The sequence below is a fragment of the Pararge aegeria genome, chromosome 27 (genome assembly GCF_905163445.1).
Source record: "Pararge aegeria chromosome 27, ilParAegt1.1, whole genome shotgun sequence".
NCBI classification, from domain to species: Eukaryota; Metazoa; Arthropoda; class Insecta; order Lepidoptera; family Nymphalidae; genus Pararge; species Pararge aegeria.
In genome coordinates, this window is record NC_053206.1 from 2,218,397 (window position 1) to 2,279,277 (window position 60,881).

The window sequence follows — 60,881 nt, forward strand, 5'->3', positions numbered from 1 at the left end:
TTAAATGAAAATTATAAATAATGAAATGTTGGTAGTTTTTTATTGGAAATTTCCTCCTGTTTCAGAATCTTTTGTTTGAAATTTCTTAAATATTAATAGTTTATGAAATATTGGCAAAAAACTAAATGCCATTTTTTTAATAATATTAATTATAATAATTGTTTATAACTTTTGCAATTTTTTATGTGCTAGTACACACTTTTGGCACATTTTTCTCGGCGTCATTCCGGATCCAATGATCTATCGCACATAATTTTAAGAGCAGTATCTCTATATTGCACCATTTTCAACTTTGTCGACTAGACTATTTGCACATGGCGGACGCGGCCCCCACTGGCGTGCATAGAGGGTATGCACAGGGTACGCAGATGATATAAAATGAAGAAAATCTAGTACGAGTTTTAAAAAACTTAAGGTTAGATTTATGAAGCCTACTCTTAAGTATTTTTAACTCGTAACTCGTAAGTGCATACCCTGTGCATACCCTCTATGCACGCCACTGCCCCCCCCCCCCCAAACCCCTCCGCAAACTTACCGCAAACTCGCCCCGAAAAGGACCGGTGCTGTCAATACCGTACACATCGCAGTTTGCACTAACAATACAACATGCACAATACAAACAACACCAATCTTCCCAAAAACGAATTCACAATATATCTAAAAAAAAACTGAAAAAGCCGCGTCGTCCGCCATGCACGAAGTTTCCCGCCCTTTTCTTCAGTCAATTTCTCACCTTTTCCTATAATCTAGTTAAATCTAATGTTCATATTCAAATCACAAAATTAAGAACGTATACACAGGAACCGTGTAGGTACACAAATGATATTGAAGCACCAAAAAAGATTCCATTTTGGTTTGTTTCTCCTCTTCTAAAATGAACATGTACCATAAAATGGGGAAAATTGAAAAAGTTTGTGACCTAAGCTACATTTCGCAGTTGTGTGTGAGCAGGGTGTTTTCACTGTTTTTGTACACAATGCCCTGCATGCAGTAATGTGATTCAAATATGAAATGTACTACATACAGCTAAATAGGCTTTAACCGATAGAATTTTTAAAGAAACTAGCGACCCGAACGAAACCCGTTCTACGAACGGTAGAAAAAAGAGTGAAACTTTTGACAATAGAATCTCTGATAAACAATGTGAACTTAGTTTTCGTTATGCAAAACGAACGATTTAGGTTCGTGAATTATTTTTTTGGTTGCTTGAAGAAATGTTTTTTTCGAAAGTATTTAAACAGAATGATATAGGCACTTCTAAACGTCAAAAGGTAATTTAATTTTTTAATACTCAACTATCATATTTAAACACATAGCGCAGATAACGCTACTTTTAATTTAAGATTTAATAGGGCAAATTTGATAAATTGGTGGATCGATTTGATAGATCGTCGTTTTGTTTACCGTTTTTTCCAATCAAAATTCAGCCGATTCAATTATTTTCTCTTTGGTCGCTAGGCTGTATTGCTGAGCACCATTGCCTGAACTTGTTTTTTTAAAAGCATGAATCTAGTATAAATATATCACGCGGAATCTTCATGCCATTAATCCATTCATCTCCGTCTTCATCATCGTCGTAAATGTCATCTTCGTAATAAACCGATGACAAAGTCCATCCATTGTATTGTTTTTTTACCACAATCTTGAGCCGTCTACCAACTTTAGCGTCGTACCTCTCGTAGACGATTTCTTGCACATCATCCTCAATTAACAGCTGAAAATATAGTGACCATAATCTAGGTAGAGCCTGGACCGCAAGTTGGAAATATTCATCCGGTGTAAGAAATATGTTCTTGGATTTGATAAATTTGTGTTTGTAATAATGGTAAATCGCGGCGATTATATTCGTGAATTGAGGATCTGTCGCCGTCATTAGATACTCTATCTCTTGCCATAGAGTTTCAAAAACAATAAATAGGTTATGGATCACGTAGGAATTTGTATCTGTAATTTCATCGGCAATTCTATCACGACTCGTTTCGTAATCTTCATTGCAGTCTCTGTTGGCTTCGTGTATTTCAGTTAGCACGTCGCAAAGATAGGCTAAAACAAATTTAGCCATGTTAACGAAGTTATGACTTGTCACCAGATCGTCATCGACATGCCGTAGTAAAGCTTCTGTTATTATTATTATATTTCCAAAGCCCCGCGGATAATTCAGTTTAATGTTCCGAATTAAGTTTTTCACCTCCTTTCTCTGCCACTTGTTCATGTTTTTGAAAATGGTTTTACCATTTATAGCTCTGTCCTCTAGATTGCAGTCCCAGAGTAATTCCAAGATAACCTCCCAGTCACTAAGAGATTTTGGTTCGTCTTTTTTTTCCTTGTCATTGTTGTCGTTCGGTGGTTGACCGCCGGCACCACCAAAATCGGGCTCGCCTGATCCAGATTTGTTTTGGCATCTGTCACATTGACAGCTACTTCTATTATTTGAGGAATCGGAGGCATCCCTAGATGTTCCACCTTTTCTTGAACGATTTGTACTGGATTCCTGATCTCTCGGACTCTCGTCTTCCGATGAGGAAGACTCGCTTTGACTGTCTGGATCCTCGTCTTCCGATGAGGAAGACTCGCTTTGACGGCCTCGAAGTCTTTTTTGTCTTTCGCGCTCTGCAAAACAACTCCTTCCAGTTCCGTAGATGTATCTAGTACCGACAACGGTCTTAACTCCGTTGAAATATGTCTTTGCACATTTAGAGCCATATTTTCCAAGGCCTCGTCCAGTATTTCCACCGATAATGTCTGCGCCGATGGTCAGTCCACATCGAATTGACGACTCAATAGGAGTCTTTCCGTTTGAGATGTCTGTGCAAATGTCGTTGATATCTGCAAATTTTAAACTATTCTTAGCTGACGCCAACCGACAGTTTTATGAGATATCTCTATGAGATCAATTCAGAAATGAGAAGATCTGTATAAGAAAAAATACAAAAGTAAATGATAAAGATTTATCTTCATCTTAACAATACATTACCCGCACCCTACAGGCTACAGCTTGCGACAGGGTGACTACATAAATCTCGCGATCTTTCCTGTCAAACGTCACTTTTGCATACAACAAAAAAAAAAACACAAAAGTGACGAGATTTACGCCAGTCGCTTGTCGCGAGATACGTAATCACAGCACTCGAAAACGACTCCTCGCTCCTCGCGAGCAAATCTGGTACTACCTTTACACCTTGACATGCGAGCCGCGGGGAGCCGCTGGAGGCAACCGGCCCAGGACCGTGTATTGTGGAACTCCCTACAAAAGACCTATGTCCAGCAAGTCTTTTAGCAGGCGAACGACCTACTTTTTTACATTTGATCCGCGGACAAGCCGCACTGTACAGTGTCGCCCCACGGTTTTTGACACGTTGTATCATTTAAGCGCAAAATTAAAGAGCTCTTACTTAAAAAACGATATTATGATATTTAAATTATTGATGTGTCATTTTATAGAGCTTTGACATATCTTATATCTTTAAACGAGCGTCAACGTTAGTTACCTGCTACAACGCCTACTGGCTCATCTGTGATGAGACTGGTTCCTGCGTCTACTAAAGCACCCCCGGCCGCTGCCCCCGCGGCGATGCCACCGGGGCCCAGTATCGCCCCCGCTGCACCGCCCGCAATCACAGCAGATGACCTGAAGGCCGATTCTGTATCTTAGTCGACACCAGTAGGAGAGCTTTTGTGACGGCCGATTGGCGCAGATTGCAGCAACCCAGCTTTCTCAGCCCAGGGCCGTGGGTTCGATTCCCAAACTTGAAAATGTTTGTGTGATGAGCATGAATGTTTGTCAGTGTCTGGGTGTTTATGTGTATAAAATAATAAATAAATAAATATACTACGACAATACACACATCGCCATCTAGCCCCAAAGTAAGCGTAGCTTGTGTTATGGGTACCGAGATAGCTGATGAATATTTTTTTTATGAATATAATACACATAAATACTTATAATATACAGATAAACACCGAGACACTGAAAAACATTCATGTTCATCACATAAACACTCTCCAGTTGTGGGAATCGAACCCACGGCCTTGAACTCAGAAAGCAGGGTCGCTGCCCACTGCGCCACTCGGCCGTCGACGTATATTCTAAGTATGGATGTATACTATTCATAAAAATATTCATCAGTCGTCTTAGTACACATAACACAAGCTACGCTTACTTTGGGGCTAGATGGCGGTGTGTGGATTATAAAAAAAAAAAAAAAACTCTGTGAGCTGTGTTTAAAACTGCTGCTAAGAAGTTTCGTTGCATTGCTGTGTTCCGGTCTGAAAGGTTGCCGGTGTAATAACAGACACATGAGGCTATTGAGCCCGTCAACCTGACGCGTAGGTATTGACCTACGCGTCAGGTTGACGGGCACAGGGTGACACGTTGGGATGTGTTCCTTGCATGCGCTGAAAGAGCGCAAAGAGTTGCTCTGTTTATAACCGACTAGCTGTTGCCCGCGACTTCGTCTGCGTTTGATTTTGTTTTTTGATGTGGCATTAAACTTAGTAGTAGTTCTAAAAAAATTTAAAGTACTCAGTATCGCTAAGCCTTGAATGAGGGGTTTGCTGCTGTCCGCTGAGGAGTTCTGTCCTCTATCTACAACCACAGTGGGACAAAATTAAATACATATTATAACCTCGATAGTACAGATATAATTATTTAAATCGTTTATAATTTGTCGGAGTTATGGTATAAATCGTCAAACACTCTCATCCCCTCTCCCAAAGGAACCGAGCTTAATGTCGGGATAAAAAGTATCCTATATTAGGTACTTCTAACACTTCCAAGAATATGTGTACAAAGTTTGATGAGGATCGGTTAAGTAGTTCTTGCGTGAAAGCGTAACAAACAAACTTACATTCACATTTATAATATTAGTAGGGATAGGGATGATTTCTTACGGACGTTCACGTTGGACGTTGGTCCATCTGTCTTAGTCTGTCAATGAATACTATAAAAAAACATATTTAGCTAGCATTCTGGAAAGAAGAAGCGAGCTGACAGATAAAAATCTCATTAAATCTATGCTGTAACTGAAATTAAAAGACTATTATTTTTTGCTATTATTAGTTAGAACTCGCTAACTATGGGCCTCATAAGAAGGCTCAGAGTCACTCAGCCTGCGATGGAGAGGGCTATGCTAGGAGTATCTCTACGTGATCAAATCAGAAATGAGGAGATCCGTAGAAGAACTGGAGTTACCGACATAGCTCAGCGAGTCGCCAAGCTAAGGTGGCAATGGGCAGGGCACATAGCTCGGAGAACCGATAGACGTTGGGGTCTTAAGGTGCTGGAATGGCGACCCCGCACAGGTAAGCAGCCCGGAACAAGCGGCCCAGGGCCGTGGATTTTGGAACTCCCTACAAAAGACCTATGTCCAGCAGTGGACGTCCATCGGTTGAAGTGATGTTGACGATGATACTCGCACGCGATAACCTTGACTATACGTAGTTGAATATACGTACCTACTAGCTTCATAAAACGATCTTTTCGCTTCTGCTTTATTCCCACAAACATAATGGCGAACACTATTCACGTGTCCAACTATGGGTATTGAATTGACAATGTCATTAAACATTTTGGCTGTTTTTTATAATAATCCTTCTTCTCGGTATCTTGGAACTCTGTTGGAGTTTTGGCACGAGCTTTGATAGAAAGAGCAGAAATCAACGTATGTCTAGCGAAGGAGCTTATGTTACGAAAGATATTTTTTCCTTTTTCGTCTTCCGTTCTTCTTTCTTTTCGGCAAACTACGAGGTATGTTAGGATTCAATGGCCTTAGGAGTTCGTGTAGCTAGATAAAATTTTCCGCGTGAAATATGTGGAGGATTGATCAAGATCATCATTAATACCACCAAGTATGAGAAGATGGTATTCCAGCAATCATACGATTTGGTTCCGCGTCGTCGGAGTCGGATATGTCTCGCCAGTTGTCAATGATCTTGTCCAGAATAGAAACAGTTTCCCATATGTTTTGGCTGGCTAGCTCTTCATTCAGCGTCGTCCAACCTTCTCCAACTGCAAGATCTCCGTAGTCGTCAATCAAGAACTGAATGGCGGACCTCTTCCTGAGAACTGATGCTCCAAGGCTGGTTCTGTATTCACACCCGGTGCGTTCTATGTTCAACTTTATGGGCCTGATGGCGTATGGGAACAGACGACAGATGTCTCTTCTCTGCTCTTCTGTGAAGTCAATTCTTCTTCTACCGATTTCGAATATGAGATCAAGGAGGTTCTCCACGTTAGCGTGGCTGGCTTGCGCCAACGCTGGTGTACTGTTATTGAAGTTCTCCACAAGAGCCAAGGATTGGGTGAACTTTTCTACTCTCGACGACATCACAGCCGGGGTTGCTGGAAAAAAATGGGTGTTTATTTTTTGTCATGAGCTCACAGCCGTATGTTTTCGATCGGAAAACAGTTGTCACCACCCCTTTTCTCCGGAGTGTCGTACGAGGCGACTCAGGGAATATAACGTAGCTCCTACTATTATTTATTGTTGATTATGAGCAAACCCTACTGTTTGAGGAGGCCTTTAGTCCAGCAGTGAACTGTTATACGTAGGAGGTCCCGGGTTAGATTCCAGGCAGGGGCAAATTGGGAACTAATAATTTCTGAATTTTCTCTGGTCTGGTCTGGTGGGAGGTTTTGGCCGTGGCTAGTTACCACCCTACCGACAAAGACGACTCGCTTAGAAACCAATTAGGGGTAAGACTAACAGGTTCGCCCGCTTCCATCTTAGAATGCATCATCACTTACCATCAGGCGAGATTGCAGATAAGGGCTAACTTGTAGTGCGATAAATAAATTAAAAAAAAACAGGAAACCTCGTACGAATTTAGCTATCGCCACCATCTCACTGTATCTATACATTCTTTTATGTATTGTACCCATCAAAAGTGCCATATGTGTGCCTATTTGAATATAGATAGAATTGTTAAGTTGTCTAGATTGAAACACTGAAAAGACGTAAATCTAATGAGGCGCGTGTGACTGGGACGCGAATAGGAAAAAAGTCAGTATTGTTTTGTTTTTTGTAATCACCATCTCACATTGTCATTTAAAACTATTTTTTTTACTTCCACATCATATATTTTACTTTTACATCTTGATAAAAGGTTAATATTTGTTACCTATACACCCATACACCCATACACGGATTAGAAGGTAAAACTATCTTGCTGAAAGAACTATGGCGGCATGTGCCTACATCATATAATTTCAAACAAATTGCAGCGTCTTTAGGCAAAAAACAATTTAGGATGAAAGCGACAGTTCACGATCTTTTTGGGCAAGAACTGACTATTGGAGACATAAGTAATATATTAAATCAATGAGTTAAGAGGTAGAGTTAAGAAATATTCAGTTTTGAATTTTTGTAGGTTATGTCAATTTGTCACTAAACACTTGGACATCTTGGAGAGATTTAACAAAGCGTACCTACTTCTTCTGTTCGCTTTTTCTAAATTTAAAAGACCTTTTAGCTTTACAGATATATTAATAATTACAAATATGTTATAATATCAAGAAATAGATACGATAATAGATAACTTTTTGTAGGCATAGGAATAGCCAATAGGTATTTGCTAATATCATAAATTAGCAAGCACTGTTATTAAGTACTCTATTATTTATGGTGTCTACCATAAATAATAGATACCCTTATTGTAGGATTGACAGACGTCAAGCTTCCAAATGACAATCACCCAGCCTATTCGTAATTCGACAGTTCAGATTCAGTCTTACCATAATATTTATTTTAAATATTTCCACTTTACGATTTCTAGATTTAAAACGACGCATTTTACAACAGTTTTTTTTTTTGCTGTATTTTGTATGATAAAACAAACGTATAAAAAACCAAAAGACTTCTGTTATCAGGCAATACACTAAAAATTCTTCCCATAGTACTTCTTTCTATTCTAAATCCTTTTCAGTTGAAGCTGTTCGGCTATGGAACTCTCTCCCCTTTTTCTTCTCCCAAATTAGGCGCGCGCAGTCACTACCGATTTTTAAAAGACTCCTTAAAAAACATTTTATACCACCCTAATTAGTCATTTTTTTTTTTGCTTCGGAGTCACTTTTCTTTGTGTTGTTGGCTTGTACTTTGTATGATATAGTAATTGATATATATATATTTATTTTTAATTTGTTAACTGCTTTGCTCGGGTGTACAACCTAACCCTTAAGTCTGTGTTTTTGTGTTTTTTTCCTTTCCTTGATTGGGTTGCCTGGCAGAGATCGCTTTTTAGCGATAAGGCCGCCATTGTACCTGTGTTTTATTTTGTTGTTTTTGTTTATAATTTAATTTCTGTTAGGTGTACAATAAAGTGTATTTTCATTTCAATACAAGTTTGCCGATATAGATTTATGGTTAAAGAACAATGAGTATGTTAACAATAATATTTCTACTATAAGAAATATAATAGTTTAAAATGGTAACACTGAACTATAATAACGGAATAAAATAATGAATCATAAATCAATCATATCTTCTGAATTATAATAGATATATTTTATAACCGGCATTAATATTATTAAGTGATAGTTTGATAAAACATAGATATTTTGTGAAACAAACCAAAAGGGTCTAAGCGTGATTTTTAGACGAATTTCGCCATTGTTCTTCTTCTTAGAAAGCTTGCGTCATAGAGACAATACTTACATTTTATTACGGGAGAAAATGCTGCTTAATTTTTTTTTTAAACTATTTAATTTTTGTTCAATATTTACTCTACCTTGTTCTTGAGCATAATTTAAGAACTATATTTGAAATAGGTACTACTCTTGGCACTGATGATAACTGTTATTTTTTTTGTACACAATTTTATTTTTTTATTACAAGCTTGCAGTCTTGGTCAATGAATTAATGTTTTATCTTTAATATACACTATAAAATATAAACATATAACTATTATAATCACATCAAAATATAATACATACTATCAACATAATTACAACGATATTTGAAGTACGTATTTCACTTGGCACTGATGATAATCAAGTATTAGCGAAGTGCTTTTACTAGGGACGAAGAATGAATGAGAGGTTTATATACGCTCGCTTATCAAACCTTAGTGAGAGATGCCGTAAGTGCAGTACCCTTAGTGCGTGTTGCGTCGTTTTCGAATATTAATAGAATACGGACGACCGATGGGCGCAGTGGGCAGCGATTCTGCTTTTTGATTGTATGGCTGTGGGTTCGATTTCCGCCTGCTGAAACACGGGAACATTTTACCTGGGAGAAGTTTACTTCTGTTTATTATTACACTTATATAAATTGGATATTATTTCCAATTGTGCGTAAGTGCTCCGAGAGTTGATAAAGCCGTGGGAGAAGATAAATATTTATCCTTTCCCCCGGAATATGATGTTAGCCGAGCTGGAAAATGTTTGTGTGATGAAGATTAATGTTTTTCAGTGTCTAGGTGTTTATCTGTATGTTATAAGTATCTTTATATATATATTTCTTGTGTGCGTGTATATGTCACTGAACTCCTCCTAAACGGCTGGACTGATTTTAATGAATTTTTTGGTATGCGTTCTGGTGGCACCCTGGATGGCTTAGATTCACAATTCAGCCCGACAGATGGCGCTGGGGTCCGCTAGTTTATTTATATTATTCATAAAATATTCATCTGTTATCTAAGTACCCATAACACAAGCTATTTATGCCGTAGTATAATAGTAGTGGTAGAGTTATTAGATACAGCTTGTCTTATTTCTACATCTAACCAGCGTGTTTGCCGGTATAAAAGACACATAAGGATTAACACCTAAGTCACGTTGAACAGAGCGGCACTTTGTTAAACGTGTTCCTTCTACTCCGCTTGCTATAGGCGATGGCTTTCCACTTACCATCAGGTGGACCATCTGTTTGGTCCGTCAATTAAAAAAAAAATATCGGTATAAAATTATCTTGGCCAAAAAGATTAAACTGTAATACCACGCACACACAATACTGTTCCACAAATACCAGTAGCCTTATGCTCGCTCGCAATCGAGAAGTCGTTTTCGCAAACAAACTCTGTATCGCCAAAGTAAAACGGACTTTATGGTACTCGTTTTAGAGTCACAAATCCGGTACCTCTGATTTTTGAATGACAAACATTCTGTCAAAAGTCAGTGCTGAAGAATTTGAGGAAATTGATGTAGAAATTTGAGCTTGCATACTAGCGAATGGGATCTATTTTAGTACGATGTTCGAGTATTGCCATGCTCGAAAACTCGAGCAAATACTGAAGCCTTAAATCAAGACTCCTCGATTCCGAGTAAGCATCGCAATCGAGGAGTCGTTTTCGAGTATTAAACACAAAACAAAACGAACCTAACATCCCGCGTATTAGAGTCGCAAATCCTATACTTCTGTTTTTTTAACGTTTTGTCAAAAGCCCAAGCTAAATACCTAATTGTAGGCAAATTTGAGGTTTAACGTAATTCATTTTACTCTGATGTTCAAGTATTCCACACTCGATTGTAAGCGAGTAAATTTTGTACTAAGGCTACCTATTACTAAGAATAGTCAGTGATAAAACCTCAGTACGAGTGTCGTCGACTCTATAGTAAGTATCGAAACGTGTATCTTCATACTTCATTCATACGTAGCGTGTAACTCGTACTGAGTTTGCAGTTTTATCACTGACTATTCTTGGATAGATGATTCAGCAAAATGCGCAGTAGGTATGCGTTTCGGGTTGCTGAATACAATGTAAGCGCAACTGTGAAAAGTTCTGCGGGATTACTGTTTGGGGAAAACCAGCTGATATTGAAATTCTAATTCCATCTGCTCTTCGGTATGGCCTGATCGATTTTGAGATGACTTGCTACCCGGCGTCAGTTCTTGAAAATAGCAGTGCGTTGCTCTACTGGGATCGAAAGATTGTCACTAACTGGTATTTTACAACAAATAGACCTGATATAGTGCTAGTCGATCGATCAGTGCGCCGTGCAATCATTGTTGACATTACTATTATACTCTATATACTATTCTATAGAGATATAAGAATTTCCATACGCAATAGTATATTTTCTATATACTATTGCGTATGGAAATTCTTTTACAGTCAAGGTGGTTATACTCTGGAATGGATTGCCAAGAGACATAAGACAGTCTAAATCATTAAGCATCTTCAAAAGTCGTTTAAAAGAATATTATTTATCTACGGAGTCATAAACTTATATATTTGCTCTGTATGTATTTGTGTAAATTCATATATATATATATATATGTTTATATGTGTATGTATCTATTTCTGTATTATTTGTATTTGTATTAGCTGTTTATGTATTATTGTTATATATAGTAGATGTAGTAAATATTAATTTTAGTTTGTATTTTAACAATTTAAAAAGATATCAGAATTTTCGGAACCGACAGTACTCGTAACCCGTAAAAACACTAATAAAAATTATAAAAATATAAAAAAGCAATGTGTCATCTCTTGTTTCAAACGTGTCTCATTGTAATATGGACCTTTGAAAACGTAGATCGAAACTGCAACGTGAGAACGAACTACTAGATGACGCTACAATCGCTATAAGACTGATGTAAAAAGGCATATACTTAACTAGCTGTTGCCCGCGACTTCGTCTGCGTTTGATTTTGTTTTTAAAGTATTCAGTATCGCTAAAATGAGTATAGTAGTATATATAACATGTGACTGTGAATTAATTATAGACAAATAATTTGCATTAAATTAAAATTGCGACTATAATTAAAGATCTAAGCTATCCTATCTCTTAAGTTGGACCAGACTGCTCACGGTGTGCCAATTTAATTTAAATCGGTTAAGTAGTTTAGGAGTCCATCGCGGACAAACATCGTGACAGGAGATTTATATATATTAAGACTAGCCGTTTCCAGCCCGCTTCGCTGGGCGAATTGAAAAAGGAAATAAATTACATTTTATGTTTCATTTTTATTTATTTTTTTCATATTTTTATTATTCTCCTTTTTTTTTATTTTTGTATGAACATAAATAGGATAGAACTGTAAGCATCGATATTGTTTAGACTTACTCAAATTCCAAATTCCATCGATTTAGCCTGTATCTTTCATCCAGGTGATTTTTCTCACTAATATCCATTGTATCTTTCAATGTGCAATCATTATAACATTTCCGTGCCTTTCTTCCAAAAATTAATAATAATTGACATGAAGAAAAAAATTTGAAATAAGCATTGAAAGTTTAAGTTAAAGTCATTGCAAGTCTCATATGTGAAGTTGAAATCTGTCTAGGTTCAAGTGCGACGAATTTTCTGTTAACTAAAATTTTCTCCGTGACATCAATTTTTTATAGAAAATTAATTGTGCATGTTTTTTTATGAATTCTATTGGAATAAGTAACTAAATTTCTTTTCCACATCTCATGTGCTTGGAAAATGCATTCATTTTAATCTGTTACATATCCGCGATCCCCCAATAAAAGAATTCGTCGGTTATGTAATCTGCAAAAGTAAAATGAATGTAAAATTCTTAGTCCGTTGATTGGATAGCTACATGTAAAGTTAAGTTTTTGAAACCTCTCAATGACTTTTTCTCCGCTGCCAAAAAGACGATTGTTGTAAGGAAATACACGAATATCCCTACATACACGAAGATCCCCACCAAATTTGGAGTCTGTAGAAGTTACAGGTTAGAAATAAAAATTTTAGATTTTAACACCCACCCCCGCAATTCCTGTCGGAAGTAGATTTTATTGAAATCCATTTTGAGATGTTCTTTATGTGAATAATAAAAGATCCCTACCATATTTAGAATTTTTAGAAGCTATATTTCGAAATTGAAATTTTTTATTGTTAACACCCACCCCCGCGAACCTTATTGGATTTCATTGTAAAATCCGCTCGAAGATCATTTTTATATTACATATAGAACACTCTCACTAAATTTGGAGTCTATAGGAGCTATCGCTGGAAAATTAAAAATATTAATTGTTAATACCCACCCCCGCAACCCCCTGTGGGGTGAGCTATCGTAAAATTCGTTCTTAGCCTATTTCTACACCTCTTACAGAAGATTCCTACCAAATTTGAAGTCTATAGGAGCTATAGTTTAAAAACGGGAATTGTTCATTGTTAACGCCCCCGCAATCCTCTTTGGGGAATGAATTTCTTAAAATCTATTCATAGCTGACCTCTACATAGCAAAAGTAATATTCCTACCAAGTTTCACGTTTCCTACCAAGTCTTATGGTTCCCGAGATTTCGTGGTGAGTGACTATATAGATGGGAATTCTTCGATTATCATCGAAATTTTTAACTTTTTATCGGGCTTTTTTAAAATTTTCTTACATACAAAACTTTCTCCTGACAATTCTGAAGATAAAAAAAAAGCCCAATTGGTCCAGCCGTTCTCAACTACCGTGAGTAGATTCTTAGCTGAATGTAAAAAACCATAATCCGTTTAATACACTCTGTTGAAATCCATGAAAACAAAAGAATCAAGAGAAAATGCTTATCGTTTTTATTAGCGGGATAAATGTTCATAAAAGTAAAACAGCAATAAAAAAATGAAGGAATGTTGGAATTCAAAAAATAGATAGCCATAAACCATCTTGGAAAAATTTCGCATCAATTGGTGGTAGTTTCATGTCGATACGATCAGTGGTTTAGGCGTGATTGAGCCTCAAACGAAGACCATTTTCATTATATATATATAGAAGATTGGAAGAAGCGCTCAGGCCGCGATTGCCAGGGAGTTGCGGGTTCGAGTCCTGTCGGTTCCGAAATTTTTTATATGCTTTTTAAATTTATAAAATTGATAATTCCTCCAAGTGTAGGTAAAAACACGAATAAAAATTAGTTTAGTTTGTTATCATTATTTCGAATACTTATAATAAAAGTGCGTCGTACATTATTAATATATTTAAACGGAAGCTTATTTATTTATTTAGACTAAAAAAGTATTTAAAAAAATCTCTTCATAACATAAAACTACGACGAACTAGAAAAAATTTAGTTTCTAACATCATACAATCTTATAAGCGGAAGTTCGTGCGCACACACACGAACACATGAACATGAACAACATTCACGTACAGATGGGCGCACAGGCACATACACACACAAACATAAACACACACGCATACACACGCGTTTCAGTCAGCATGAACCGTTAGAGAACTCAACACACCTTTGTAAAGTGTGCTTTGTTAAAGTGCATTATATAATATATTCTCAATGATTGAATCAATGTTTGGAAAGGGACTGGCCCCTAAGATACGGGATTTCCTAATTTAGGGGTCAGCCTTCCAAAGATTTATTGTACTGAGTTTTTCTAATAAATATTTTCTATTTCTACTAGATGTGCCCTGCGGTTTCGCTCGCATAATTTTGGGAGGTAGCGTACTGCTACACAATATACACCTATAGTCATATATGAGATATTGAAATTTTTTCAAACATTTTTTTTTCTTACGTAGTTTTTTTTTTCAATGAAAAATTGAAAAATAAATGAAAATCATTTATTTGCAAAAAACATGTGAAATTATAGATGTTAAAAAAAAAATTATACCGAACAATGTTTTAGCCCATTTAGATGAATGTTTTTAATTATTCTTAACATAAAAATAATTAAAAACATTCATAATTAGATTACGTCAATTGGTAATACATTTATTTTTGTACATAAATAAATTCAATATTTAATCTTAGAAACTTATTATTTCTACTTCCGATCCAAGATAGAACTTCACAGACATACAATTTATTAATTTATATTATAATTGAATTTATTACGTCAATTATAATATAAATTAATCAATTTTATGTCCGATGCTATATAATGACAATAAATTTAATTTAGACCTTAAGTACCAGCAAAGTACTCATCTACGGAATAATAACATTTTTCAGTAAGATATTGTTTTAATTTGCGTTTCAGCTTATAGTATAGTATCCTATATTATTTCTAAAACCTCCAAGAATATGTATAATAAGTTTCATGAATATCGGCTCAGTAGATTTCGCGTGAAAGCGTAACAAACAAACTTACATTCACATTTATAATATTAGTAGGGATTATTTCTAAAACCTCCAAGAATGTGTATAGAAAGTTTCATGAATATCGGCTCAGTAGATTTCGCGTGAAAGCGTAACAAACAAACTTACATTCACATTTATAATATTAGTAGGGATTATTTCTAAAACCTCCAAGAATGTGTATAGAAAGTTTCATGAATATCGGCTCAGTAGATTTCGCGTGAAAGCGTAACAAACAAACTTACATTCACATTTATAATATTAGTAGGGATTATTTCTAAAACCTCCAAGAATGTGTATAGAAAGTTTCATGAATATCGGCTCAGTAGATTTCGCGTGAAAGCGTAACAAACAAACTTAAATTAACATTAATAATATTAGTAGGGATAATTTCTAAAACCTCCAAGAATGTGTATAGAGAGTTTCATGAATATCGGCTCAGTAGATTTCGCGTGAAAGCGTAACAAACAAACTTACATTCACATTTATAATATTAGTAAGGATTATTTCTAAAACCTCCAAGAATATGTATAATAAGTTTCATGAATATCGGCTCAGTAGATTTCGCGTGAAAGCGTAACAAACAAACTTACATTCACATTTATAATATTAGTAGGGATTATTTCTAAAACCTCCAAGAATGTGTATAGAAAGTTTCATGAATATCGGCTCAGTAGATTTCGCGTGAAAGCGTAACAAACAAACTTACATTCACATTTATAATATTAGTAGGGATTATTTCTAAAACCTCCAAGAATGTGTATAGAGAGTTTCATGAATATCGGCTCAGTAGATTTCGCGTGAAAGCGTAACAAACAAACTTACATTCACATTTATAATATTAGTAGGGATTATTTCTAAACGTCCAAGAATGTGTATAGAAAGTTTCATGAATATCGGCTCAGTAGATTTCGCGTGAAAGCGTAACAAACAAACTTACATTAACATTTATAATATTAGTAGGGATAATTTCTAAAACCTCCAAGAATGTGTATAGAGAGTTTCATGAATATCGGCTCAGTAGATTTCGCGTGAAAGCTTAACAGACTAACTTATATTCGCATTTATAATATTAGTAGGGATATGGATTTATAAAGAGCTCATACAACATGCATATTACACGTTTTTAAATGGAGCACACACACAAAAACGTGGACTGTCATATGCACGTCAATTACAAGTGCACATACCATTGATAAAGCGGTATGTAAACTTAATATATATGTGAGTCACTGCTTTGTGCTAGGTATTTCAAAAGGATTGGGGCGGCAGTGATTCGCATATTTAAAAAACTAGCTGTTGCCTACGACTTCGTCTGCGTTTGATGTGGCATTCAATTTAGTTGTAGTTCTAAAAAATGTGCCGCCTTTGTAATGATTTAGTATCAAGTAATCGTAATATTGTCATTTTTAACAAAAGGATAAATAATTTAAAAATCAAATTATTAAGCACTATTCCACATAATCTTTAGGGAAATTGTACATATATAATTTTTTTAAGTGTTTTTTTCTTGTTTCAACTTTAATTTTATCTTTACTTTTTGTTTTTTTAATTCCAAGTTGTGTACACATACTTTGGGTTGTAGCTTAGAACAAAACTTGTTATTACTTATATATAGATCTACTTTTAGTTATTACCTGTTTTGTGTACCTAATAACAATAAATAAATAATAGGTTGTACCATCAGTTTAGCTATGTCTAAATTTGGTCAAGGTCAGATGAATATCGTTACAGATGGAGAATATAACTCTACAAAAAAAAATAAAAAAAAATATTTCAAGTAGGCCTAATATAAGCACTATTGAAACGTCAAGTCTGTCTGTGTGTAGTGACCATCTACCACCGGTTCGGAAGGCAGATTCTACCGAGAAGAAGCCGGCAAGAAACTCAGCAGTTGCTCTTTTCCAACATTAACAATTTACATTTTTCATTTCAAAATTCATTTTTCTATCTTGTGAGAGATGAAATCGGAGCCGGATGCTTCCAAACAACCTTGTCATTAAGAAATTCATCAATTGTATAATACCCTCGCTGTAATAAATGTGTTTTAACACATTCTTTAAACTTATGCATTGGTAGGTCCAAAATTACCTTAGGAATCATATTATTCGGCAGACAGAATCAACCCACGGACTTCGGGGGCGTCCATAAATTACGTGAGGGGTTTTTTAAATTTTCTGTCCCGCCCTCCCCCCCTGGTGAGATGTCGTGAGATTTTATTCAACCCCCTCCCCCATCCCCATCTTATTACACTCTCACTCTTGCTATACGGCGGTCGTGTTCGTATAGTGTTGTGACTTGTTTTTCGATTCCGACTCGCGCATCCGTCCCGTACGGATGTCTGTCTCGCAACCGATTGCTCGAGGTGAAAGTGTCAGTGGAAATCAGTGTCCGTTTCTGCGTTGTGGTAGTGCAGTGTAGTTCTAGGGTCTAGGATTCCTGTAAGTACACGTGTTATTATTAGCGTAGTTTAACACCCTCGTCACCTAAAGGCGAGGCCCCATAGGGCCACACCCTTTTTTTAGGCACACACCTCCCTGCATGGCAGGGAGGTCAACCGCTACCCCGGGGGCCGCCATGGCCCTCGCCGACTCCGACCTTAATCTGGAGGCCCTCTTAAAGGACCTCCAGGAGAATAACGCGGGTTACCTAAACCGCTTTAGGACTGTTAGGCCTAGAGTGTTCACGGACAGCCCGCAATCCCCGGCTCCCGCAGAGCCGATTACCGACGACCCGGTCGCTATCCCTGCGATAGCGATCGAAGAATCTACCTCCCCGGCATCATCCGAGACCGACGACGGCTTCACCGTCGTCGGTGCTAAAAAGCGGAAGCTTAAGGCTTCCAAATCCAAGGCGAACCCGCCAAAGAAAGTGGTAACGGACCGCCCAACTAAGACCCAGTCCCAAGCGCCCCGCGCAGCGCCTCGCGCAGCGTCCCAGGCTTCCCCTGCGGACGAAGACGAGCCCGAAGACTCCCCTATGGAGGAGCAACCCCAACCCAGGGATAGAATCCCACCTCTCTTCATCCGCGACAAGCTCGCATGGATGAAAATCATCCCGCTTCTTGAAGCGAACGGCATCGGCTTCACCGGTGCCCGATCCACCGCTATAGGCATTAGAGTACAGTGCCTATCCTCCGACGACCACCGTCGGCTAACTTCAATGCTCAGAGAGCATAATATAGGTTTTCATACCTACGCCCTAAGAGACGAACGCATTCTCCGCGTCGTCATTAAAGGATTACCGAAGGAGATTAGCTCCGAGGTAATAAAAGCCGACCTTTTGTCGCAAAATCTACCTGTCCTGGAGGTACATAGGATGTACAATACCAGGACGAAATATGTCTACGAGATGGTTCTCGTTTTATTAGAACTTTCCCCCGAAGGTAAAGAGATTTACAATCTCGAAAAAGTGTGCCACCTTTCAGGACTCACTATCGAGAAGCCCCATAACAGAGGCAAGGTCGGCCAGTGCCACCGATGCCAACTGTACGGCCATTCCGCAAGGAATTGTTTCGCCCGCCCTAGGTGCGTCAAGTGCCTGGGCGACCACGGCACCGCCGATTGCTCCCGACGGGACCCGACCGTCGACGAACCACCGAGCTGTGTACTCTGCTACACCCAAGGGCACCCCGCGAATTATCGCGGATGCCCAAAGGCGCCGCAGTTTACACGGCGCAGGGGTCCGCCGCCGGCTCGGAGACCCGCAGCACAGCCCGCCCAACGCTTCGTCCCAGCGCCGGTACCCGCTACCAGCGCATGGGCCAAGCCCCTTAACGGAGCGCCTAGCGCCTCCGCCCCCGCCCCCGCACCGGTGCCGGTAGCCCCTCAGGCCACCGCACCGGCAGCGGCCCACCCGGCCTCAGCGCCCTCGCCCATGCACCTATCTCCGGATATGGACCCCCTGGACTTCATCCAGTACCTCGTGTCTGCGGTTGACATGAACGAGGTAAAAGTATTCTTTGCAAAGGCAAAGGTCTCCCTCAACCAGGCTATGCGTGAGCACTCTAGCCTCCTAACAACCATCGGGACTATCCAAAAAGCAATCCGTTAATGGGTAGTACATATAAAGGTAGGGTAAAACCACACTCCCTGGCAGTCAGCTTCTTTAATGCAAACGGCATTATCGATCAAATGCATCAAATCCGTGAATTTATATGTGCACAACAAATCGATATCTTCCTAGTGCAAGAGACCTTCTTAAAACCTAGTAGAAGCGATCCCAAAGTTGGAAATTATAACTTAATTAGAAATGATCGGACCACCAACCGGTTGGGTGGTACCGCGATCTATTACAGAAGGGCTCTTCACTGCACTCCTCTCGATCCTCCACAGCTTACCAACATGGAAGCCTCCGTATGTCAGGTGGGTATGACCGGCCATCCGTCGATCATACTAGCATCCGTTTATCTCTCACCGAACAAAACCTTTTTAGAGAGTGACTTACTCGCTCTCCTCTCCTTAGGTGACTCTGTCATTTTGGCTGGCGACTTCAACGCTAAGCACACCGACTGGTCCCGCTCCACTAACGCGCACGGACGACAACTTAACATACTTGTCAGACGACCCGACCTCAACTTTATCGTAGTTGCCCCAGACTCGCCGACTCGCTTCCCGATGTCGGATAGTTCGATCGACCGACCGGACATACTCGACATAGCGCTCCTCAAGAATATCACCCTTCAGGTGAACTCTGTGGAAGTGCTATCCGAGCTATATTCGGATCACAGACCTGTCAAACTACAGCTAGGCCCCGTAGGCCCCGCGATCCTCCCGACCCGTAAAGTCATCGACTTCAAGAAGCTCTCCGGGCTACTCGAAGCGAAGGACTCTGTGCACCTCTCTAAAATTCCTGACGTCGTAGAGACATTAGAGCAAGCCCAGGCAGCCTCACTGCACCTGACCAACCACGTTTGTGACGCTACGAGCGAATGCTCCCGCGAGATGCCGTGCGGATTTTACCGCATGGTACTCACGGAGGACGCGCGAGAGCTAATCACAAACAAGAATAGGGCCCATAGGGAGCATGACAAATATCCGACACGACAGAATCGGTTAGAACTCTGGAGAGCCCAGAGGAAGGTAGTGTCTATCATTACCGCACTCCGACACGGACAATGGGACAGGTTCTTGGGGGAGCTCTCGCCATCGCGTAGTGCGTTCTACAAACTGGCAAGGGCTCTCAAAATGACCCGCGCTCCCGCCCTCCCACCGTTAGCACGCCCCGACCTTCCGCCCGCCTTTGAAGATATCGATAAGGCTGAATGCATGGCTGACTGCCTCGAATCCCAATGCTCTCCGAGCACCGTATCCATTGATAGGCCCCACGTCTTGCGAGTCGAAAGCGAACTCGCAACAATCCTCTCGACCCCTCCCGATGGTGAACCTCTCGCCCCGACGACCTGCGATGAAGTTCATACTATTATCAAGGGTTTCCACTCTAAGAAAGCCCCAGGCCCCGACGGCATTACCAATAAAACCCTAAAGTTACTCCCAGGACAAATTATCAACCTACTTGTGGTAATTTTTAATGTATTCTTGGCAAACTGCTACTTCCCCAACCAGTGGAAGGAAGCAACAGTCATAGGTATCCACAAGTCGGGCAAACCCCGCGACCTTCCCTCCAGTTATCGCCCTATAAGCCTCCTCAACACCTTAGCAAAGGTGTATGAGAGGGTAATATTACACAGACTGAAGGCAGTCGTAGAGGAGAAAAACCTCCTTAACGACGAGCAATTCGGCTTTCGAGCCAAGCACTCTTGCGTCCACCAAGCGCACCGCCTCACGGAGCACATACTGGCAGGATTCAATCGATACAGACACATGAGCCCCACTGGGGCCGTGTTCTTAGACATTGCCAAGGCCTTCGACAGGGTCTGGCACGCCGGCTTGTTGTACAAGCTGCACCATCTGGGCGTGCCAGCTAGTCTCGTTCGTTTGCTGCGAGCGTATCTCACCGATCGCACATTTCGCTATCGTTTAGACGGTACGCTCTCTTCCCCTAGACCTATACGAGCGGGAGTCCCTCAGGGCTCCGCGCTCTCCCCACTTCTATACGCGTTCTTCACGAGCGACATTCCCCGCGACCTACCGGCGACGGTCAAACTGGCCCAATTCGCCGACGATACCGCTCTCTTTGCGACCGATCCCAAAAAGAGCAACATTGCAAGTCGACTCCAAAAGGCGCTCCACCTGCTGGGCAAGTGGTTTCGCCTCTGGAGGATCGAGGTTAACCCCGAGAAGAGCGCAGCGGTGCTCTTCACGGGCAAACCGAGAGGCCGCTTCACGGTAAACCCCGCAGAGGTCACCCTCTACGGGCGTCCCATACCCTGGCAAGACAAGGCCAAATACCTGGGAGTAACGTTCGATCATAGAATGAGCTTCACCGCACACATTCGCAAGGCCCGCAACAAGGCTGCGTATGTGATGGGTCGTCTCTATCCGATGATTTGCCGCAAAAGCAAATTATCCCTCCGTCACAAGGTAACCTTGTATAAAACGTGCATACGTCCCATTATGACATACGCCAGCGTCGTATTCGCCCATCGCCCTCACAGCTCCTACAGGAGCTTTCAAGTCCTGCAGAACAAATTTATGCGTATGACCACGGACAGTCCGTGGTACATGCGCAACGTAGATCTCCACCGAGACCTCGATCTTCCCACCATAGCCCAGTACATGAAAACATTATCAAAGACCTACTTTGAAAATGCAGTCCGACACCCCAACCCCCTAGTGGTCGAGGCGTCCACTTATACCCCCGTCCCCGACGTCGAACCAAAGCGGCGACGTCCGAAGCATGTCCTTGACGACCCTGACGACAAAATAACTACCGACAACGTGTCCCAACAACACACACACACGCAACATTCACAGCGTCTTCGCCGGCGAAGACGAGGGCCCCGATTTCTGACGTCATCCGGACGTGGATCCTTACCACGGTCACGGGGGCGTTCGGACTAAACAATGATTAGTCCAAAAGTCCACCAACAGTCAGATTAACGTCGAACCGAGCCGAGGTCCGAGTCCTCGCAGGAGGCACCCTCGGGTCGACGTCTCCCATACTCCCCCCGATGTCGTCGAGCCCTGGGGCTCTTCTCATGGCGAGCTTTCGCGCTCGCCCCACTCCCCCGGTGACGCCGTAGCAACCCCTTAGGTGGTTATCGGCAAGTGTCCTTCCGAAAAAGCAAAGCAAAAGCATCCCCATCTTACGTGAGATTTTCTGAGGGTTTCTTACGTAAACGCGTTGGATTGTTGGATTGAATTTTGAATTTTGAAAAAAGAAAAAATATTTGACAGTCAGTGGATGTATAACGTCGAAGTGTGAATGAAATTATTTTCTTTCGAACGAATTAGTGAATGTTGGTAACCCATGACCCGTCTACACTATAATAAATAAATATACTACGGCAATACACATCGCCATCTAGCCCCAAAGTAAGCGTAGCTTGTGTTATGGATACTAAGATGACTGATGAATATTTTTTATGAATATAATACACATAAATACTTATAATATACAGATAAACACCCAGACACTGAAAAACATCCATGCTCATCTCACAAACAGTTTTCAGTTGTGGTAATCGAACCCACGGCCTTGGACTCAGAAAGCAGTGTCGCTGCACACTGCGCCAACCGGCCGTCAAACTACATATAAGCTTTTATAACTATTTGATGACTAAGGTATTTTATAATTTCTGAATTCATTTTATTAATTTGCATTTCATCTAGCTTAGAATGGAAAATTTATATTTGACGAAAATTCAATTAACCTTACAGAATCAATGTTTATATAAACTGATGCACGCGCAATTTGTTTACGAACTTCTAGAGATTACCATTGAACAGGTTTCCTAGAAATTCCATAATATCCTATTCGAGAATATCCTAAATTACGCATACGATAAAAGTCACGTAGACAGTATTTCATCATCAAATGAGTGTGCTTGGACAAAAACGTATTTTTCGTTGGCATGGCAATCACAATATTCGATGTCTCGTTTATCTGACCGTGTACAGGGCACACGTCTCCTTTCAGAATGAAAAGGTTGCAGGTGTTAGTCCACCACGCTGGCCCAGTGCGGATTGGTGGTCTCCACACGCCTTTGAGAACATTAGCGAGAAGAATAATTTAGAAAAGTTATGTAGGCGTGCTCATCTGTCACTAATAAAAAGTAGATACACAGTCCCATACAAAAGTTAATTTAAAAACTGTCCTTACACTTTACGTAGTTATAGTTATTATAAACAGGAATGCAAATATAACCTTAAGGGCTTGAGTTAAAGTTACATTTACAAAAAAGCAATAAAATTTCAAGACCGAAGATCGCTAATTATCGCTAATTATTAAATATATACCTTAACACGCACAGATTAAGGTTGCTTATACAAATCTGTTAAAAAATCAATAAAATTTTATGACCGAGGCTCGAGGATAAACATACCATACAAATATCAATTTATTAATTTACTTTATAAACTATGAAAATATGAACTTATTGTTTACAACCTAACTCCCTGATCCTACAGAGAACGATCCAACACGCCAAGAAGAAAAACCCGATTTCCCGCCAAAACTCACAGCCGTCCAGGTAGGACGGATCCAATCAATTCTTTTGGTTCCCGCCATTATGCGTCTACCGGCGTTAACCAATCGGAGAATGACAACCGATCGTCTCGTTCAAAAATAAGATTAAATTAAAAAAATAACAAACATGTGGAAATTATAACGCTAGTTAAATTTATATCCTAACATTAGTGATCGATGTGTGTGCTGGGATTCGAACTGCGTCCCCCGAAATTGAAGTCCAAGTAATGTATTGGATAGAAGCAGGCGTTATTTGCGGAATTCCATAATAAATTATGAATATTGTTAGAGTTATTTAACAGAAAGCATGGCTGTAGTACTATCGCTGACTAGCTCTATCACAAGAAGCTCTTACGTCATTTATTATTGCATCACCATCTATAGACTAGATTTAGTTAGCATTCTTATCAGTGAGTACCGATTAATATTTCCCAGTTATATTGTAAAACAAAGATTTACCACCAGTGACTAAGCAAATTGATTTTCCACTCTGCTGGCATAATATTATTGCCAGGTCAGAGTGCGTTGTATGGGATTTTCTATCTATATTCTACAAAAGTTTGTCAAAAATCCCTCAGTGCTTGAAGACCAAAGTCTTCGAATAGTGCGTGCGTGCGTTGCCTTACGGATCCGAAACGTGATCGCTAACTATGAGCCTCATAAGACGGCTCAGAATCACTCAGCGGGCGACGGAGAGAGCAATGTTGGAAGTATCTCTACGTGATGAAATCAGGTATGAGGAAATCCGTAGAAGAACCAGAGTTACCGACATAGCTCAGCGAGTCGCAAAGCTAAAGTGGAAATGGGCGGGGCACGTAGCTCGGAGAACCGATAGACGTTGGGGCTCCAAGGTGCTGGAATGGCGACCCCGCGCAGGTAAACGCAGCGTTGGTCGGCCCCCAACGAGGTCAGACGACATCAAACGAGTCGCTGGGAGCCGCTGGAAACCAGTGGCCCAGGACCGTGGATGTTGGAACTCCCTACAAAAGACCTATGTCCAGCAGTGGACTTCGATCGGTTGAAGTGATGATGAAGACGAATTTAAAACCTATTTACGTCATTTATTATTGCAATAGAATTCTATAAACTATCGTTTACTTAGCATTCTTATCAGTGAGTACCCATTAATATTTAAGAGTTACATTGTATTTGTAGGAAGCGGTGATATCACAGTGGGTATCCGACTTAACTTTCGGGGGGGCCAAGTTCGAATATGTTTATTTATACACTTTATTTGTACACCACAAATAGGAAAAAAAAACAATGGACACAACAAAAATAAACTTAAAAAGTAGGATACAAAGGGCGGCTTTATCGCTTAGTAGCGATCTCTTCCAGGCAACCTTAGGATTAGGAAAACCAGGGGAAACCGATTGGTGGGGTGTATTATTATTGTATACATACTTACGAACAATTACACACTAATACTTATCAAGATTACACACATAAAATATTAATCTTAATTACGTTTTAAGTAATTAAAATAGCATATTCAACGGTGAAACAAAACATCGTGAGGAAACCTGCAAGCCTGAGAGTTCTACATAATGTTCTCAAAGGTGTGTGGAGTCCACCAACCCGCACGGGGCCAGCGTGGTGGACTACGGCCTTAACCCGTTCTCATTTTGTTAGGAGACCTGTAGTGGGTCAGTAATGGGTTGATATGATGATGATATTGTCAAACAAAGATTTTCAACAAGCAAATCTTCGATTTTTCACTCTGCTGGTAAAAGATAATTGCAAGGCCAGAGTACGCGGTATGGGATTTTCTACCAATTTTCTAAAACATATCAAGTCTTTGCAAAGTAAAATGGAGAAAAATTACTACGTACTCTGCTTGTTAGGTAGCAACTATAAAAAAAGGAATTCGTAAACAATAAGTAATTTTACATTTTACGTGGCACCGTCTTACAAAATCGGTAAAGACGGGTTTATTTTTCTTTGATGTGGCAACTCTGTATGTTTGTAGTGACTCTACCTTCGGTTCGGAAGGCTGGTTCCACCGAGCAGAAGCAGGCAAAGAATCTTAGCATTTGCTTTATAAACTTCAATATTATAAAATCACTTTTCTACCTTTAAATGAGACCGAAGCTGTCTACTTATCATAAGAAATCCATCAATAGGTTTGTTTAAAACATTGTTTAAACTTTTGCATTTGTAGTTAGAAAACTAGTAAAGCGAATACTTTTTTATTTTTTTATTTTTATTTAACGTAGCAATTTTACAAAAGCTTATATCTATTTTATATCTACTTCTTATCTATTTTTACATTTATTGTTTATATTTTCAATCAAGGAATAATAAAAGGTTTTTTTATTTATTTTTATTTATTTATTTATACTCAACAACCCGTTGCGGGTCCCTTGTTTGATTCCAGCAGGGGCGATTTGGGAATTTATAACTTATGAATCGTCTTTGGTCTGGTCTGCTGGTCTACACTACCGACAAAGACGTGCCGCTAAGCGATTTAGCGTTGCGGTACGTAGTGTAGAAACCGATTAGGGGTATGACTACCATACTCTTTGCAGTTTAGCCCGTTACCATTCTTACACTGCATCATAAATTACCAACTGGTCAGATCGCAGTCAACGGCTAACTTGTGGTGGAATAAAAACAAAGTGTGTGTGTACCTTTACGCGCGATTGAAGTAAAACTTTACAATTATTTATTGATGAAAGAGTAAAATGTTCCTGGGACTCCGCCATTTTATTTAATATTCACTATTTAATTTGGTATTCTATTTAAAATTTATTTATATCACTTTCACATTTTATAAATATTTCCATTTGTTAAATAGAATATGTGAGAGTAGAAAATTGAAGGTTAGTTCAGCACATGTCAATATAACTTTGACATTGATTATTATAAAATGTCGCGATCGTCAGAAAATTTATTAATAACAAAAGTAATAAATAAACAAGTATGTTAAGCGATTTTCCAAAAACATTGCTATTTAAAATATTATTAATTTTTAAATAGCGGAAACTACACAGACGTCTGACGTAAGCGTTACTTCCGTCAGAAAAATCGGAGATACTCCCTAGTCGCGCCTAAAGAAGTTTTACTTCAAAAATAAAAAACTCCGATGACCTTGCCATATTACGACGATGATCAAGACTTTGGAGTTTAGCCAAAAGTGGTAGTGGGTGGGGGGAGTTCGAATCCCACCACGCACCTCTAACTTTTCTAAGTTATGTGCGTTCTAGGAAATTAAAACATCACCTGCTTCAACGCTGAAGGAAATGTTTCTTAGCCCGAACTGAGACTTAGTTATGAATGAATGAATACACTTTTATTGTACACCACATAAACATATAGAAAAACTAGCTGTTGCCCGCGATTTCGGCCGCGTTCGTTTTTGTTTCCAAATCAGATTTTTAAGTTGTGGATTCTTGTAAAAAAAAATCGGGTGTATAAGTAGTTTTTAATACTAAGTTATACTATAAGTTACTCCTTATTTCATCTGCTACCTGCCAATAAAAGTCCCGTCTAAATTGGTCCAGCCATTTCAGAGATTAGCCGCGTTTGATTTTGTTTTTTGATGTGGCATTCAATTTAGTTGTAGTTCTAAAAAAAATAAAGTATTCAGTATCGCTAAGCCTTAATTGAGGGGTTTGCTGCTGTCCGCTGAGGAGTTCTGTCCTCTATCTCCAACCACAGTTTGGGCAAAATTAAACACATATTATATCTGAAGGCGCCTCTGACGCGATATTATTTTTAAAAACAATGACGTCAGCAATACTGACGTCATTTTCCTCGTCGTTATCGTAACTTTCCATGTTAGCAGTAATAAGGACTTGTTATTCCAAATAATTGTTTATTTCACTTAAATAAAGTTATCACAACAATATAGAGCTCTGCTCGGTTTGGCTACTCGTGCCAGAATGATCCGCAAGACACTGAACACTCTGTATTTATAAAGAACACCCAGGTGGGGTGATAAGCAATCTGTTGTTTACAGGTGGTGTACATCAATTAGCTAATGATCTTTAATTTTGAGAATAACAATTACAATTTATCTATAATCAATTTAGTTTTTAGGGTAATCAATTTAGCAATTTCATATGTCGTTGCGCCGATATATCTAACCTCTAAAGTACAAAAATAATTATTTAAATCGGTGATAATTTGTCGAAGTTATGGTGTAAAATCGTAAAACACTTTCATCCCCTCTCCCAACGGAACCGAGATTAATGTCGTGATAAAAAGTGTCCTATATTACTTCTAACACTTCCAAGAATATGTGTACAAAGTTTCATGAGGATCGGTTAAGTGGTTTTTGCGTGAAAGGGTAACAAACAAACTTGCATTGACATTTATAATATTAGTAGGATATGATAGGATAGGATAGGATTATTTTTTTAAATAAAACAAAAGTAATATAGAATTATTAAAATTGTATTAATGATTAGAAATCACTGTTCACTGCTCCCCTGGCCATACAAGTCCTTCGATCCAGTCCAGGTGACTGGACACGCGGGTGTAAACCGCTGGCTTCCCGGACTTGGCACATTGACGTCCGAATGCCGTGACGCCGATAACATGGAAAATGCACTTATTCGCACGTGATGCCACTTGCAGCGGCGATCCGGAATCACCCTGGATGGATAAATTAAAATTAAGAATCACAATAGCGACAATCTTTTTAAAGACTAGCGGCTGCCCACGACTTCGGCCGCGTTCGTTTTTGTTTTCAAATCAGGTTTTCAAGTTGTCTATTCTTGTAAAAAAAAATCGGGTGTATAATTACTTAGTTTTTAATATTATTATAGATAAAAGAACTTTTCTAAAATAAACGCAGCCCAAGTTACTCCTTATTACATCAGCTACCTACCAATAAAGGTCCCATCAAAATAGGTCCAGCCATTTCAGAGAGTAGCCGGAACAAACAGACAGACAAAGATTGTAAAAAAAATTATTTTGGTGTATGTAGGACCGTATATAGATTCACTAGCTGACCTGTTCAACTTCGTTGCACCAAATCGGTTATTACCAGAAAACACAAATAAAATGACAGTTTCTAAAAATGCATCCCAGCTAGATCGATGTATCGCCCCCGAAACCCTAATAGTAATACTAAATTTCATGAAAATCGTTTGAGCCGATTCCGAGATTCCAATTATATATATACAAGAATTGCTCGTTTAAAGATATAAGATATACATGTAGTAAGAAACGGTTATTTTAATATTACAAACAGACACTCCAATTTTATTTTTTATTATGTGTATAAATAAAAGATCGACACGCGCATAGTACCTACGATACGCGACACGCACCTCATAAAGTGACAGGAGTCACTTTATTATGTGCGGAGTAATTTTGCGTGTAAAGTTAGGGCTGTATCTGATTTATTTCAGTGATAAGTATGGCGGTGGTTTACTCAAAAACTATAAGCGTTTCGATTACACAGATACAGTGGCGTGCACAGAGTTTCGACCAGGGTATGCATACAGAAAGAAGATGGCATAAAATCCTAACCTTTATGAGTAATACAACATTTTAGGGTACGGCTTTTGTGCATGTATGCAGTGCACGAGAACCGTTTTTTATCCACGTTTCTGATACGTGCCGCTAAGATGTGGAACGCCCTCCCGGCAACTGTGTTTCCTGCCACGTATAATTTGAGTACCTTTAAGGCTAAAGTGAATAGGCTTCTTCTAGGCAAGCGTGCTACAACCTTGACCTCATCATTGCTTTCTAACGGGCATGATTGTCGTCAAACGCTGGCCTATCGTTAATAAAAAAAAAATAAAAAATAGACCCACTCAGGGGTTTATACGATGGTGATGATGCGGGAAGGTGCGTTTGGACCGTACCTGGCACGTGTCTTGACCTCCACGAAGCTCGCCGGCACATAGCTGCTCGTCGCTGAAGCCTTTCCAGAGCCGGAAGAATGTGTCCTTCAGGGTGACGTTGCAGAAATGGTTTTCCAGCAAACTCAGTGACACCTTTTTTAGCTCGTCTGAGGTTTTAGTTGGTTGCTCTGGAAGGAATAAATTAGGGATCAATTGTTATAAAGCTTTCTGACTTATTTAATACTTACGATGCTAAATAATGTAATAAAAACAGTTTAAATACAAGTTCCTTGGTTGGGTGAATGAACAACAGTATAAGTTATAGTATTGATTAATTTGTATTTATTGTTTGAAGTATATTTGTTTTTTTTTTTTAAACTTTTCATCCTTTTGTTGGGACTTGGGATTTTGTGCCCACATATATCTCCGCATTTGTAATAAAAAATAGTATCTGCAACGCGTGCGATGTTGTCGATCGCTCACTCGAGGGCTTCTTCGCTCTCGTGGGCAATCGACAACTTATCGCACTTGTTGCACAATATACTACTTATCCCGCATGAGTAATAAAAATAAATTTGTATACTCACGCGGATCGACAACGCCCCAACCGATCGCTATGGCCTTGGTGTACCCCGTGAAGTCAGGCTTGGTCCAAAGGCAAGCCGGTCGAATGTTGTCTTCGAAGTCCACATCAGCATTTAGCTCGAGCAGCGCTATGTCGTAGTATTTATATGGCGAAACATAGTTGGGATGCTTGTGGATAGTTTTGATGGGTACCTGCATAGACAATAAACTAGTTTTTTCACAATGCATAAGTTTAAAGTATGTTAAAACACTTTTATTACAGCGAGGGTACTATACAATTGATGAATTCCTTAATGACAAGGTTGCTTGGAAGCGTCCGGCAGGGTGATTACGTATCTCGCGACAGGTTTGCGAGAGGCGTAAATCTTGCAGTCACTGCTGTCAAACGTCACTTTTGTTTATTTATGGTATGGAAAAGTGACGTTTGACAGCAGTGGTTGCAAGATTTACGCCTGTCGCAAACCTGTCGCAAGATACGTAATCACCCCGCGGGTCCGCTTTCATCTCTCAAAAGAGAGAAAAATTTATTTAAAAATGTAAATGGTTGATATTGGAAAAGAGCAACTGCTGAGTTTCTTGCCGGCTTCTTCTCGGTAGAATCCGCCTTCCGAACCGGTGGTAGAGTCACTACACACAGACAGACTTGACGTTTCAAAAGTGCTTATACCTACCTTCTTGAAATAAATAAATTTTGAATTCGATTTTGACAGCTACATTTTTATGGCTACAATCCGAACTACGAACTGCGAAAACTATTACCGCCTATAAACAGGGCAACAGTTCGCAGGGCATGCAAGGAACACGTCCTGCAAAATACGTCCTGTGTCCATCAACTTGAGGCGTAGGTGTTAAGCCTCATGTGTCTGTAATTACACTGGCAACCACGCCCTTCAGACCGGAACACAGCAACGCAACAATGCTGCTTAGGGGCAGAAATAAGTATGGCCACTAACACTACAATCAAACTTTTTTTTTATTCCCCTCCAAGTTAGCCCTCGACTGGAAACACACATCGTTGCCAGTGATGATACATTTGTAGCGGTGTCCACATTACCGAACTAGATAGCCGTTGCAAGTGATGATACATTTGTAGCGGTGTCCACATTACCGAACTAGATAGCCGTTGCAAGTGATGATACATTTGTAGCGGTGTCCACATTACCGAACTAGATGGCCGTTGCAAGTGATGATGCATTTGTAGCGGTGTCCACATTACCGAACTAGATGGCCGTTGCAAGTGATGATACATTTGTAGCGGTGTCCACATTACCGAACTAGATAGCCGTTGCAAGTGATGATGCATTTGTAGCGGTGTCCACATTACCGAACTAGATGGCCGTTGCAAGTGATGATGCATTTGTAGCGGTGTCCACATTACCGAACTAGATGGCCGTTGCAAGTGATGATACATTTGTAGCGGTGTCCACATTAGCGAACTAGATGGCCGTTGCAAGTGATGATACATTTGTAGCGGTGTCCACATTACCGAACTAGATAGCCGTTGCAAGTGATGATGCATTTGTAGCGGTGTCCACATTACCGAACTAGATGGCCGTTGCAAGTGATGATGCATTTGTAGCGGTGTCCACATTACCGAACTAGATGGCCGTTGCATGTGATGATACATTTGTAGCGGTGTCCACATTACCGAACTAGATAGCCGTTGCAAGTGATGATGCATTTGTAGCGGTGTCCACATTACCGAACTAGATGGCCGTTGCATGTGATGATACATTTGTAGCGGTGTCCACATTAGCGAACTAGATGGCCGTTGCAAGTGATGATGCATTTGTAGCGGTGTCCACATTACCGAACTAGATAGCCGTTGCAAGTGATGATGCATTTGTAGCGGTGTCCACATTACCGAACTAGATGGCCGTTGCAAGTGATGATGCATTTGTAGCGGTGTCCACATTACCGAACTAGATAGCCGTTGCAAGTGATGATGCATTTGTAGCGGTGTCCACATTACCGAACTAGATGGCCGTTGCAAGTGATGATGCATTTGTAGCGGTGTCCACATTACCGAACTAGATGGCCGTTGCAAGTGATGATGCATTTGTAGCGGTGTCCACATTACCGAACTAGATGGCGGTACAAAAATCCTGCATCGCGCTAGCGAAGTGTTTACAAAAATTTACTATACTCGTATATACAACATCCAAAGATGAATGTTCGAAATCTCTATCCGATGATTTGCCGCAAACGCAAATTATCCCTCCGTCACAAGGTAACCTTGTATAAAACGTGCATACGTCCCATTATGACATACGTCCCATTATGACATACGCCAGCGTCGTATTCGCCCATCGCCCTCACAGCTCCTACAGGAGCTTTCAAGTCCTGCAGAACAAGTTTATGCGTATGACCACGGACAGTCCGTGTTCATGCGCAACGTAGATCTCCACCGAGACCTCGATCTTCCCACCATAGCCCAGTACATGAAAACATTATCAAAGACCTACTTTGAAAATGCAGTCCGACACCCCAACCCCCTAGTGGTCGAGGCGTCCACTTATACCCCCGTCCCCGACGTCGAGCCAAAGCGGCGACGTCCGAAGCATGTCCTTGACGACCCTGACGACAAAATAACTACCGACAACACACACACACGCAACATACACAGCGTCTTCGCCGGCGAAGACGAGGGCCCCGATTTCTGACATCATCCGGACGTGGATCCTTACCACGGTCACGGGGGCGATCGGACTAAACAATGATTAGTCCAAAAGTCCACCAACAGTCAGATAAACGTCGAACCGAGCCGAGCTCCTCGCAGGAGGAACCCTCGGGTCGACGTCTCCCACTCTCCCCCCCGATGTCGTCGAGCCCTGGGGCTCTTCTCATGGCGAGCTTTCGCGCTCGCCCCACTCCCGCGGTGACGCCGTAGCAACCCCTCAGGTGGTTATCGGCAAGTGTCCTTCCGAAAAATGAAATGAATGTTCGGTCCCCGCGACGTCATCGAGCCCTGGGGCTCTTCTCATGGCGAGCTTTCACGCTCGCCCCATTCCCCCAGTGACGCCGTAGCAACCCCTCAGGTGGTTAGCGGCAAGTGTCCATCCGAAAATCGAAAATGAATGTTCGGACCTCGGTCCCCGAGATCCCCGTTTTCCTTGAGATTTTAGTCACTAAGCCGAACTATCAACAGTTCGACGCAGTTTGTATACTCACTTCGATGGGACTGGCATTGTCGCGCACGTTGTTGTTCAAGTTCTGGTCACCGAGCCGCACTATTTGCGGCTTGGGGTCCCTCAGGAGCTTGTTGGGAGTGTGGGTGCAGTGTGCAGCGGTGAGCACAAACCGCGAGCTGATGAGGCTTCCGCCGCACTGGAACACGTAGTTTCCCACCGCGTCCACCCAGCCGAGTGCAGCCTGTTAGAGAGAGAGAGAATAGAGAAGTTCTTTGAGTGAATTTGAATGAGTGTGTCTCATGACTAATGGTTTACACAATGCTAGCTACTAGCTGGACCGTATACAGCTACTCGCGTTGTGTAGTTGTATGACAGTTACTCGACTCGCCTTAGCTGTTTACACAGTGATAGCGGCTGTCTCTAGCGCTTTGTAGCGATGTCAAAGGGCTTTGCTTAAAAAACTGTAATAAGACGGTTCAAAGATATTTATTCTCAAAAAGGACATACTGTTCACTTAAAAGAGATTTACAATTAATTCTTTAAATCTACACAGAACGCATGCACACATTATATTATGTCTAACAGTATTTCTGTGGTGAAGTTAAAAATTTGGAATTCTATAATATAGTGAATGACTAACTTATCCATATTTTCTAAGATATAATCCTTTAGCTGACTTTTAAAAATGTTCATGTTATTACATTCTTTTATTGAGTTTGGTAATTTATTGTATGAATGAGCACCTTCACACAAAGTGTTTTTATTACCATGGGTCTTGGTTCTTGGCCGCCAAATATTTATTTTGTATTTATTTCTGAGATTATGTACATTGGCGCTATGCGTAAATGTTATATTAAAACCTATAAGTAAATCAAATATCTATACTTGTAACATTACAATAAAACGCAATACTGACCCGCTAACACTAGATGGCGTTAGTTGTAGTTGCGTGAAATGTAAATCGCGCTAAAGAGATTTTTTCCCACTAGTACAAGACGGTGCCACGGCCAACCATTGTTGATCACTCCGCCATTGTAAATCACTAGCGATACCTGCCTGCAGTGCTTCAGCAAACGCTTTCCTCTCGGAGACACTTGCCCGACGCTGTAGCTAGGAACCTTGCTAGTGAAACGTGCTTCCGGCTTTTGCTTCCACTGCGTGGGACTTTAGCCAGGGACACTGTTCTTGACTGTCACGTATTTCTAAGTGAACTCCCCAATTACCGCTAGTGATTTACAATGGCGGAGTGATCGACACCTTACTGAAAGAAGTCATTCTGAGATATAGTCTCCCAAGGCGCTTGACAAGTGACAACGGAAGTCAATTCATCAGCGCAGTTATGCAAAAGTTATGTTTTTGTCTTGGAATTAAGCACAACTATACTCCAATATATCACCCGCAAGCAAACTCTGTGGAAAGACGCAACCGAGATCTGAAAACGCAGCTTGGAATCCTTGTCGAAGGGAATCATAGTGACTGGCCACAGCTATCTGCTCCTCAACTGACAACACTCCCGCCTATCTAACGTTTGGAAGAGAGTTAAGGACGATTGACGATATCCAACATGATTTCCGTCAAATCGTTGAATCTGAAAACTTCGTTGCTGAAATCACACCAAGACTTCTGAGCTTGGCTGATATCATGAAGAAGGCCAGAGAGGTTCACGATATGAAAGAAGAAGCTCGTAAGGAATACTTTGACCAACAGAGACGAGAGAGCCCACATTACAAGGCTGGCGATTTAGTCCTAGCCCACGATCACTCCATAAGCAGAGCCTCAAAAGGCTATAGTTCAAAATTCACTCCCCATTTAATCGTAGCACAGTCTGGTCCAGTGTCCTACAAGCTCGCAAACATTGGTGATCCTGATATTGTCGTTGGAACTTATCACGCTTCATCGCTAAAACCCTATATTGGCCCTATACCTGTCAATGGACCTCCGGCCCCGGTTCAACCTTTACGGAAGAGAGGACGTCCTCGAAAACTCAATCATTAGAAAGACAGCAGCCTGATCCAGTTTCCTCGCCGGGACGTCTTCGAAAACTGAGGGGGAGACTGTAACATTACCATAAAACGCAATATTGACCCGCTAGCACTAGATGGCGTTAGTTGTTGTTGCGTGAAATGTAAATCGCGCTAAAGAGATTTTTTCCCACTAGTACAAGACGGTGCCGCGGCCAACCATTGTCAATCTCTAGCGGTACCTGCCTGCAGTGCTTCAGCAAACGCTTTCCTCTCGAAGACACTTGCCGGACGCTGTAGTTAGGAATACTGCTAGTGAAACCTACAGGACGTGCTTCCAGCTTTTGCTTCCATTGCGTGGGACTTTAGCCAGGGACACTGTTCTAGACTGTCAAGTAATTCTAAGTGAATTCGAAATACAACTTTGTTCTTCACACGTGTCTTATAATTCCGTCGCCTCGCCCCGCCCCTTTTGCCCCGTCACGTAGAATTGGTTACTTATATTATAAAGAGGCAATGTTTGTGAGTTTGTGAATTTCATAGGAGTCGGATTTGCAAAGTAAGTTTTAGAAAAACGGCTGAGAGAAAACGTTACTTGAGAATGCTGCCTTAACGATGAGAGTTGTATTGAGTTCTTTAAAAAGTTGTTAAACTTGATAATGCCTACAAGAAATCAGTTGTGGAAGTCCATTCGACGGCCCATTGGCGCAGTTTGCAGCGACCCTGCTTTCTCAGCCAAAGGCCGTGGGTTCGATTCCCACGACTGGAAAATGTTTGTGTGATGAACATGAATGTTTTTCAGTGAAACTGATGAATAATTGTATATATAGATTTTATATATATATAGATAAACACCCCGACGCTGAAAAACGTTCGTGTTCATTACACAAATATTGTCCAGTTATGGGAATCGAACCCACGGACTTGGACTCAGAAAGCAGGGTCGCTGCCCACTGCGCCAGTCGGCCGTCAAATAAATGGATGTTAAATAACTTAATCTTTTTCTATAGAAAATTCGTAAAATTGTATTTTTACACGCTTTATATTAGCTTCACCTGTATGTATGTAACCGACCCCTTTGAGGTCGATTTTGTCCCACTTTGAACGGTCACATTCCTTTCAAACTTTGTAGACATATCGAGGGCCGATGACAATACACTAATCTGAGAAAATTATTCCAATTTTCAATATAAAAAAAGAGATTTTTAACTAATTACTACAGCGCCATCTAGACCCAAATGTAATAAACCTATGGCGTTCGCGTACCTAACAAATTCCACAGAAAACATTAAGCTACTAGATGGTAGAGGGCGTTAGCTGTTACTTTTTTAATTTGTAAAATAAGATTTTTGTTAATTTATAAAATTTTCAGCTATAGACACTAAGGCAGGTATGATGTTCATTTTAATTTCCAACCATTATCTTTAACTTCTCTCTTTGAACTCTATTTATCTCTTTGATGGTGAATGGGTTACGGATTAATTTTGCTCTAATAAAAATAATAGGTCAAGAAAAACTAAAAAAAATCGCTGTTATAAATAAACTAAACTAAAACTTTTTTTTATACCACGCGTGTTTTTTAGTTTGTTTATACTATTTAATTATTTTATCATTTCATATTTATTTCCTGTCATAATCTGTTAATCTTTCATAGTCTTTTTTGGGCCTATTACTTGTACAAAATAATTTTGATGTATCACATCTGCCAGGCGTTCCGTGACGGCTCACATCTTTTTTTTTTATGGCGACTCACCATGTGCGGGAATTCCCCTTGGTTAGCGTTTTCTCCCCCCACAATCAGCTCGACGCCATTGTAGTCGCATTTAGGCGCGGAAATGGTCATTTTCTCGGGCTCCACGTCCAGCGTAATGAAGCCCACCGTCTGGGTGACGTGGCGACTGTATTCCTCGCATTCTGGTGGCGGGGGCATAGATTTTATTATCACTCTCTATTATGAAAATTAAGTTTAATTTGCTGTACTAAGCGAAAGCAGGAGAATCTGTATGGTGTAATTTATAATTTCTCCAATCCTTATACTCGACACGAAACAGATCTTCGGCAATGTAGGGTACATTGCCGAAGATCTGCTACGCACATTTCGATCCGAAAACTTGAGAATTGAACTTGGGAATTAGTAATTTTCTTAGCTTTGGTCGTGGCTAGTTAACACCCTACCGACAAAGACGTGCCGCTAAGCGATTTAGTGTTCCGGTGCGATGTCGCGTAGAAACCGATTAGGGGTATGACTACCATACTCCCTAACAGGTTAGCCCGCTACCATCTTAGACTACATCATCACTTACCACCACGGCCGATAGCAGACAAGGTCTAACTTGCAGTGGAATAAAAAAAGTTATTTTTATGCTCTTCAACTCCTAGAAAATAATGTACTCACTCTTCTCGCTTAGTCTCATATTATTTCTGTTGGCTGAACCAAAGTTGTTCCACACTGGCCGGCGACTGAAAAACGTGATAACAGAATTAGCCCGTCAAACCGCACTGGAGTCGCGTGGCGGGTCATATACAATATATACTAGCTGACCCCAGCGCCATCTGTCGGGCTGATTTGTGAATCTAAACCATCCAGGGTGCCACCCAAATGCATACTGAAAAATTCTATCCCTATCCCAACTAAAATTATAAATGTCAATGTTAGTTTGTTTGTAACGCTTTCACGCAAAAACCACTCAACCGATCCTCATGAAACTTTGTACACATATTCTTGGAAATGTTAGAAGTAGGATACTTTTTATGCCGACATTAAGCTCGGTTCCTTTGGGAGAGGGGATGAAAGTGTTTGACGATTTTATACCATAACTCCGACAAATTATAAGCGATTTAAATAATTATTTTTGTACTGTAGAGGTTTTAATATATCCAAACTGTGTGACAGAACTCCTCAGTGGACAGCAGCAAACCCCTCATTTAAGGCTTAGCGATACTGAATACTTAAATTTTTTTTTTAGAACTACAACTAAATCGAATGCCACATCAAAAAACAAAATCAAACGCGGTCGAAGTCGCGGGCAACAGCTAGTCTTATAATAATATAGTAACATCATAGTAACAATGTATGACACATACACCTTAAGAATCGATTTTCATATATAAGGCGCCCGGTATGAGAAAAATGTGATGAGTAAAATCTACTGATGAATGACCTCGTTACGTTTTCGCTCTGCGACGTTGCATGCCCGGCAACTGTGATGCGTAAACATGCAACGTCGCTTTCGTTTAATTAACTTATTTTTCCTATTTATGTTACCAAGGAAACCGAATATTATCTAGGTAAAGAAACAAACACATAAATGTATAGGACAGAGTGAGATAGAAAACATAACACATTTTTTTTCCTATTCTTGTTACCATGGAAACTAAATAATAAACATTACATTTATCCTAATAGTTCTGATACTCTACATCTATCTCAATCTCTCGTAGGCTACTTTTAAGAAGTTACACTTCCGCCGTGTGTGAATAAATTGCACAGGATTTTTAATTTACCCTTTCATATGGTATTAAACTTTATTCAGCTAAATAAACTCTTTTTGTGTATGTTTCGACAATCGTACTTAAGGAGTAAACTCCAGTCGTGCGTCGGAGCTGACACACACTTTTTTGTTTATCGATGCCTCACCTTAAAAATACACACATCTTTATTCCGCTTAATAAACACAACTTACTCGTAGTTCCACCCTCCACCTGTGTTGAAAATGTTGCTGTTATCTGTGCAGCAAACCAAGATGGTGTCGAAGTTGTGCGAGCAGAATGTTGGGCGGATTCCGTTGATTCTGGAAGTAGGAAAGTAGTATTTGAGCTTTTGCCATGCACATTTCTGACAACAAGCAACATTGCTTTGAAGGGTGTGGTTGCCAGTGTGACTACAGCAACATGTGGCTGAACGTACTTTATTTATTTATTTACATAAAGTTTACAAAAAATAAAATACTTATAGCTAGCATCAGAAAACCACTCAAAATTCAAAATTCAAAATTCATTTATTTCAAGTAGGCCTAATATAAGCACTTTTGAAACGTCAAGTCTGTCTGTGTGTAGTGACTCTACCACCGGTTCGGAAGGCAGATTCTACCGAGAAGAAGCCGGCAAGAAACTCAGCAGTTGCTCTTTTCCAACATTAACAATTTACATTTTACATTTCAAAATTCATGAGAGATGAAAGCGGAGCCGGATCCTTCCAAGCAACCTTGTCATTAAGAAATTCATCAATTGTATAATAACCTCACTGTAATAAATGTGTTTTAACACATTCTTTAAACTTATGCATTGGTAGGTCCAAAATTACCTTAGGTTTCATATTACTCAGGTTTGCAATATATGCTAACAGAGAATTAAGTCTAGGTACGTTAACTACAGAACATTATTGCCAGTTTACCATGTTGTGTATAAAAATGATCATAAGTGACTTAAAAAGAAGGACTTCAGTTTTTTCTTCATATTACGAGGATTAATATTGTCTCGTACATCAGTGGGTAATTCATTAATAAGGCGAGGAACTAGGTAAACGTTCGTGCGCTCGCCATACCTATTGAACGCGCCCGAAGTGCATAACCGGCCTCGACTGACGGCCCGCGTGCATACAGGCTGTTGTACTTTGTTCCAGTATATGTTAGCAAAAGTTTTCTTTTAAAATTGAACATTTCAATTGTACCTGCACTGGTAAAACTATACACTGTTTAAAAAGTTCAGCTTCGGAATAATCAGTATGGTTATTGTTAAGGATACGTTTTAAAATTCTTTTTTGCAGCTCGAATATTTCTTTCAAATAGTACGTACATATATAGGAGTTATACGGCCATAACTACTCAAACCATTCTGGATATATGATTGAGCTAGAGAATTATACAATATTAATTTTATTTTATTTTATATACGCCATATTTAGTGTCCCTTAAAGTTTAAAGCGATAGTTTACATCTTACCATCAGGTTATTTCAACCATCAGGGGGCCTAGTTCAAACACCGCACGCACCTCTAACTTTTCTAAGTTATGTGCGTTTTAGGCTGCCAGTCCACCGGAGCGGAGCGAGGCAGCGGAGCCGAAAAACGGTGAAATATTAACTAATAGGATTGCACAAAATCTCCACTGCTCTTAAGTGAACCAGACACAGTACGCAACTGCGCTCCGCATTAGGCCGTTTCTCGGCTCCGCTGCCTCGCTCCGCTCCGGTGGACGGGCAGCCTGATGCAATTAAAATATCACTTGCTTCAACGGTGAAGGAAAACATCGTGATAAAAGACTGAGACACCGGGCGAGGTATCTTTGCATCGTTCGAGTCCATGTAGAACAGCCGTGCATCGATAATGCAAACGTATTTATATCAAAATACTATGGAGGGTAGAGGTAAGGAGAGTCATCTTATACGGGAGAAAAGTTGAAAAAGTGTCCAGTTGTTGCGCTAAATAACAGTTCAAAAATCCTCCACAATGGCGCTGGTGGATGCACAGGGTATGGTATGAATGTAGCAATCGTAGATGAATTGAAGTATGCCGAGTTAAAAAATTTAATGTCATTATCGACTAAAGTAGTTAATTATTGAGAATTTCAACTACTTACGTTGTACAAAATATTTTGGTAAATATAACCTTACTTCCTTGTATCTCCATACTTCCTTGTTTATTTTTCAAGCCTACTCTAACAATATTTATATTTGGCGCTTCTTTTAAGAGTTACCCTGATGCAAATGTGGCGCCATCCTAATTTAATACATTTTGACGACACTTTTTCATATACACAGATGACTCTCCTTACCTCTACCCTCCATACAAAATACCCACCAAGTCAATGTCATGAACATAAATTTCTGGCAAATATGAATTTATGGTTATCAGAAGTTAAATTATTTACCCACTTTATAAATTTACTATAACATTCGACCATTCTGACAAAAGTTTGCGACCCTGCAAACGTACCTTTGCCTATAATCGAGAAGCTAAAGCTGTGAATCTACCACCGATTCGGAATGCTGATTGTATTAAGAAGAACCGGTAACAAACTCAATACTTGCTCTTTTTACATATAACAAACAGACATATTTTAGCAGGTGAGTGGCATGGCAAATATGATGCAGCTAATATGACACGGCTCGCAATTACGCGGTCACACAGACGTTATCGTAGATCACATAGACTTTCTCGTAAATAGGTAACACAGACACATTGCTGACACCGTATGATTGATAGCACAATCACCACTTTTGCCAAAAGCTTAGTGGACAATCGTTAAAGGCCACAGTCTGAAAAACAATAGTCACTAAGAACAAACGTCATTTCAGCTGACAGTCAAATCGAACAAGGTCACCACGAGGGCTAGACTTTTGTATCGCACCACTTCTGACTGATAAACGACTAAGACACCAGGAGGTATCTTTGCATCGTTCGAGTCCATGCCGTGCATCATTTTCATTTCATTTTTCGGAAGGACACTTGCCGCTAACCACCTGAGGGGTTGCTACGGCGTCACCGGGGGAGTGGGGCGAGCGCGAAAGATCGCCATGAGAAGAGCCCCAGGGCTCGACGGCATCGGGGGGGAAGTGGGAGACGTCGACCCGAGGGTGCCTCCTGCGAGGACTCGGACCTCGGCTCGGTTCGACGTTTATCTGACTGTTGGTGGACTTTTGGACTAATCATTGTTTAGTCCGATCGCCCCCGTGACCGTGGTAAGGAGTCACGTCCGGATGACGTCAGAAATCGGGGCCCTAGCCGTGCATCGATAATGCACCCGTATTTATATCAAAATACCCACCAAGTCAATGTCATGAACATAAATATCTGGCAAATCTGAATTTATTAAAAGTTATCAAAATTTTAATTATTTACCCACTTTATAAATTTACTGGAACATTCGTGAGGAGACCTGCATGCCTGATAGTTCGGCATAATGTTGTCAAAGGTGTGTGGAGTCCACCAATCCGCACTGGGCCAGCGTGGTGAGAGTGGAGTGGAGTTCTCATTGTGGGGAGAGACCCGTACCCTGTAGTGGGCCGGTAATAGGTTGATATGATGACGATGATAAATAAATAAATAAATAAATAAATAAATATACTCCGACAATACACACACCGCCATCTAGCCCCAAAGTAAGCGTAGCTTGTGTTATGTGTACTAAAATGACTGATGAATATTTTCATGAATAATATACATAAATACTTAGAATATACATATAAACACCCAGACACTGAAAAACATTAATGCTCATCACACAAACATTTTCCAGTTGTGGGAATCGAACCCACGGCCTTGGACTCAGAAAGCAGGGTCGCTGCAAACTGCGCCAATCGGCCGTCAAAATCATCGTGATGATGAATCATTCTGTTTTATTTCCTTATCTAGTTCGGTACTAACTGGTAATCATTGCGGGTGTTCTGACAAGTGGAAGCGGGCGTGCAGACGCCGACAGTGTTCGTGTGCTTCACCACGCACCGGTCTCCTTCGGCGAGATTGCTTTCTGTTGGAAAACATAGAAACTTTTTAAATTAAAAAAAAATCAGAACCGACAGGATTTGAACCTGCGACTATCTGGCGATGGCGGCCTGAGCGCTTTGAACACTAAGCTACGGCACTTCAACTGCAAGATGCCGGAATTAGTATATGCATTTATATCAGTGTTATTTATACCCATAGAGTATGCAAACACTACGTCAGACCATGTCGCTGCCGGTCCGCGAAAACCCGTGACCTTTGGTCCCTACTGAAAATCAGCGTTGTAGTGTGAATGCCATGGAATTTGGCATTCACTGCCATGGTGCTGCGGCAAAGAGCTGAGTAGGTGACCCGTTGGCCACAACGAAGCAACTATTATTTATTTATTGTGGTCAATAAATATTTTTATTATTGTTATGGCGACTGTAGCGAGTCGATAGTTAAATTAGATCGGAACTACAATGTTTCCTACTAGATGGCGCGAAAAAAACCAGAAACTGAACAAGTGCCGGACGCCGCGATGACACGGTATTAAAACGAACTAAAATCCAGAAGAAAATAATATGTTTCACTAAAACGTCTCCTGTTACTAAGATTGCAGTTAAGGGCTAACTTGAAACTGAAAAAAAAAAATCTTACATAATTTGGAAATTTACAAATTCTGGGTTTTCTCTGGTCTGGTCTAGTTACCACACTGCCGACGCAGACGTGCCGCTAAGCGATTTAGAGTTCCGGTGAGATTTCGCCTAGAAACCGATTTGGGATACGACTACCATACTCCCTAACAGGTTAGCCCGCTACCATCGTAAACTGTATCATAATTTACCACAAGGTGAGATGCATTCAAGGGCTAGCTTGTAGTGGAATTTAAAAAAAAAGCAATTTAACGTCGGATTAAATAGTAGGTCGCATCCGACTTATTTCAGCATTTATTGTTTTCGCTACTTTTTGTTGCAGTTTCTTGCTTCCCGTTTAGGAGGAAATAATAGGCGTCTAACAAGATAATTCAAATGCAGGCTCTGCGGCTAACCGCAATGTTTACTGGTGCACTAATTAAATTAAACTTAAGCGACAAACAACTGTTTTATCGCTTGCAATTCGGTTATAATTAGACACGGAAGTCTGGACCGCAAATTAAGGTTTAAAGGGTCTATACACGAGGCAAATCGTCGATTGGTGCAAATACCTACATCGCCGGCGGTGATCGCATGCAAATTGGAGCGCCTGAAGTTGACTCAAGTAAGTCATGCAAACGGGCGCGTTTTTACTCGACTACAGGCAGTGGCATGCGCATAGCTTTTAACCAGGGTATGCATAAAGCAGGAAGATGGCATAATATGGAAAAATCCTAATACTATACGAGTTATATAAAAAAAAATTGGTTAGGCAATGCTTTTGCGCATGTATGAAGTGCACGCCACTGGCGTGTTAGCACAGGGTGTTTAACTTGGACTCAGAAAGCAGGGTCGCTGCAAACTGCGCCAATCGGCCGTCAATTACACACAAAATTGTAACCTATAGATAGCAAATAGGTATTGAGTATTGAATTGTATTTTTACCACTTTATACTTAAAAACCGATAGCAGATCAAGGGCTCTTTTAAAGAATTTGCTACGGACCCCGCGCTTGACTAAACACGCACTGAGTTCAACGGGTACATACCACGCCAATGACAAGGTAGATTGGAAGCACCTCGCTCTCATCTCCCGCAAGATAGCAAAATGATTGTAAATGTTGATGTTGGAAAAGAGCAACTACTGAGTTTCTTGCCGGCTCTTCTCGGTAGAATCTGTACCTTTGTTTATATGAATATATTGTACCTTTATTTGACCTATACCACAATTAAATATTCTTACTCACATCCTGGGGTAGCTGGAAGAGAATCTCTATAAAGAGATAAGCTTTCCTTTGTACACTTCATGTATCTTATGTTCACAATCACAATTTATGGTACATAAATAATAAATAAATAAATAAATAAATAATCTGCTTTCCGAACCGGTGGTAGAGTCACTACAAACATACAAACTAGACGTTTCAAAAGTAGGCCTACTTGAAATAAATGAATTTGATATTGAATTTGATGACATTATGGAATTTGTCGATATTGCGACCAAGTTGCATGGATCGTGGTCTCGACGGGACTGCGGATGTACGAGATGTCAAGTTGGATGTTACGAAAGCGGGTAGCCAGATTCTGCGCGTGACATTAAACTTGACGTCTCGCACATCCGCAAATCCCATAATCTTATATATATATTTCTTGTGTGCGTGTGTATGTCACTGAACTCCTCCTAGGCGGCTGGGCCGATTTGAATGAATTTTTTGGTATACGTTTGGGTGGCACCCTGGATGGTTTAGATTCACAAATTAGCCCGACAGATGGCGCCGGGGGCCACTAGTATAATATAAAAATCGAATTAAAAAAGAAGTCATAGGACAAAAGTTTTTTTTATTCCACTACAATTTAGCCCTCGTCTGCAATCTCACCTGGTGTTAAGTGATGATGCAGTCTAAAATGGTAGCGGGCTGACCTGTTAGGGAGTATGGTAGCCATACCCCTAATCGGTTTATACGCGCAACGCACCGGAACACTAAATCACTTAGCGGCACGTTTTGTCGGTAGGGTGGTAACTAGCCACGGCCAAAGCCTCCAGCCAGAACAGAGAAAATTCAGAAATTATAAATTCTGAATTTTCGACCTCCTACTTAAAATCACAGCGCTTACCGTTGCGCCAGGAAGGCCGTCCAAATGAGTGTTAATGTAAACAACTACAGCTCGAGAGCTTTCGGATTATTTAATTTAATCCGTACAGGATTAAATTAAATAATCCGAAAGCTGCAGTGTGTACAACACTGCAGACATGTTATGAAAATTAAGCTTCATTCGCTATATTAATGACAAGGTTGCTTCAAAGCATCCGGCTCCGCTTTCATCTCTCACAAGATAGAAAAATGAATTTTGAAATGTAAATTGTTAATGGAAAGAGCAACTGCTGAGTTTCTCGCTGGCTTCTTCTCGGTAGAATCTGCCTTCCGAACCGGTGGTAGAGTAACTACACACAGACAGACTTGACGTTTCAAAAGTGCTTATATTAGGCCTACTTGAAATAAATGAATTTTGAATTTTTTTGAATTTATACTCCGCGAAAAGCAGGAGAATCTGTATGGTGTTACTTATAATTTCAATCCTTATACTCCACACCAAACAGATCTTCGGCTCCGAAACCGGAGCATCCTCTGGAGTTGACTTTACAATGAATAATTGTTAAGAATCTTAACATACATTGACGAAGATTATCATATTATAAATGCGTCCGTTTGTTTGTACTTATATCTGCAACGATCGTGATGAAATACGTCACATATGCAATTTACTTGAAGCGGTGATATCCTATTCGATCCACTCAACTCTAAGTTATTTGCGTGTTAAGAACATTAATATAATTAATAGAATGATAGTTAAGAAAAAACAGAATCAGAATTAAAATCTCAATCAAAAATCAGAATTACAGGATTTGCGACTCTAATGCGAGGGACATTAGGACAATTTTACTTTTTTTTTTTTTTTTTTTTTCCACTATAAGTTAGCCCAGTACTGGTGGTACGTGATGCTGTCTAAGATGGTAGCGGGCTAACCTGTCGATGAGTATGGTAATTAGTAGTCATACCCCTAATCGGTTTCCACGCGACATCGCACCGGAACACTAAATCGCTTAGCGGCACGTCAAAGTCAAAGTCAAAGTCAAATTTTTCTTTATTCAAATAGGCACGTGGATGGCACTTTTGATGCGTTGATTATATACAAAATGTGTGCATAGCAGTGAGTAGTGATGGCGATAACTACAATCGTTAACTTAAAACTAAAGCTACGAGGGTTCCAAACGCGCCCTGCTCTAAGAAGAAGCCCACAACAAACATAGCCGGTTGTTCTTTTTTTTATCACCATCTCACATTGTCATTAGAAAATATTTAAGAAGGGTAGGTAGGGACCCTACCTACCCTTCTTAAATATTTTCCACCGTAGGGTGGTGACTAGCAACGGCCAAAGCCTCCCACCAGACCAGACCGTAGAAAATTCAGAAATTATAAATTCCCCTGCCCGGAATCGAAGCCGGGATCTCCTGCTTAAATTCACAGCGGTCGTTATAATTTTTCACAGCGAGACTTTGGCCGTGGCTAGTTACCACCTTACAGACAAAGACGTGCCGCTAAGCGATTTAGTGTTCCGGTTTAGGGTTCCGGTGTACGCTTGGGTGTGAATTGCTCTAGCTTCATATAAATAAACTGTGAGATGGTGATAACAAAAAAAAAAAAATTTACCCGGCTAAGTTTGCTGTGGGCTGTTCTTAGACCAGGGCGCGTTTGGAAACCTCGTAGCTTAAGTTTAAGTTGGCGAACGAAGTTATCACCATCCCCTTACAATTATGTAAACATATATGTATGAACGCTTCATAAGTGCCTGTGATAGGTCTACATGAATAAAGAAATTTTGAATTTGAATTTTGAATTTGGTCGCGTGGAAACCGATTAGGTTAGCCCGCTACCATTTCAGACTGCATCATCACATACCATCTGTTGATTTGACGGCCCATTGGCGCAGTTTGCAGCGACCCTGCTTTCTCAGCCAAAGGCCGTGGGTTCGATTCCCACGACTGGAAAATGTTTGTGTGATGAACATGAATGTTTTTCAGTGTCTGGGTGTTTATCTGTATATTATAAGTATTTTATGTATATTATTCATAAAAATATTCATCAGTCATCGTTGTACCCATAACACAAGCTACGCTTACTTTGGGGCTAGATGGCGATGTGTGTATTGTCGTTCTATATTATTAATTAAAAAATATAAAATTTCACCCATACGTCGATGAAGAAGTAACACTTCAATAAATAAACAGTTAGGTTACTTACGGTCCAACGAACTTCCATCTTGAACTGCGATAAGGAAAAATATGCTTAACACAAACAACATCGTCATCTTGACACTCCTGTATTGATCTGCAACAAAGAAGTTTATATACGTGGTAAAACCTTTTACAATTTTATTTCGGATCTTTGCTTATCTAACATAAGTAATTTTTAATTCATTTAATTCGAAGCGGTGATAGCGCATTGGGTATTAGCTCTACTTCACTTTCGGGGGTCCGAGTTCGAATCCCAGCTCGTAACTTTTCTAAGTTATGTGCGTTTTAAGTAAATAAAATATCACTTGCTTCAACAGCGAAGGAAAACATCGTGAGGAAACCTGCATGCCTGAGAGTTTCACATAATGTTCTCAAAGGTATGTCGAGTTTGGGGAAGGAGAGTAAAATAACAGCAAGTCGCAAGGCATATAGGACAGGACATAGGACAACGATCGAATGCATGTATCAGTCATCCTACTTATGTTATTTTATTTATTTATTTTTATTTATTTTATTTATTAGGTTTACTTACAAACACTTACACTAATACAACCGTTTTTAACTATTCTATTTAAGTGTAATGTTTTCTTAAAAGTAAACAGCATATGAAAATATACAATAACACCAATAAATCTTAAATCTTAATATATATAAATCTCCTGTCACGATGTTTGTCCGCGATGGACTCCTAAACTACTTAACCGATTTTAAATTAAATTGGCACACCGTGAGCAGTCTGGTCCAACTTAAGAGATAGGATAGCTTAGATCTTTAATTATAGTCGCAATTTTATTTTATTGCAAATTATTTGTCTTTAATTAATTGACAGTCACATGTTATACATATATATACTACTATACTCATTTAAGGCTTAACGATACTGAATACTTTAAAAACAAAATCAAACGCAGACGAAGTCGCGGGCAACAGCTAGTATATTATAAGTATTTATATATATTATTCATAAAAATTATTCATCAGTTATCTTAGTACCCATAACACAAGCTACGCTTGGGACTAGATGGCGATGTGTGTTTTGTCGTAGTATATTTATTTATACTTCAAATGCATATATCATTTAAATTATATATGTACTAGCGGACCCCAGCGCCATCTGTCGGGCTGAATTGTGAATCTAAACTATCCAGGGTGCCACCCAAACGCATAACAATACATTCATTTAAATCGGTCCAGCCATTTAGAAGGAGTTCAGTGACATACACACGCACACAAGAAATATATATATAAGATTTGTATCTTTACATTTTGGTATTTATGTATCAACACTCTTGGCGCTATCCCGTTCTCTTGCTGTGAGTCCTATCCACAAAGGCTGCCTGTAAGAGATTGCTTGCAGCAATAAGGCCGCCTTTGCATGTCTACATTGTGTACTGTATACTCCTTACTGTTTCTTTTCCTGTATGTTATACGTGCAATAAAGTAATTCTTATTCTTCTTCTAATTCTCGTCTTGAGCAGTGTTTTACGCCATTGGTTGCCTGGAAGAGATCGCTATGTAGCGATAAGGCTGCCTAATTGTATACATCGTGTAAACTAGTTTTTTTTATAAATTTTCCTGTATTTTAATGTGGTGTACAATAATGAGTATATTAATTTATACATTAATTCATTCAATACTCTACCTGCTTGTCAAGGTCCCATCAAAATCTGTCCAGCCGTTACGGGAATATCTGGATCCTGTAACAAAACGAATGACAAAAATGTGACAAACAAAATTTCGATATATTATTCGCCGTACTTTTTTTTATATTTTGTTAAGAAAACACACAAAACAGATCATGACATAACATTAATATAAGAAAAACAGCCAATAACAGTAAAACTAACCACTCCACCACATTTTTCTATAAATGCAGCCAATAGATGTACGGACTTAGGTAAAAAAATAAATTAAACTTATTTAAACTATAGCACGGCTAGCATGCGCAGGAGTCAATTATCTCCACAGGGAAAAGATAAACATATCTTCTCCCACAGCTTTATAAACTCTTATAGCACAAGTGGAAATAAAATTTAGACGGCTGATTGGCAGTGGGCAGCGACCCTGTTTTCTGAGTCCAACGCCGTGGGTTCGATTCCCATGTCTTTAAAATTTTTGTGTTGTGAACATGAATGTTTTTCTGTGTCTGAGTGTTTATCTTTTTCTTTTTTTTTTAAATTAATATTTATTTATTCTTTAAAATAATTGTTTTATAAATATAACCTAAAATAAACTATTTAAAACTAAATAAAATCTAAAACGTCCTCGAAACCACCGCAGCGAGGCACAGTTCCTAAGATGCTGGCAGCATTGCCCCTTTGGATGGCCAAACTAATTCGTTGACCAAGGTAACTGCCCGCTCTAGGATCATCGGTAGACTCGATAACCCTTTTCGATAATTCTTTGAAAAGAGCCTCCGGACCCCACGGTCCCAAAGTCTCTACTCCAAAAGGCACGAAAATGAAGCTGCTATGCAGGTTTTCATATTTACAAATGTGTTTGTCTGTATTTTATAAGTATTTATGTATATTAATCATAAAAATATTCATCAGTCATCTTAGTACTCATAACACAAGCTAGATGGCAGCAGCACTTTGGAGCTAGATGGCGATGTGTAATGTGTTTATTGTATATTTATTATTATCTGTCATTTATTTATTTTCCTTTTTTTGTTTTTTTCAAATTCTTAACATTGCTTCGAAAAAAATATAAAACACTATTAAAAATTTTTAAAGAAAAAAACATCCACCCCCCGCTTTCGGGGCTTTTGAATGCCCAAGCAATCGGCGGTCAGGGCTCCAGAGTGAGGAACCTCCTCACAATACGCGCCGTTTCAAGGACTACTGCCTTCTGTATACGACCCTTGATCCAACAACCAAGCGAAAGCTTCTTAAGATGTTGATCGAAGCTTTTTTATTATTTATTAATAACTAAATAATATATGTGTAATAATAAATGGTAGTAAACTACTATCCCATGTTCCCGTACTTTATCAGATGGATACGTTAATTATTCAAGATACTTAGTTTTGACTTGTAAAGGCAATAGACAAAGGCTTCTTTTTTTGTTAAAAAAATTTAATTAAACACACAGAAGTTTGTATTCACATTTTACGTTTTACATTATACGTAGGTACGCGGAAGGAGTCTTGACCGACCAATAACTCTTTAATAAGACTCACCCTTTTAAGTACTTGGGACTTTCAACTGCACTACACAGAAAAATTAATTGAAAACTAAACTGAATTAAGGTGGAATAAAATAATCTGTATTTTATTGCGATGTAAAACGTCCGTTTCGGACCTTCTGCGATCGCACTATGCGATCCGGTTTCAAGTTTATTATTATTATCTTTTTTCCTCAATACACGTCGGAATTCTACGGTGGCATCGGATTTTTTTTTTACCTTAGACTAGACTGGGTTCGCACGGAATGGCGCTATTGCAACCTTTTTGAAGTTATACTTCTTTTGGCGCGTTACGGAAAAATTATGAGACTAAATTTTTACGATGCGCGCGCACGTAAAACCGACACTCTGAAGTTAGCTACAGTCAACAATTTTGTTTTTTAATTAAAGGTTTGACAGTGTACACTTTGAATTGTACAAAGTCTGCGGGCTCTTTCCGGTGATTTAATTGATTCAATAGTACAAACAAATTTTTTTATGACGAAACTTGGTTTTCCGATAGTGGGATAGCTAGAGAATGTTTTATAATAAATCTTTCAATGTATTACATAACTCTTTCTATTGTTAGAGTAGTTTTTTCTACAAACGCAGAATAAGGCGATTATATCTTGTTACGCCAAAGAAGTATAACTTCCAACGCGTGTATATAAGTACATACCAACACGTTTTTTTTTCAGTACACTATGTTTTTAACCCCCTACACAAAAATGTCGAGTCGATAAGTTTGACGTGTCTGTCTGTGGCATCGTATATCCGGAACGTATGAAAGGATTTCGATTTGGTTTTTTTTATTTAGAAGGTTATTAGAAAGTTATTAGGAAGGTTATTAGGAATTATTCTTAGATATGTTTCTTTTTTGAAAATCTGTCCAAGATGGCCGCCGCCGCAAAATAGCTGATTATATATATTTTTTAGAATTCCTTCAATATGGGTATCAAATTAAAGGGAAATTAATTAATTAATTAATTATTTTCTAGTAGAATACTGTATTTTTATAATTTTATTTTATTAGTGTTTTTACCTACACTTGGAGGAATTATCAATTTTATAATTTAAAATGCATATAAAAATTTTCGGAACCGACAGGATTTGAACCCAGACACCTAAAAATATTCATGTTTATCACACATGTTCCAGTTGTGGGAATCGATCCCACGGCCGTGCACTCAGAAAGCAGGGTTGCCCAATGCGCCAGTCGGCCGTCAATAGTACTGTTTGTTTCCCTCGAAAGGCCAATAGATAAATAAAAATTTGGAAAATTCAAAAGTGCACGCCTCATAGCGGCCTTTCACATAAAAAAAAATCCTAAAACAAAAACTCAAGTTTTTTAAAATGAAATAACAAATAAAAGCGCGAATCTTGATTTTCCACATACTCTTATAGCATATAGAAAAAATAGTTTTTGATAAATTATAATTAAACGACAGTACTTAGAATGCTAATATTCACTAGGAATTAGCACAGTGCATTACTTTATATAATAAAAAAACAAAAACTGGTACGATAATTTTTTTTGTCTAATTTCTCTGCCACATGCTCCGTGTATGTGAAAATAGTGTATAAGAAATTAGACGAAAAAATCCGTAAACACAGACACGTCGTCGTTTACGGACGTCCAAGAATGATTAGTTTTATTATTATTTACTATATTAAACAAGAATAATTGCTTATCTTTATATATATATTTCTTGTGTGCGTGTGTATGTCACTGAACTCCTCCTAAACGGCTGGACCGATTTGAATGATTTTATTGGTATGCGTTTGGGTGGCACCCTGGATGGTTTAGATTCACAAATCAGCCCGACAGATGGCGCTGGGGTCCGCTAGTAAAATATATATTATATGTGCTAGACAGATTATTTAACTTGATGTTAGTGCTCTCCTGTAAGTGTTATACTAATAAAAAAAACATCATTTAAGTTTTGAAAGACTGGGTTTTTTGACATGTCGAGAGTAGAGCATCGCCTCACGCTCCGCTTATGAGGCAATAAATATCCCTACTAATATTATAAATGTCAATGTATGTTTGTTTGTAACGCTTTCACCATAACTCAGACGAACTATAACCGATTTAAATAATTATTTTTGTACTATTACCTCTATAGTATGTGTTTAATTTTGCTCAAACTTTGTGTAGATCTGATGAATGTGGTTGGAGATAGAGGACAGAACTCCTCAGCGGACAGCAGCAAACCCCTCATTTAAGGCTTAGCGATACTGAATACTTTAAATTTTTTTAGATATACAACTAAATTTAATGCCACATCAAAAAAACAAAATCAAACGCAGACGAAGTCGCGGGCAACAGCTAGTAAATAATAATAAAAGTTATACTACAATCGCGCGCAAAGGTACACGCACACACTTTTTTTTTATTCTACCTATGGAGGGTAGAGGTAAGGAGAGTCATCTGTGTATATGAAAAAGTGTCGTCAAAATGTATTAAATTAGGATGGCGCCACATTTGCATCAGGGCAACTCTTAAAAGAAGCGCCAAATATGAATATTGTTAGAGTAGGCTTGAAAAATAAACAAGGAAGTATGGAGATACAAGGAAGTAAGGTTATATTTACCACAATATTTTGTACAACGTAAGTTGTTGAAATTCTCAATAATTAACTACTTTAGTCGATAATGACATTAATTTTTTTTAACTCGGCATACTTCAATTCATCTACGATTGCTACATTCATACCATACCCTGTGCATCCACCAGCGCCATTGTGGAGGATTTTTGAACTGTTATTTAGCGCATACACTGGACACTTTTTCAACTTTTCTCCCATATAAGATGACTCTCCTTACCTCTACCCTCCATATTTCAACCATGTATTGCTAAGAGTAACTATAGATTTGTTAGATTATAGTCTGTGATGTTCAACCATAAACAAATTACTGTGTATATAATTCGATAAATAACAATTTAATGATCAAGACATACATTCGATATGCTTCTCTTGGCTATTATGATATCCGGTTTTAAGTTTAGCGTTATGTTTTTCCTTATGAGCGTAGTCGGCCGAAATCGATTTCAGAAGTTTTTATCGCTTACAATCGCAGAATCGGTTTAACATTTATTTATTATTTATTTATTTATTTAACATGGGAACATCTTACATTTTTGTCATTAAAGGAAAAAGTTATCCTAATACGACAATGCAGCATGTTATGTTAATTTTTATAATATATATAACTATAATGTATATGATAAAATCCAAAGTGTTCACTCAGAGTGCAACAAAATAAATCCGTCTTCTCGGCTATCACATTGAGAATACGGATTGCGCATAAAAAAAGTACATATAAAACTCTGTGTCGTCAAAGTAAATTGGACCTAACGCTGCTTGATTTAGAGTCGCAAATATACTTCTGATTATTGACGGCCTACTGGCGCAGTGGGCAGCGATCTGTCTGAGTGCAAGGGCCTGGGTTTGACTCCCGCAACTGGAAAATATTTGTGTGATGAACATCAATGTTTTTCAGTGGCTGGGTGTTTATCAGTATATTATATTATTCATGTCTGGGAAGAATGTTATGTCTGGGAATTTGTTTATCAGTATGGTATATTATTCATGTCTGGGAAGTGTACAACGGGTTCCCCGGAATAAATCCAACGAGAGGGACATGCCGTGGTGGTTTTTAGTTCGGGTAAACGAGTCCCACTTAACCTCTGTCCTGCACAAAAGGACAGAGGTAGCCATAAAGCTTTTCCACCACGACAAAAAAAAAAAAAAAAAAAAAAAAGGGGTATATTATTCATAAAAATGTTCAACAGTCATCTTAGTACCCTTAACACAAGTTACTTTTACTTTGGCGCTAGATGACGATGTGTGTATTGTCGTAGTATATTTATTTATTTATATATCTTATTTTATTTTATTGTTTTACCATCGTTCTGTAGCCTTAGTACAAGATAAGCTCGTTCGCAATCGAGGAGTTGTTTAAGAGTATGGAAATACTTGAACATCGTAGTAAAATGAATCTTATTTTCATTAAGTTAAAGCTCAAATTGCCTACAATTATTTAGTTCGGCCTTTTGGCAGAACGTTTGTAAAACAAAAATAAGAAGTCCAGACTTTGAAACTAGCAGCTTTAGGTCCATTTTACTTTGGCGATACTATATGCGAAATCAACTTTTCGGTCGCGGGCAAGCAAATCAGAGCTTTATTACAATGCATCTAAGACTCATTTTACTTTGATGTTTAAGAATTATAACCGAAAACCTCGATTTTAATTTTCGAGTCAATTATATTTTTATCACATCAGATTTACGGTGCACTACAGGGCACGGGTCGCCTCCCGCCATGAGAAGGGTGTAGGTTGTAGACCACCACGCTGGCCCATCGGGCTTGGTGGACTTCCAGTGGCGTGCATAGAGGGTATGCACAGGGTATGTGGATGATACAAAATGAAAAAAATCTTTCAAATCGAGTTATAAATATCTAGGGGTAGGCTTTTTATAACTCTTACAATTCCTATCATTAAGTTTTTTATAACTCTTACTGGAGATTTTCTCCATTTTATGTCACCTGCATACCCTCTGTGCACGCCACGGTGGACTTCACACACCTTTGAGAACGTTATGGCGAACTTTTAGGAATACAGGTTTCCTCACGATGTTTTCAGCGTTGAAATCAAGTGATATTTTTAATTACATAAAACGCACATAACTTAGAAACGTCAGAGGTCCGAGAGAGTATCCGATGTCCTAACTACCGGACTACATCACTCCAATTATGTTATTCTAATATTAAAAAAAAACATAAACGAAAAAATCAGTAATCGCGTCATATACTTACCGTATTTTTTTTTTTAAATAAGGTAGGTCATTAATATAATAACTAAGTACCCATGTGTAATCTTGTAATGAAATATCTTTGCCTGTACCTACTATTTATAACTGACTAGTTTTGATAACATTAAAAAGGTAACTTTAAAAAAAAGTTGTTTCTAGCCAGTTTCCATTTGTCTTTCTTTCTGACAACAAAGAAGAATCTAATGGCGATATTCGATTCTTTTTTTTACAAATAAGTTAATTATTTTTATTACAAATAATGAAAAAACGAAACGCAAAAAAAAACGTGAATTTTATGGACTAATAAATACAGTGGTAGTTAGCATGGAATTAAGAAAATACAGAATCCTCATTCTGCCATTATTGTATGCAGTGCAATAGTTGCAATACGTCTCACTTCCCACCCGTAGAATTTTGCTACATCAAAATATTCCCGGATAAAAACCGAATCATTTCACTATCTAAAAGATGGCAAAAACTTATAGAACGAAAATACAAATACAGTGGCTGTTAGCATGGATATTGCAGTGCATTGTGTCCAAAAACAGTGAAAACGCCCCGCGCACGTTTGTTTCACTTCACACCCGCGAAATGTTGATCACAATTTTCCCGGATAAAAGCCGGATCATTTCACTATCTAAAAGATGCCAAAAACATAGAACGAAAATACAAAAATAGGTGCTTGAAAAAAATGTCTTGAGTTTTCATATAAAATGCGATAAAACATTTTACAAATCTAAACCTAACTGATCGTTCTACCAAGCTTGGTAATTTTTTATCGGTCGAAAAATTATTACGTAATCGTCTACAGCATATGTTTAATATTAGCATTTCTTTTTTCATTGATATAATAATAGTATAATATTATGATGTTTGAAACTAATTTCTGATAGGAAAGCTAAAATTTAATAACATGAAAAAAATAGCTATCACTTTTTTCTTTTTTAAAGTCCAGACACGACGTCACATACAAACTGAATATTAATATGAACATTAAAAAAATAAATTACAAAAACTATGATTCCGGCCAGGATCGAACTGGCGGCCTTCTGCGTGTAAAGCAGATGTGATAACCACTACACCACGGAACCATCTGACATTGTGCTGAAAATTATGGAACTATATTTATTAAACTTTTTGTTATCTTAACTATACAATATTGCATTAAATTTATGCAATATTACGGTTGCTATGTTACGGGTTAAAATATTTCGACAGTTTACAAAAACACGGTTCTTAGGTATATTCAATTATACGGTGACATAGATGGAAGAAAACTTCCAATATTGCTACAATAATGCTTTATATGTCGAGAAATGTTTAATATCTATATTTTAATATATAAAACAAAGTCATGTTAGTTACCTACACCATTTATAACTTGAGAACGGATGGACCGATTTTCATTATTCGATTATATATATGTTAGTCCGGAATAGGATAGTACCTATTATCAGTAAAAAATATATTAAAAATCAAAACTATAATCTAGACGTTCATGTTACTAACAAAACACAACTGCCAGCTAACGTCATGTTGTCTATAAACGTAGAACGGTTTATGTGACCTATACCGAGCTACATTAATCCGGAGTAAGATACGCTGTGCGTATTGTACTATACAAAGACATTGACTAAACGGCTGTATGCTTCCAATTTAAAAAAATGTCCTTAGTAATGCATTCTATACATATTTTAAAGGAATTTAATGAACAATTTACAATTAACCAGACAAAATTTATTTAAACGCCATCTACATACATACGATGAAACACACTAGGTTACTAAGATTATGTAGGTATCTAGACCTTCTAGAGTAAGAAGGAGTCTTTTTAGAGTAAGAAGTACGTAGTTCAATGGTTTTCCAATAGAGGGCGCTGAAATTAATTTGCTGACGTAGCTGAGCGCTCAGTTAATAGATGGCACTGTCATTTTTTGTTTTATACGAATCGAAAAATCGGACTAGGAACCTATTCCGAGTGTTGAAAATTCAAAGTTTACACAATTTAAAATTAGCTGAAAAACAGATGAAATCGCCTGGACACCGGAGTTGTTTCTATTTATTTTAACTCGTCCGTTTTCCCTGCTCTGGTCAAAAAAGGAAAAGATTCAAAAAAGAGGTCACACATATCGAAATACCATTTTCTACAAAACAACTTTTTAAAAAAACTCCGTCAAACAACGAATGATGAATATTTTGATGAATAATATACATAAATACTTATAAAATACAGAACACCCAGACCCCGAAGAACATTCATGTTCATAACAGAAACATTTTCCAGTTGTGGGAATCGCTCCCACAAAGCAGGGTCGATGCCCACTTCGCCAGTCGGTCGTCAAGTTACCTTTAATTTAGTTACCTAATTTAAAGATCTTTTTTTTTTGTAATTGTTTATGTTCTCTTTGATATGTTTTTGTGTAGCGTGATCTCTATATGTTGACTACTATGTTTAGTTTTATTCCCAAATAAAAGATTAATTATTATTATTGTTATTTCTCTTATTGTTATATTAAATATACAACATTGCATACAAATATAAGCTATTTAGCTACGGTTTAAAATATTTCGCCAGTTCACAAATACACGGTACTATTAAAAAGTAAAAAATTGTAAATATCTAATTTACAATATTACAGTGAAATAAAAAAAAAAAAAATCGACTCGAATCGAAAAAGAATTCACTCAAGAATCACATGTTGTGAAGACGTCCTAGTATGCATCAAAATACCTGTGTCAGGAGGCCTTACTCTTCCATAGCAAAAACAAGATAAAATTAAAATAAAACGATTGAGTAGTGTGTCTTGGTGTGTATGGTGTGTTTATGTTTGTGTGTGTGCGCGCGTGAGTGTGTGTTTGTGTGTGAGTGTGTGTGTACATGTTATTAAGTGCGTCTATATCCATTACATTTGAACTAGAAAGATACTGAAGAAGCGCCTCAGTTTCTTCATAGGTTAGTGTCTTCAGCCAGGCTGTCAATGTTTTGTTACATTCAAAAAACGTTTTTTTGGTATATAGCAAATTCTTTGTTTATTTTATTGTAAAGAGTGGTGGCTTGCGTGATGTATTGTAGTGACATAGATACAAGCTTGGAATCTTCCAACATTTGTTTCCTGTTTGACCAAACGGCTTTATTTAATTGTATGCAATAAAGAATTTATCTATCTATCTGCTACTCGAATCATACCAGACCAGAAAATTAAATTAAGTATTAATTATACAACGAGACAGTTGAACACTGTTGACTTATCGTATATATATAACAACTGGCGATCCATATATACCAACGTCGTCGATGGTTTATATGTGTCTATCTGTATATATGGGTGCGCGACGTGATCAATATCCGATTACCTTACGACCTCTGGCGGGGGAAGCTGCGGGGAGGGTCAGTAAAACATAAATCATATTGCGCAGCCTCCAGCCCCGCCGTTACATGTAGCCGTATTACCGAACAGTTATCATAATTGCAATTTAACCATAAAGCAAACGGGAGGGTTTGCGTAATTAGCGTAATGAACACGCTGGGCGTGTTGGTGATTGCAGATGCTAGTAGCACAGAACACTCTGCTGTACGCTCTCCGTTAAGGGGTCCAATAAACGAGAAAATCCGTCTACTTAGTAAAAAACAAGAACACCAGAAAAAAACTCTAAATTCCCGCTATTTTTCCTCTCTCTGTTGACACGTAAAACCTACCTATATTACTGTATAGTTTTATCAAAATCCGTTCAGTAGTGTTTGCTTGAAAGAGTAACAAACATTCATCCATACAAACTATTACGTATTATGAAAAATTATGAAAATTAAGTTTAATTTGATGATTCCGCGAAAACAGAAAAGTAATAAATTGAATTGAAATTATTAAATTGTTAAGAAGTAGCTTAACAATTATTCATTGTAAAGTCAACATTTCCTGAGGATGCTCGGAGCTAAACGTGCGTATACTCCACACCAAACAGGTCTTCGGCAATGTAGGGTACATTGCCGAACACCTGTTTGGTGTGGAGTATAAGGATGAAATTATAGATAACACCATACAGATTATCCTGCTTTTCGCGGAGTATAGCAAATTAAGCTTAATTTACATAATATATCATGGATTTCCGTAAAGTTACTCCTGCTTCTATCCAATACAAACTATTGCATTTTATTCGCAATATCGAAAAATCAATAGTATTTAGTGTACCATTTCATTGCGTAATTTTTCTTACTTAATTGCTATCAGTGTTTGTAATGCAGCCTAGTCTATGCTCTATACGCTCTATAGAGGTAACCCTCCATGTTGGCGTATATGTGCCATCGCTTGGCCAACATGTTGGCCAACAATTGTTCAGTTTTCTACACTTTGGGGAGTCATGCAATTGCATTCAGTGTTACAGAATCTGAATAAAGCTTAGAATTCTTTTTATAATCGATTTATTTTTTTAACTGTAAATAGTTTTGAACTGACTGACTGATAGACAACTGACAGCTCAAACAGAGCTGTTCAAAATAAAAAAAGTTAGAAGTTATACTTCTTTGGCGTAACAAGATAAAAATCTTTTCAAAAGTTTTATCTTTCGCCTTAATCTACGTTTGTAGAAAAAACGACACGTACAATAGAAAAAAGGTATTGTTTGAATTATTGAAAGTCAACTGTCATACTAAACTGTTGACTATAGCTAACTTCATGGTGTCGGTTTTTTGTGACGGTGTGCGCGCGCATCTTAAAAATTTTTTTCGCCATTTTTCCCTAACGCGCCAAAAGAAGTATAACTACAAAAAAAGATTTTATAAAGTCCACTAAAATAACCTATTTACTTTTTTATTAATACCATTAATATTGCTTATATGCTATTAAAATAAGCAAACGACCCTGCAACTCGGATGGGCGGTGTAGCGCCATCTAGGCCGGTAATGTGAAGACCGCTACAGTATTCCCCTCCGAGACTGTAGCGGTCTCCACATTACCGAACTAGATGGCTCTACAGGCAGCGTTCTGAAAAAACTCTGTGACATATTTTCGTCCAAAATACCTCAGTAGGTACCCTTGAAGACCAAAATCTTCGAACAGTACGTGTTGCCCGTGATGACTTATAGCTCCGAAACGTGGTCGCCGTCCATGGGCCTCATAAGAAGGCTCCGAGTCACTCAGCTTGCGATGGAGAGAGCAATGCTTGGAGAATCTCAAATCAGAAATGAGAAGCTCCGTAGAAGAATCACAGACATAACTCTACAAGTCGCAAAGCCGAAGGTGTAATGGGCGGGGCACATAGCTCGGAAAACTAATGGACGTTGGGGTCCCAAGGCGTCAGTTTGAAGGTGAAGGTTTTCGATAGACCCCGACGAGGTGGACCCACAAGAGTCAGGTATTTTAAACTCCCTACAAAATACCCATGTTCAATAGTTGACCTCCATTGGTTGGCGTTCCAAACTCCACGGTTCTGGTTCGCTTTTATCCAGCGGCTCCCCGCGACTCGTTTGATATCGTCCGTCCACGTGGTTGGGGGTCGACAAACGCTGCTCTTATCGCTTGCCGCT

At 39.0% G+C, this 60,881-nt stretch overlaps 2 protein-coding genes and 1 non-coding gene across 5 annotated transcripts; all 3 read right to left on the reverse strand.

Moving 5' to 3' along the window:
• Nucleotides 1-497: 497 nt before the first annotated feature.
• LOC120635608 lies at nucleotides 498-9,029 on the reverse strand. 3 transcript variants are annotated; one of them, XM_039906622.1, is made up of 4 exons: nucleotides 8,930-9,029; nucleotides 5,455-6,340; nucleotides 3,489-3,628; nucleotides 498-2,826 (listed from the first exon to the last, which is right to left on the reverse strand). In XM_039906622.1, exons 2-4 carry the CDS (start codon nucleotides 5,565-5,567, stop codon nucleotides 1,496-1,498), a joined length of 1,584 nt encoding a protein of 527 aa, XP_039762556.1. In that variant the 5' UTR covers nucleotides 5,568-6,340; nucleotides 8,930-9,029; the 3' UTR covers nucleotides 498-1,495. The 3 variants fall into 3 exon arrangements, with proteins under 3 accessions (XP_039762556.1, XP_039762559.1, XP_039762558.1); XM_039906625.1 differs by lacking the exon at nucleotides 8,930-9,029 and adding an exon at nucleotides 8,725-8,833; XM_039906624.1 differs by lacking the exon at nucleotides 8,930-9,029 and adding an exon at nucleotides 8,652-8,715.
• Nucleotides 9,030-27,937: 18,908 nt separating this feature from the next.
• LOC120635825 (venom protease-like) lies at nucleotides 27,938-50,683 on the reverse strand. The gene is made up of 11 exons (XM_039906993.1): nucleotides 50,561-50,683; nucleotides 49,022-49,076; nucleotides 47,387-47,473; nucleotides 42,395-42,497; nucleotides 38,716-38,823; nucleotides 37,428-37,492; nucleotides 36,786-36,946; nucleotides 33,112-33,312; nucleotides 29,943-30,132; nucleotides 29,377-29,543; nucleotides 27,938-28,156 (listed from the first exon to the last, which is right to left on the reverse strand). Exons 3-11 carry the CDS (start codon nucleotides 47,451-47,453, stop codon nucleotides 27,980-27,982), a joined length of 1,239 nt encoding a protein of 412 aa, XP_039762927.1. The 5' UTR covers nucleotides 47,454-47,473; nucleotides 49,022-49,076; nucleotides 50,561-50,683; the 3' UTR covers nucleotides 27,938-27,979.
• A 5,695-nt stretch (nucleotides 50,684-56,378) lies between these two features.
• Nucleotides 56,379-56,451, reverse strand: Trnav-uac. The gene has a single exon. It is a non-coding gene; the product is annotated as a tRNA-Val (tRNA).
• Nucleotides 56,452-60,881: the final 4,430 nt, after the last annotated feature.

Bases quoted from the DNA above. Each gene is read 5' to 3' on its own strand.
- LOC120635608 (XM_039906622.1), bottom strand. From the start codon at position 5,567: ATGTTTAATGACATTGTCAATTCAATACCCATAGTTGGACACGTGAAT. The intron at 3,629-5,454 runs GTACGTATATTC...ATCGGCCTTCAG, and splicing joins TCGTTTTATGAAGCTAGTAG to GTCATCTGCTGTGATTGCGG. The intron at 2,827-3,488 runs GTAACTAACGTT...TAAAATTTGCAG, and splicing joins GCCAGTAGGCGTTGTAGCAG to ATATCAACGACATTTGCACA.
- LOC120635825 (XM_039906993.1), bottom strand. From the start codon at position 47,453: ATGACGATGTTGTTTGTGTTAAGCATATTTTTCCTTATCGCAGTTCAA. The intron at 42,498-47,386 runs GTAAGTAACCTA...GTTTTCCAACAG, and splicing joins AGATGGAAGTTCGTTGGACC to AAAGCAATCTCGCCGAAGGA. The intron at 37,493-38,715 runs GTAAGTTGTGTT...CACGTTTTTCAG, and splicing joins GGTGGAGGGTGGAACTACGA to TCGCCGGCCAGTGTGGAACA.